Source organism: Phalangium opilio, unplaced genomic scaffold (assembly GCF_054372755.1).
Source record: "Phalangium opilio isolate 3A_F unplaced genomic scaffold, DU_Popi_V2 ptg000053l_1, whole genome shotgun sequence".
Taxonomy (NCBI): domain Eukaryota; kingdom Metazoa; phylum Arthropoda; class Arachnida; order Opiliones; family Phalangiidae; genus Phalangium; species Phalangium opilio.
In genome coordinates, this window is record NW_028324172.1 from 701,662 (window position 1) to 773,750 (window position 72,089).

A 72,089-nucleotide genomic window follows, 5' to 3' on the forward strand; every position below is an offset into this window, starting at 1 on the left:
CAATAACTTCTTCCCTTGGGGATTTATTCTTATTTATTATTTCTGTCCTCATTTTCTAATGATAATTTTATTTTTAGGGCTAACCAGAAAAACCCTTATACTGGGCCACAGAACCCCGAATAACAAGACAACAAACAGAAACCGTAGCGCCGGAAGAATTCCTGCTGGATCCTTTAGAGAGAGAATTCGAAATCGTCTCCCTCCTTGCGGCCACCTACTTTCATTCGGAAAATTCCACAACCCCGAGAATCGAGAATCCCACGCATCATATCAACGATGTCATAATTCTCCACCCGGATCCTGAGGATCAAGCCGATAATGTTAACGGAGCCGCCGCCCCGGAATCGCCGGAAGAAGAAATAGACGATGTTCTCGTAGATATTCGAATACAAAATACAATCGCAGCCGTTGCAGCGGGACATATCATCAGGGAACTTCCCGATGACCCAGATGTAGCCGAGGAAGAAATCCAAAGGGAACCTCCAGTCCTACCAGCCACAACCGAGGAAGAAATTCAGTTGGAGGTTGCTGCCGCCATAACCGTCGCTATGGAGGAAAACGTCCCACGGGAACTTCATGCAGCCATTGCCGTCCCAAATGACGAAAATCCCCGGGAGCTTCCTACTGACACAGCCGTCGCCAGGGAAGAAAATCCGGAAGAAATCCACGCCAACCAAGAAGCCGCCGCTATAATTCCCGTTCCCCCCATAATTCGACCGCGACCTACCGTTTCCCAACTGGAAATAAACTTCTTGGACTATGGACCCATTCCCATCCCTCAAGAAAACTTGTACGAATTAGACGACTACGCAAAACTCTTTTTACAAGACTAACCGTATCAACGCGCTCCACTACGGAATAGGGAATTATACCCAGTAACCTGGGAAAATATTTCCCAAGGCGATCTAGTGAGATTATACCCCGTCACTCCCCAGGGATTTCCCCTAATAACAAGACCCCCTCTTCACTACATATGCACAGCGTGTAATGCGGAAGGACTCCACCGATCGTCTCTATGCCCGAGAAAATGTATTCAAAAAGATAGGCAAAACGGTATTTTCACCACCCGAATCCAATTTTGATTAATGAAAAAAAACATATTTTGTTCGTTATAACGGGTTACGTAAACCCCTTTTCCTTATCTTCTCCCTTACATTTTTTATCCTATTTCTCTTTTTTTCGAGGGGGCGTTTGCAACGGTTTCGTCCAGAAATCGTTGCAGACGACAAAAGGGACAGACATATTCCTCGGAATATGTCCGCTCCTTTCGTCGTCTACGTCACCTTCTTCCTTCTCTCTACCCCCCTTATGATTTTATATATAAACGCGTGTAAGACCCACGGCTCTCTCTCTCTGACTCTCTCGCTCTCGTTCTTCAAGTCAAGTCGTCGGAAGCCATATCGCTCGTCCCGCGATAGTTTTGTTCTCACGCCGTCGTCCCTTGGGAAACTCTTCGCGAAGTATTTTTCTTTGTAAAATTAAATAAGTTTCATTAAATTCTTTTGTCGATTTCAATATGAGCCGAAGGTATGAATAATTTCTTTTATTAAATTCCAACGGGAGGAAGTATTTAATTAGGCCTATCTTAGAATCCCCGTTTTTAAGACTTAACGTTGTCACAAAGGTCCCCCTAAATTTAATCAGGGCTACCTAACGCAATATATAATCATCCGCTAATCCTAGGTTTCAAATAATTATTTACAAAGAATATATAAGTTTTATGTTAAATTTTATACTCTGATGCATACCACTAACCCGATAACGATTAGCCCTTTCACTGATCTAATTGCTACCATGATGCTTTCTTCTATTATAAAATCTAAATCTGATTATTTAAACGTGTATTTAACTTTCGGCTCACTCTGAACAGTAAATGTCCCTTCATTACAGACACGATAATCAAAACCCAAAGTTTACTCCACCTCAGGTCTCAATTATTTACTCTTTGGTTCACTAAGCCTATTGCGGATCAAACTTGATTTACCCGACAGAATCCAGGCCTTAGATTTCTTCTTGAAATAACTAAACCAAGGATCATTCTATATACAGATGTAGTATAGCTTAAGTAATATATAAACAGCCATTTCAAATAATAATATTAAAAAACATCCTTGGAATATCAAACTGAAACAGAGCTTTAAAGCTACAAAAGTACTAAATACATCGTAATTACGAAAAATACTTCCACGTATTCACTTTATATTATGGAAAAAGTGAATATTAAGGTTCTGTAGGATTTCTTAACACATCCAAATAAAGCGAACTGCTAACTCGGCGCACTAGTGTGACAACGGACAGACACACACAGACAAAAAATAGACTGCTTTTAAACTCTTTCCGTATTCTACAGGGCCGGTAGGCCCTTGTAGATATGACTTGATACTCTTTTGTAACGTTAAAGCAAAATTCACATGCTTTTACCAATTTTCCTATGGAGATTAACATGGGGTTTTTCGTGATATTTAACCACCTCTAACTGAAAAACTAGAGCGAAGTTACTTTTCGGAATACTCTTAATTTAACAATTAAGTATTCAGGGTGTGCGATCGGCTAGTCTAATCAGAAACAATTAAGTCTAAGTATGTTAATTTTAGTTAATTACACAAGTACTTGTTTCGACCATCGTGATTGGACATAATAATAATGCTAGAGCTCTTCGAAAACTTATGGTGTAGTGGTTATCACGTCCGCCTTACACTCGGAAGGTCCCAGGTTCGAGCCCTGGTAGATACATGACTTGACTATCGTTATTGGACACAATAATAAGCTAGATCTCTTCGAAAACTCAGAATAACCAAGTATTCATTGTGTAGTGGTTATCACGTCCGCTTTACATGCGGAAGGTCCCGGGTTCGAGCCCTGGTAGATACATGTTTTGACCATCGTGATTGGACATAATAATAAGCTAGATCTCTTAGGAATCTCAGTATTACCAGGTATGTGTAGTGTAGTGGTTATCTCGTCCGCCTAACACGCGGAAGGTGCAACGTTCGGGCCCTGCTAGATGCATGTTTTGACCATCGTAATTGGACATAATAATAAGCGGTAAAGAAAACATAATTACTCAAAATTTAATTACATTAAGACTGAAGCGACAGATATTATATAAAAACGTCTTGGTTTGGACCAAGGCCGAAAAAACAAACGATATGTGTGAGGTTTATCAATTGACTGAAGTATCAGATATTGAAATTTTTTCTAGTTATTTTTATACACTCAATCCTTAATCAATATTTAATTCAATCAACTGATTTTACTGTTAATCGATCTAGTCCCTCTAAATTAATTGAAAAAATTACATATCTACGCTTTTTCAAGAACAATTACATTTTCCGATAACATTTTATCTTGAAATTAATTATTTTGAAGGGATTTCGTGTCGATGCTCACTAACTTGTGAGCATCTTGACCGACATAGTTTTAATTGTTGCTGGCTTGACAAATTTTCAAGTTTGCACCAAAAGAAGTTTAAATCTGTTTTAAGTTGTTGATAAGACTGTCGTTTAGAGTGAATGTCGTCTACTTAAGACAAAGCAACAAAGTTTATCCTGTGTGGTAAAGGGTAAAGATCACATAAACAGAAATACTTCTCAGACTTGTTATATTCATTTCCCGCGGAAATAATATGGTTAAACACATCATTCATTACTAGTTATGCTTAGAAGGTCACATTTAACTCCGACACCCCCTCCCTTCCTCTATTTTCAAAATATGGCATTTTATAATCACCAGTGGTTTCAGTGTATGGGTCATCTGAGCCGTCGCAACACACTCAGCCAATATTACCATAGACTGAGTTATGACCAAGAAATTCTTAAGTACGGAAAAGGAAGTTCCAGTGCAACTTTACCATCAAAGAGGCGACAATAGAAATGTAGCATTTCGATATACGAAATTAAATGTATAAATTCGCGCAACACCCTTGTTTGGCATCCACGATCAAATATTTACATTTTCCATTCGAGTTATGCCAAAGTTCGCTTGCTTTTCTTAGACATCCAGTAGAACATTTCAAATATTCAATACTGTATCCTCAACATGATAAATTAATTTCACGATAAAATGTTTTCGGAAAATGTAATTGTTCTTGAAAAAGCGTAGATATGTAATTTTTTCAATTAATTTAGAGGGACTAGGTCGATTAACAGTAAAATCAGTTGATTGAATTAAATATTGATTAAGGATTGAGTGTATAAAAATAACTAGAAAAAATTTCAATATCTGATACTTCAGTCAATTGATAAACCTCACACATATCGTTTGTTTTTTCGGCCTTGGTCCAAACCAAGACGTTTTTATATAATTAATTTTGAATTGAGAAAAGAGATTATCTTAAATATTAAAATAAATATAATTAATATTTAATATTTTCTTCGTTAGTTGTTCGCCTTATTGAGCGTTACATCGTTTTAAAAAAGAATAATTAAACAACCTTGAGAGACTTGACTAATATTGACCTTTGAATTGAAGGATATTGTTGTTTCGCCTTACTCAAATAGGTAGTATATAAAGGATTCGAATCGCAGCTGTAGATAAGTACATCGCAATTGCGTGAACCTTGGAGGAAGACCCCTCCATTGGAAGACTAGACGTTTCTCGTAACCCTAGCCGATCGCCGCGTACGTCTTAACCTTAAGGATGATGGTGGTGTTAGAAGCCAGGTGTACAGACTGGTGTCCATGTGGGATGGACAAAAACAAAGACCAGAAAATGGTGGTGTTAGAAGCCAGATGTACAGACTGGTGTCCATATGGGATGGACAAAAACAAAGACAAGAAGATGGTGGTGTATAGAAGCCAGTAAGTACAGACTGGTGTCCATGTGGAATGGGCGAAAGACTAGAAGATGGTGGTGTTTAGAAGCCAGTAAGTAGACTGGTGTCCATGTGGAATGGGCGATAGACTAGAAGATGGTGGTGCTTAGGAGCCAGTAAGTTCAGACTGGTGTCCATGTGGGGTGGACAAATGAACAGAGTTGTTAGACAGGCAATGGAGTAATAGCCTGTAAGTGGAATACAATTTCCGGGATTGTAAATGCGGTCTGGAAATTGAATACACGTTTGCTCCGATTTGGAAACTGCGAACGCGGTCACGTGGGTGTAACAACGGTCAGACAGACACACAAACACGTCGAAATTAGAACCTCTCCGTGACATACGTCACTTGGAGAGGTAAAACTACATTTTTTGAGACGAGGAATATAACGAGCGAAGCTAAATGACGTAGTATCCATTTCATTGTTTCGCAAACTCTTAATTTTATACATCTTTTAATGGTAGCACATTATACAGTAATTACTTGTTTTTTTGTTGGTTATTTAGATGACTAAAGCATTCGCAACGAGTCATATTAAGGGACGACTTGAACAGTGTGCAAGGTCGTTTCCACAAATACATCGTTATACGCAGTTGCAAAAGCCTGCTATCTTTAATGAACTCTAAAACAATGTCGTTGTTGGTTGGCTTCAAATGCTCAATTCAACTGTCCAATTTCACCAACCCTTTTTTTATTTTGTTTGTTTTAACGGATAATGGTGGTGTAGTCACGCTCCTCCCACTTTTTACCTAGTGACGTCACAAGATGGTCAATTTATCATAAACGTCATATCATAGTTATATAAATAAGTGTTCAAGTTTTGAAATTAATTGTCACATTATATCTCTTAAACCAATTAGGTATTCCTCATTTCATATACAATAACATTTTTCGAACTGAACTGAATCGTACAGATCGATTATGCCAAATAAATTGCTTTCATAAATATTAGTTTTGGATCAAATTCCTAATGAACCGTTTTAATAGCAACGATATTTCGAGTGAGGAAGAAACTTTTTGAGCACTTGAAAAAAATCGTTACTAATGTAGGTCATAGATTCGAGGTAAAGCAAGGGAGGCCTGGTCAGGCGCTGTGGTCAAAGGGGGCTTAGTAATACAGATGGAAGTCCTGCAAAATTAGCCACCCCCGAGTGTAGACATTCAATTGACTCGCTTCCGTCGTTCTCTTTCTCGAAATAGTTATCTCGAGCTGCAAGTGTCTCAGTAGCATTACGAATTAACTTTAATAGGAAGTGGCATACTTTTGGAACATATCACTTATAAATTTATGGTATAGATTAAGAAAAGTACTATTAATTTATTATTTATTATTATTTTATTTATTTATTTATTTAAATGGTTTTCGCTAGTCCACCCGGCTAAGCTTAAGCTTGTGTTTGGGTGGACGTGTTGAAGTTTGAGAGGTAGAGAGTATTACATCAGAAAGGGTTACATCCGTGATTTACATGGAATAAACAAAATTTTTTTTTTCCAATCATCATAATCATTTAAAATATATATACTTAATCACAAGATTTCAGATAATAATTTACTTCCCGTGAGAATAACTTAAACGTCGATATTTGTTTGATGTGGTTACTAAGAGTGTTAAAGAATATATAGCCTTGTGTCTCTGCACTTCTTTCTTTTAGGCTGGTATAATATCTTGGTGCTAGTACATGAAAGTTTGCCTGAAAACGAGTATCATGGGGTGGCCGTTTTAATTGCGGATATTGATTTTCTTTTTCTGCTATATGACTTTTAAAAAAGTTTAACAATACATGTTTTTTAAACAGATTCGAAATAGAAAGTACCGAGAATTCTTGGTAGAGTGATTGTGTTGGATGATTCCATGGTCGTTTTAGAGACACCCGCAATATTTTGTTTTGTAGCTTCATTAAAATAAACAAGAATCGGGTTTTTATTCTGGCAAAATCTCAAAGAAATATTTGAAACTCACATCGTCTGAAGCTTCATGTCTCGATAAACAGTGTACTACTAATCGCCAGTACCTTTGAAAAATTCAGAATCGTCCAAATTTTTGTAAACAGGAAAATTGTCCATAAACATAAATAATTTTATGTTTAATAGCTTATAATATTTAAAATGAATTATTCTCACCTTTATCCAGTCTAGAGAGTGTAAAATCTATGATTTTCACGTCACAGCCGCTTGTCAAGACTTTCAATCTCTTTCCTTCCAAATGAAATTGGGCGTATTTTTTTCTTTAAGAGCTGACCTACACATTGCCTTCGTGCAAATCGCGATGCTCGAAGTTGCGAAATGCTTCCGCAACAGCTAGGCCAACAGATACATGCTTAATGATGCCGCAAATTTCCGACGCCTAGGAAAACTATAAAACAATTTATAGTATTTGTTTAAGGAATGAAATCAAATCTCGAGGAATAATTTACACAGTAAGTTCCAATAAGAAAGGCCGAGTGCGTGAGTATACTGGGGACTTACAGCTCGAGCTCGACGGAAGCGAGTCGGTTGATGTCGGTGGGTGTAATTTTGCAGCACTTCCATCTTCCTATTTTGTCCAAGTTCTAAGCCTTTGACCAGGCGTCGTTCGCTTTACCCTGAATCAATGACCTACCTGCGACTCACTTCGCGACAAGCTCTTACTAACCAGTAACAAACTTACGCGAGAACATATCTTACGAACTTATGTATGCGCGTACTTTAAAGTGGTCCAAATCCACGCCACCATAAGAGTACCGAAAAACGATATATCGTTGCGTGTCTTGAAAATTACCTTAATGACAAGTGGGAAATTACCTTGATTTAATTAAAAAAAATTGCGGGTAACGAAACATTATACCTTAAATGAACGACATTTTCCTAAATATAAAAGGAAATTAATATATTAAAAATTGAACTATCGAATTTAGCGTACTATATAGTACAGCGTCAAAATTATCGTACGCTTCGAAAAAACTCTTAAAATTAACGCATTGTATTATAATTATAGTACATCTGGCAACGCTGCTCCAGACCCGTTACTTCTCTTAGTGAGAATGACAAAATCTCTATAAAGACCTTTCTAGCAGTCTTTATTGCTGCCGACGGACATGAGGTGGATCCTGTGACCCGAAAGGAGATATTCAACGCACTGAGGGCTGATCCTCGATGGTCACCTATCGTTGCCCCACTACAAAGTGGAAATGGACATTCCCAATACCACTTGAAGGACGCCCTGGTCTATTGTAATGATACACCCCATAAACCTGCAAAAATTGTGATTCCAGAGTCCTTACACCCACGAATTTTTGATCTTTATCACAACCACCCAACCTCTGGACATCGCAGTTGCTTAGCCACAAAACGTCGAAATATGGCCCGATATTATTGTCCTAATTTTCGGTCTATCATCCACAGATATGTCGAGCATTGTTTAATATGTTAACAATACAAGGCCCGTAACACTAAGCCTACCGGCAAAATGATATCCAACACCACCAAGTATGGGCCAAACCAGCTAGTTGGAATTGATATGATGGCTTCTCTTCCTACAACTCAAAGGCAGAACCGGTTCCTTGTTGTTATAATGGACTATTTCACTAAATACGTACAATTAACAGCCATACGTAATAATACCGCCTATACTGTTGGAAATGTCTTCATGAAGTACATCTCTCGCCATGGCTCACCGGAAGCTGTCTGCTCCGATAATGAGGCCCAGTTTACCTCTGCCTTGTGGTTCTCCATGTGCAGCTTGATAAAAGTTAAACCCAAGTTCACCACACCGTATCACCCGCAAACGAACCTTTCTGAACGGGTCAACCGAGTGTTTGGTGAAATAATGAGCATGTACGTTGGGAATTGTCATAACCGTTGGGACCTGGGACTGGAACTGCATCAGCTGGCCATTAATTCAGTGGTTCACAGTACCACTGGGCATTCACCTTTTTCACTCCAGTATGGTCGAGAACCTCTCCTTCCGTGTGATCAGGACGACGACATGCGAGACTATTCAGGCCTGCAAAACCACAGGCTCGAAATCACGTCTTATGAACGAGGGCCGTTGCAGGAGCTCCAGCGGATTCGCCAGGAGACCGAAGATTTCCGCAGGCTTGCCCAAGCAAAGCAGAAATTTTATTATGACAAATACTATACCGGGTCTGAAATGGAATTAGGCCAGCTGGTGTGGAAGCGGACCCATAAGCTATCTCAAGCTGCAACCGGATTTACGGCAAAGTTAGCACCTTCCGTACCGCATAATTGGAAAACAGTCCATTTACCTATGTTTTACGACACGAATTATCTGGCGTTCCTGTCGGTACGTGGCATATAAATCAACTCAAGAATTTCGTTACCCAGGATGGAGATTCCACCGACCCTGTGGTCCTGGATGAAGGAAACACTCATTCTGTACCCTCCGACGCAGAAGATGATGCTGTGACTGCCCCTGAGCTTTAAACGATTTTAACTAATAAATTAAATCCTTGTAGCGACATTGAATCAGATATCCCATCTTCCGCTACGGAGCAGCCTGATACTAACCTCCGCGAGGACGACGCTTCCCTTCTTGGTGATCCCGGTGGCACGGATCATGGCAAGCCAGACGAGGAAATCAGTCCTCTTCTGGCTCCTCTCGAGTTGGGCTGGCAACAGGAGGTGGTCCGCCGAAAGGTGCCTTCTTCCTTGGGACAAACCCATGATGTTGTTTATTATACGTTGGGGCCGCGAAGGATAAAACTGATAGATTTTCATAGCCTTGTAGCTAACTTATACTAAAGAAATAATCCATAAGGAAGAGAGACCAAATAAACTTAACAAACTGTTTATTAAACAAGTGAGTGAGTGAAGTGAGACTGATAGAAATTAAAACATAACATTGCTATTTATAGCAGTTACTAAAAAACAGTATTAAGATATTAACCGGTTAAAAAACATATCGCCTTAATTAAATTACAGAGTTAATATGTTCCGAGTAGATAGGAGTCGCTTTCTCCAACACCCCTTCTCGACGAGTATCGGATAATCCGGCTTTGGACATCAAGTGCTTTAGTTTTTCTTTGGTTAAAGGCTTGGTTAACATGTCAGCGGTCATTTCCTCGGTTGGACAATAGGTGATATCGATGATGTGGTTTTCTCTCATATCCTTGAGGAAGTGGTATCGTACGTCAATGTGTTTCGTCCTAGCGCTGATCCGTTCGGAAAGACTCATCTTGATGCATCCTTGATTGTCCTCAAATAGGTAGGTTGGCGTGGTAACCGGAAATCCAACATCTTCGAGAAGCTGTCGTAGCCAAATGACTTCTTGGGCGGCATGAGCTGCTGCGACGTATTCGGCTTCTGTCGATGAGAGCGCGACAGTTGATTGTTTCCGACTTGACCATGCGATGGTTCCCTGTCCGAATTGGAATAGGTATCCGCTCGTTGATTTCCGGTCTTGATGATCACCGGCCCAATCTGCATCGACATAGCCGACAAGTTCTGGTGTTTCCTTCAAAGCTGGGAAATGAAGTCGGACATCTTTTGTTCCCTTGAGATAGCGCATTACTCGTCTGACGGCCGTCCAATCTCTTTCTCTCGGCTTTGAGACTCTTCGGCATAGGTAGCTGATGCTAACTGCAATGTCTGGTCGTGAAACGGTAGCGATGTGTAGAAGTATTCCAATTGCTTCTCGATATTGGTTGTTGTTAGGTAGAATATCTTCGTCTCCAGACAATTTTGGATAAGAGGGATCCATAGGTGTTTTGGATATCTTCGCATCTTGCATGCCGAAGTCTTCGAGCATGAACGCTATTTTAGTTCCTTGATGGATTGTAATGCTTCCGTCAATTCCTCGCTCAATCTGGATACCGAGGTAATACGAGGCGTTTCCTAGGTCCTTTAGCTCGAAGTGCTTATTTAGTTTCTCGTACAGATTGTTGATGGTGGCTTCATTCTTGTTCAACACCAACAGATCATCTACGTATAGTAGGATATACGTCCAGGTACCGTCTTGTTCCAATTTCGAGTAAAGTCCTGGATCGGCTTTGCTACGATTGAGTCCTTCATCAAGTAGAATTTGATTGGCTTTGAAGTTCCAGGCCCTTGCAGATTGCTTCAGTCCGTATAAGCTGCGCTTGAGTCTGCAGACCTTCTCTTCATTTCCAGGTTGGATGAAACCCGGAGGCTGTTCCATATACAGGTCCTGGACTATGTCTCCATGCAGGAATGCGGTTTTGACGTCATAGTGTTTGACCAATAAGTTCTTGGCTGCGGCGATACTGAGTAGAAGTCGTACGGTCTCGTACTTCACGACAGGTGCAAACGTCTCGTCAAAATCTTCGTCAAACTTCTGAGAATAGCCTTTGGCGACTAATCGGGCTTTATATTTGCTGAGTGATCCATTTTGATCATGTTTGGCTTTGAAAACCCAACGACAACCAATGGCCTTTCGATTTGGTGGTAGGTCTGTTAACTCCCAGGTGCCTTTTTCATGCAAAGATGATATTTCTTCTTTAGCAGCATCTGTCCAGTTCTTCCTTTCTCTCGGATTTAAGTCGGCGAGTTCCTCCCATGAGCTTGGTTCGCGAGGATATTGAACCGTTGCCTTGTACGTCAATCTCTTTGGTGGAATGCTCTTATTATCCCTTTCCGATCGTCTTGGAAGAATAGGAACTGATGGTATTTCTTCAGATTCTTGTTCTCCATCAGATGATGATTCTGATTGTTCCTTTTTCGGATGTGACGTGATCAAGGAGTCAGCTGAATTAGTCTCCTTTTCCCCTTCTGGCTCTGATATGATGCTTTCTTCAAAGGTGTTGTCTCCTGTTCCTTCGTCGAAAGTGACAGAACGGCTGAAGTGAACTTTGGCAGTCTCAGGATTGAGAATACGATAGCCTTTCGTTGCTAAGCCATATCCGACCAGGACTCCTTTAAAAGCTTTGTCTCCGAATTTTACTCGTTTCTCCTTGGGAATGTACGAATAGGCTTTACTTCCGAATACACGGATGTGTCCAATACGTGGCTTTGAACCACTCCAAAGCTCATAAGGTGTTACGTCAATGGCTCTTGTTGGCAGACGATTTTGAAGATAGGCGGCGGTCGTGACAGCTTCACCCCAGTAACGGTTCTCGAGCTGTGCGTCTAAAAGCATGCATTTGGCCATTTCCGTCAAAGATCGATTCTTGCGTTCCGCAACTCCGTTCTGTTGTGGATTATACGGTACGGTCAACTGGTGTTCGATGCCAAGTTCCTTGAGATAATCTTCAATTTCATGGCTGATATATTCTCCACCATTGTCTGATCGAAGAGCTTTCGGGTATCTTCCGAATTTGGTCCTTACGGATGCAATAAACTCCTTGAATGCAGTTAGAACGGAGTTCTTGGTCTTCATCAGATAGAGCTGTGTAAATCTTGAGTAGTCATCGATGAATGTTAGTATGTATCGATTACCGCCAGGTGTCACTGTCGGCATCGGCCCGCATACGTCCGTATGGATTAGTTCCATTGGCTCCTTGGTCTTCGATGTAGATGTTGGGAATGGTTTAGCTGTCATCTTTCCCTTTAGGCAACATTCGCAAATAAGCTTCCGTTGACATTCGGATAGCTTGATACCATCGGCAAGATTCTTCGATGAAAGAGACTTCACGGCATCTATGTCCCGATGCCCTAGCCGTCTATGCCAGAGGTGAATGCAATCGGCTGTATGCGAGTTGCTGGCAACTTTTGCTATTTGCTTGGTTTGAAGTCGATAAAGGAATCCATCCATCTTGGCGAAAGCTGCAACGTTTTGACCTTCCATGATTCTGCATTCGTCGCCTTCAAAAATGACAGTGTGTCCTGTCTGCGTCAAACGGTGTACAGAAAGTAAGCTGCCTCCTAGTTTTGGAACATAAAGGATGTTCTTCACAGCTATACTATGTACTTCTCCGTTTGGAGCGAGGCAGTCAATCATGCCATCGCCAATCCCTTCCGCCATTATGATTGAGTCGTCGGCGAGATGAATCTTCTCCGATTTCGGCGTTATGAATTTGAAATTCTTCCGATCGCTGGACATGTGACTGGTGGCCCCTGAATCCACATACCATGAGTTCGCTTGTGAACCATTCGAAGCCTTGAAGGCTGTATACTCCTCGCTCGATCTCTTTTCTACCGCTGCTTTACTTCGCTCACTTCGGGATGCAGCATGTTCTCGATCCAGCTTATCTTTGTAGCTTCGGCAGTCCTTCATATAGTGCCCTGGTTTGTTACAATGATAACAGACTCCTCTGCTTGGACGACGCCGTTGATTATTGAATCTTCGACCTTTGCTTTGACTCGAAGTCTGCAACGCTGTGTCATTCCTAGAGGAAGCTGCTCTAGTCTCTTGACGTCGATTGAATTCGTCCAGTAATTTCGCTTTCACTAAGTCTAGTGTCAGATCTGCTTCCGGTCTCACTTCGAGGGCTGTGACCAAGACATTGTAAGATTCCGGTAGACTGCAGAGTAGCATGGCAGCGACGTGTGTATCAGGCAAATTTTCTCCGATTCCCCGTATCTTCTCGACGATCTCCAACATGGACCCTATGTGGTCTTGCATACTTTGGTCATCGTCCTTGAAGCGCATTTGATGCATCTTCCGTAGCAGGAATAATTTGCTAGTGATGTTCGCTTGCTCATGTAACTTCTGAAGTGTTTTCCACATGGAACGGGCAGTCTTCTCGTGAACGATATGAATTAGTTGATCGTCTTCCACAGACAGTGCTATAGCAGCTTGGGCTTGCTTGTCTCTCTTATCCCAGTCAGCAGGAGGTTCCGACGTAGGCTTCGGTTTCTCTACGACTTCCCATAGATTGTCTCTGGTCAGTACCATCTTCATTTTGAATTTCCATAGTTGATAGTTAGTATTGTTCAACTTCGTGACAAGAGATTTAAAGTCGCTTGAAGCCATCTTGTACGTGTTGACCGAAGACTAAGTCTAGTTATACTACTATACTAACTGGTACCCGACTTTCCTTAACATAAGTATTTATCCGTGGCTGAGCCCATAACCTGATAGATTTTCATAGCCTTGTAGCTAACTTATACTAAAGAAATAATCCATAAGGAAGAGAGACCAAATAAACTTAACAAACTGTTTATTAAACAAGTGAGTGAGTGAAGTGAGACTGACAGAAATTAAAACATAACATTGCTATTTATAGCAGTTACTAAAAAACAGTATTAAGATATTAACCGGTTAAAAAACATATCGCCTTAATTAAATTACAGAGTTAATATGTTCCGAGTAGATAGGAGTCGCTTTCTCCAACAAAAACTTCGTTCCGGGCACGATTATCAAAGAATATCGCATTAGGGGTTCAGTCGGGAAAATTTTAGTTTCCGACCTGAACCAATACTGGGAGCATCTCCTACTCAGGAAATTTTTAGGGACGCTGTTTAGGAAGTCCCGTATTCATTACATTTTTTGACAGGATATGGACCCGGATAAACCTGATGACGTGCTCGTCACAATTACACAAAGTGGTTGCCGTTCAGTAGGCGTACGTACAAGCCCCCAGCGAGTGAGTTCTGTAAACCAGGCTCCCTCTCCAACGTCTCGACGCGTATGTCCCGGATCACGGTATTCACGCTTTAAGGCCGAGGCGAAAACTCTATTCTATCGACGATGCTGTCGCGAACTGACCACCCATAAATAGGGGGGAAAATGTAGCAGACAACCAAGCAGACGCCGTCAGTGACATCATCTGCTTGGTCATGGGTTCCCTCTCTGGCAATAAAAAGTGGGAGACGAGATTGAGCGTGGGCAGAACCGCTGGATATTTCGAGGAGGTCAGTTAGGACTTCGAGTCTTCTGATATATACTGTACAAAGTTTCTCCGATATTGAACGATAATTAAGGAAAGAATCACTGGAACAGTAAGGAGTTCCCAGCGTTTCCAACTGGACAAAAAAAACTGTGCGAATTATGTCGCGACGAATTTTGCAACGAGCCCAGCGTTTTCAACTGGTCAATGTTGGAAAACAAACTGTACGAATTATGATGCTTATGTAAATAGTTAACTTATAAACCGAAAACAATTTTATGTAAATCAGGAAAAAGGTCAGCCTTAAATAGATAAGAGCAGATAAATGCTAACTATATAAACAACGGCAACCTACACCGAATTGTAGCTTGATTAGATCATTAAACGATTTTAGCATTAAACGAGTAAGCCTCGCCGTTCTTGCCTAACATTTCAAAATTGAGCGACGAGGCGCCTGCCGTCCAAATAGCGATCTTTCAGCACATCCTTTGTCCCGCTGGACGACGCGTGTACAACACCCTCCATATACCAGATCCGTCGTCCGTAACCCTCGATCGGATCTATGCAGCATTCGATACACCTTTTTTACGACCAAGCAAAGTCATCACCAGACGCTGGGATCCTACATCACTGACATCAAAACCAAAGCCACTACATGCGAAATCGGTGACCTCACATCATCACTAATCTGTACCCAAATAGTCATCGGGATACGAAACGATGACCTACGGAAAGAAATCATAGCCAATAGACTCCTCACGCTCGACGAAGTCGTCTGTCAGGCCACCGAAGCAGCAGCACAGCACGCCACAGCCATAACGGTTTCACAGAACGGGGACCAGTCCGCAATTAATACGATCGACGCCATCTACAGCAGGAATCAACGTCAACAACGCCCACAACACCATGGAGCCAGCAGCTATCAACACCGCAGCACAGTATTCCAACGTCCTCCTTCGCATAAGCTCAACCAGGGCACTTACTACGCACGACGGGATGGTCCCACAGCACAAAATCAGAGACGTCACATACGCCAGCTCCCAGAAACACAGACCCAATAAACCCCACGCTGTAGAAATTGTGCCACGGCTTCACCATCACCGCTCCCGCTGTAAAGCCCAGGAAGCACGCTGCCACAAATGCTCACTCATAGGGAATTGGGCATCGTCCTGACGATCTAGAGGCCTCAACGAAGTCACGCTCTATTATTATTTGGTTTTTTCGGTCTTGGCCCAAACCAAGACCGAAAAAACCAAAGATACGAGTGAGGTTTATCAATTGACTGAAGTTCAGATATTGCAATTTTTCTTTAATTATTTTTATTATTAATTTAATCCTTAATCACAATTTAATTCAATTAACTGATTTTACTGTAAATCGATCCATTCCCTCTAAATTTATTTAAAAAATTGCATATCTCCGCTCTTTTAAGAACAATTCCATTTTCCGAAAACCTTTTATCATGAAATTAATTATTTTGAAGGGAGTACGTACGTTTAGAGGGATCAATATAGAATATTTGAAATACTCTACTGAATTTCTAAAAAGAGCAAACGATCTTTAACATAACTCTAAAGGAAAATGTAAAATTTTTAAATAGCGTATGGAAAATCGGGGTGATTCACGAATTTATGCATTTAACCTCGGATATCGAAATACTACATATCCTTTTTCGCCACTATCAAAGAATTTCCGCCTCCGTTTCTTAATCATAACTAATCCTACAATTGAAACGTCACCACCTCTTGCCACTTTGTAGGCGCTTCTTGTTCACCGGTTACGGATTACGCGAAATAATTTTAGCACCGTCAAGGGTATGGTTTTAAAGATAACTCGTAATCTCTTTCAAAAGCACCGCCGTGCGACCCCCAGGCACTAGCGGGTGTCAAGCCATAATCATCCTTCTTCATGTAAACGAAAATGTTTTATAGTGTTATGATATAAAGGTTGGTGGGCAGGTGCGGAGAGTCACGTACCGTTTACAACGTGGAATGATTTGGATCTGACTGCGTGTTTTACGACGGGTCTGATGACTTATACCCTGCAAGCACGGATCACTGCAAAATTTCATATCATGACATGTTTAGAATGAAGTGGTTTATGTATTAATTCCGCAGAAAAGATTGTGCCATTGTACAGTACTGAGAAGTTTTTCTTTTTAAGGAATCTTTACCCTAACCTTTGGTTTTGGTTATGCTTATATAATATTTTTTTAGTCCATGCAAGGAGAGCTACCTACTAAAAGAAAACCAAGTTGTTCGTTTTCCTTATTTAAACGACATTATTTTATAAGTCCGAGCAAAATATATTACTCTTAATCATATATTATCGAATATCACTCTTCTCAACAATTTTTAACCGTTGAAAAACCTTTTCTGGTGCAAACTTGAAAATTTCTCAAGCCACTAACATTTAGGTTAGGGCTCGGGCATCGGTGAACTATTATGCAAATAAATTAACATACCAAAATTTGTAAAACGAAGCTTAAATAAAAGTGTTTCGTCTCGATTTGTTTTGGAAAATGGTAGATTCGTGCATTTATTAATCGTAAGTATCTTTTCCGAAAAACTAAAATTTTCAACATGATCAAAAGAATTTTACTCCAAAAAGATTTTTTGCGATTCGTTTTATTAGATTTCGAATAAAAAACTTTGATCCATAGGTTTCTTGATACAAATGTGGTTATGGTTTCTTTAATCGATAAGTATTTGGAAGAGGAACCGCCAATATTATTTTCTACGATAAACTTTGATGTTTTTAGCCACATTAGTGTAGGATGAGGCTCTTAGTTTGACCCGAGCCGTAGTAGTAGTAGTAGTAGCGGCCGGGGTTGTTGCTTTCGTTATCGCTAGATTTCAGCAGTGGTGGCAGTCTTTAGAAGAATCTTCCTTAGGAGGTCGCCACCGCGCCTTCAATACCCTTCTTTTCTGTAGAAGAGAGGGTGATACTATAGAAGCAGTAGAGCGCCTTCTTTGGTAAGAAGCTTGGGTAGAAGAAGGTGCAACTCCCTTTCTACTACCCTACCTTCTTTCCCCAAACCGAAAATGCCTGGGAAGGAGCTTTAGCTATCGCAAACCCCCTTTTTAGATTTGGAAGGTACTCGCTCGAGAAGATAGGTGAGCCTTAATTTTTTGGAACCAAATATCTCTTCCGAATTAAAGAAGGCAACTAGCTCGAGAAGGATATATACCTACTTTTTTGGGAAGGGACAGTGCCAAAGAAGGGAAGTTTTTTGGGGGGGAGGGAATAGGCATTGCCCAAGAATGGAAGTTGTTTTTCTTCCGTGATGTAAACAGCCCGCAGAAGGTTTTAAGGCTTCTTTATATGGGAAAGAAATTCTGATAGGTAAGGTAGGACAGCTCTATTATGAAGTCAAATACGAGAAACTATCGGTAGATGGTGTTATTCCACTAAAGAAAAATGTTTTTTTTAGAGAGAGATCTGAATTTGATAGAATCTATTATGATTACCGAACATTCTCAATTTATTAAGCCAGTAGTATGTAGTAATTGCAATTATGCTTTTCTACTAAATGCACTTACTAACATTCTGCCGTTATGAAATATTAAACTTAGGCCTATATGTGAATTATATGTGAATTACACAATTTGTTTACAAAGGTGATAGCCTCAAGAAAATTTACCGAATTTTGTAAAATGATGAAACTGTATTACTAATAACCATTAATATCGTTATATAAGTGACATCATCGACATAAACTAATATCACAGCATTCGTCTCATAAAGATATATGCAATTACAGCCTTTTAGTTTTGTGAAGTTTGGTTCCTGGAGGACTTTGTCTTATTCTCTGTACCACTGCCTGCCACTCTGTTTCAATCCAGAGCCTTCTGTAATTGCCAGACATGATCTTCTTTGCCTAGTTCGAGAAACACTTTTGGTTGCTTGACAAAGATGGTTTCATCGAAATTACCGTATAGGTAAGCGTTCTTTACGTCCTATTGTTTATGCGCCCATCCAAGACATACGATGAAAAGTAAAACGCAAACTCTGACTAAGGAGAAATTTATCACGGGTGCATGTCTCCGAGTAATCGAGATCCTGTTCTTGAGTGAAGGCTTGAGCGACCAATCTGGTTTTGTGTCGTATTATTACGCCTTTCGCGTTACTCTTGATAGCGTATACCCATCTTGTTCCGATCACTTTCTGATTAGGCTGTTTATTGACTAAATCGTATACGTTCCGCTCTTGTATGGTCTTAAACTCAGTTTTCATGGCTTTGTCCCATTTCTCAGCATCCTGACTTTGCATCGCTTCTTCATATGACTTGGCTACCGTAAGGCAATGGTAAGCTATGTTACCTAGGTGTGACTTACAATCCTTTTGTTGGTCCAGGGGCTTGAAACTGAATTTGTTAATGTCATCTTTTATTTGTCGTTGCTTAAAGCCTGCGTCTACTTCGCAATTTGAACGAAGTCTTTTGGAATCATCAGTCGTGTAATAGACGTCGACTCTCCCTTTTGTTCTTCCTGACTTTCGAATGACTTCTGGTCTAGACCATCCCTTTAATAAATCTGGATCTTGTTCTTCGTGTCCTCCGCTCTGATTTGGCTGTACACCTTTAAGCGCTGGTCTTTGAACCGTGACGTATTCTTCATCTTCCTTCCAGTCTTCCTCGTCTCCTTCTTCATTCATATCTAGTTGTTTTGGTCCATGTTGTTCCGTTATATTTTCTTCGGCGTCTTCAAAAGGATCTTCTTCATCTTCTTGTTACTTTGTTCTTCTATCTTGTCCTTTGTTTCTTCGGCAAATGTTACATTCTTCTTAACTGGGTCTGGGTCTTTTCTGGTTATGACGTCGGGTTCCTCTGCTACATACGTATGGTTGCCAAGTTCACGATACATGTCCATACCTAATCTATCTTCATTGAAAGTGACATGCTTACTTTCAATAATAGTATCTTGTTGGGGAAACGAAATCCTATATCCCTTAGTCTTGACAGCGTAGCCGACCATTATACCTTGCTTCGCTCTGTTTTTAAGCTTATTCCTGTTTGGTTTCGGTACATGGGCATAAGCAATACAACCATATCGTCTCAAGTGACGTACGCTGGGTGTTTCCCTGACCAACGTGCCAAAGGTACTATGTTGGGTAATTTTGCATGTGGTAATCGAATTGATAAATATGTGAAGGCTAACGCCGCTTCCCTCCATAATTTCTGTTTTAAGTTAGAAGCCTCTAATAGTGTCCTGATGCCATCCAATAATGTGCGATTGTATCTTTCGCATTCGCCATTCATTTCCGGTGTGTATGGATTTAGTCTCTGTACATTAATGCCAAGTTGAGTACAATTCGTTTCAAGCAGTCGGGAGCAGTATTCCATTCCATTATCAGTTCTTAACGTCTTTATCTGATTTCCTGTCTGCCTCTCCACGAATGCCTTATGATCCTGAAATCTCTTATACGCCTCATCTTTGGTTTGCATCATATACACCGTAGCTCTCCTTGTATAATCATCTATAAAGGTAATAATGTACCTAGCGCCGCCTCGTGAAATAGTGGGTGCGGGTCCCCAAACGTCGCTATGTATAATTTCCAATACTTGTTTTGTTGCTATTGCAGTGATTGGTCTGGACGGGGCTTTTGTAGACTTGGATAATATACACGGTTGGCAAACGCCTGCTCCCCCCTTGAGCTTTGGTAGGCCAACGACCATTTCGTGGTCCATCAGTGCTTTTATTCTGTTCTCGCTTGGGTGTCCTAATCGTTGATGCCACCTCATAGCGTCGACCATGTTGCTGACATGTGATCTCTTTGTGGAATCCTGACATCTTATGTCTCGTTCTTCTCCGTGTATTTTGGCGTCGGTTATATATAGATTTTCATCCGTTAAACGAGCACTCAAAAAGAACTTATCATGGTTATCGTACATCTTCACTATCCCATTGTGTACAACAGTCTTATAGCCCTGATTATCGAATTTCCGTACTGAAATGAGGTTTCTGTTGTAGCCAGGTACATAAATGACATCTTTTAGTGTTATTATTTCATCTCCGTCCCGTATCGATAAGTCTACCGTTCCTATCCCCATTGCTTTCGTGCCTCCCTCTGCGATTTCTACTACCGATTTAATTTCTTTATATTCTTGAAACCAATCCCTGTTGTTGCAGAAGTGATGTGATGCTCCAGTATCTAATACCCAATCTTGGTTATTCTTTACAGCTACTAAGGCAGATGCGAAAAACGCTCTTCGACTATCCCTTGCATTGTCCGATTTCTTATTTCCCTTTGACCTCCAACAATCTCTAGCGTAGTGTCCCTCTTTATCGCAATTATAACATCTCTGGTTTTGTCTTCTCTGTCGCGAAGGGCTCCTGGTGCGGCTCTTACTTCTAGGTCTTTGTTGTCCTCTATGTCTCATGGTTGAAGAGTAACCGGAGTCTGCTGTTCCTCCTACTATATCCTCACTTTCTTCCCGCTTCTGTCTGTCATACTCGGCTATCAGTAACTCCTTAACGTTATCTGGGGTGAATTCTGAGTCTTTCCAATGGTATGCCAAAGATGAAACTTGTCTATATGTCGGTGGTAATTTATGTAGCAACTGGAATGCTATTTCTTTGTCCGACACCGCTAATCCCATATCTTTAAGGTGTCCTGCTATGCTCATAACATTGCCTACATAGGTCGCCTTAGATTCAGTAGGTTTATATCGACAGCTAATGAATTCTTCCCGCAAGTCTGCCATTCTTGCCTTTGATTTTGGTTCGTAAATCTTAGCTAATACATCCCAGGCTTCCTTGGCACTCTTCTATCGAGCTATTATCCTTTTATGAGTCTCATCCACCGCTAATGCTAACTTCGACATTGCTTTTTCTTCCCTTCTCTTATATGCCTTCCTTACAGCGTCTGTGGCGATTGTACCAGGGTTTACATCAGTGCCATCAATAATTCCCCACAAACCATAGTCTACTAAGGCCATTTTTATGTTGAACTTCCAAAGTTCATAATTACCATCTTGTAATTTGCGAAAAGAAAACGAGCTGCCCGAGGCACCAAAATCATCGTCCGACATAGTGAACTGCTATAGATTACTAACCTTATTTCTATGTATAACACGTTCTGGTATAAGCTTACTGCATCTAATGGTTTTGCACTATTATCTTAACTTGAATACCTCTTAGTCTAAATGTTACACAATAATATAATAATAATATTATAATAATAGTCCTTTGAATATAGTCTCTTCTTATTTCTTGCTTGTACTATTGTTATTTGGACTCACCACTCTTCTTAAGGTGCTTTCTTCTTATCATTACTGTGCCGTCTCGTATTCACGAATGTTCTTTTCACTTTATACTTGTTTGATCACGTAAATGTTCCTAGTCTATTGCATGTCGTTCGTTCTTGTTAAGCCTAACCACGTTGCTCGTCCTGTATGGCGTTATACCGTCTACCGCGCATGTCCGGAAATGTCGGTATGTCCAAGGACCGTATAGTTCCGTAACCGTTGTGTAATTTATAAATTTAATATTTACCGCATTTATCAGATACAGTTCTTACACCGGGTCACTGCTATATTTCAATATCACGGCGTCACGAAATTATTAGCATTATTGGCAACCACGCTCTGCTACCATATTCAAATTATTATTATCTGTTACCAATAATGCATGCACAAACGACAAACTGCTACTAAGTTAATTTATTAGAATAGATTAAAATATATTTAGGTTCATAATACAAGTTTGAAAGAACAAGTTATTAATAAATTATTAAGGATAAGACTTATTCCTTGAAGCATCTTTACACCACGAGATCACAATTGAGACTAACCACATTTATCAAAACTATTAGCAGACAACAACGCCTAGGGCGGGGCTTTCCTTGTCACGTGATACATATCAAGGTAAAAATAGATCTTCTTATCTTAGTCCTATTTCCTTATCTTATCTGATTTCCAACAGTATCAATCCTCCTTGTCACGGAGGCGTATTAATAATAATAATAATAATAATAATTGTTTATTCAGTTCTCCTATGTTATTGGTTACAAAATATTAGAGAGGCTAAGTCGCATGTCGACTTTTATGCCTCGTTAAAATACGTTATAAATAGAACTCTCTAAGTGGACAATAGCTAAGTACAATAATATTTTTGTTATACAAATTATCTTTTATTTATATACATCTTGGCCATTTTTTTAAATTGAGTTAAGCTTAGATTACACGCAGGGTTAATATCATTATATATTTTAACAGTTTTGTAGAAGATAGAATTGTATTTGATCTCTGTGCTTGCGTATGGTAATTCCAAAATATAGGGTTTGCGTGTGAAGTAGAAGGAAAATTTACTGATGTTAAAGGGGTTGTATGTTTTTGATTGTAATGTCTTGAAAACCAGGATTAAGCAAGTATAGTCATTTAACTTATAGATATTCAATATTTTAAGGGATTCGAAGATAGGTTCTGTATGGGCTAGGTAGGCTTGCTTGTCAACTATTCGCACGGCTCTTTTTTGCAGTAGCATTAGGCGGTTTAAGTTGTGTTTGGAAGTGTTTCCCCATATCGCGAGGCAGTACGTGAGATTGGCGTAGATAAACGAATAGTATAATTGAGTTCTGGATTTTTTGTTAAAGATATTTCTGTTCTGACTTAAAGTGTAGACACCATATGCTACTTTTTTCGCTATATGATCTACATGGTCGTTCCACTTCAAATGCGGGTCAAACAATAACCCCAAGTATTTGTACGTTTGTACCTCTTTCAATAATTTTTTTCCGATCATGACTTTGTTTTGATATAGTCGGGGTTTATTTAAGCTTGTAAAGATCATAAAGACTGTTTTTTCCAAGTTTAGTTCTAAAAAGTTGTCCGTTAACCAGCGATCGATATTATTTAGCACTGCGTTAGTTTTTTGTATAAGTTGATTAAGATTTGAATCACTGTTTAAGTGGAAAGTATCGTCCGCGAATAATGTTAAAGAGTCTGGTTCAGTCACCATTACGAGGTCATTTACGTAGAGGTTAAATAGTAGAGGGGAAAGCACTGACCCCTGTGGGACTCCTTTATATGTTATTCTTTCCGATGAGAGATTACCATTTAAACTAGTTTCATTTTTCCTCTCTGTAAGGTATGTCTGGAGCCAATCATAACTTGGTCCTCTAAATCCCATGCGGTATATTTTGGCTAGTAGTCGTTCATGATTAACCGAGTCGAACGCTTAAACGATCCCTCAACACGAAGTGTTATATTTCGCGAGATGCTTCAAAATGGTCGCTTACACCATTACTGTTAAATTTCCAAATCTGTCGGTAATTTTCTTCTTGGGCAAAATCAAATGTTAATTTGACGTGAGATATTTCTGCAGCCGCCAATAATTATTTATTATTTAAACCTATTTGTCTATTAACAATGTATGGCACAGTCGTCAGTTCAAATCGTATTTCGTGATCGTTGGCATTTCTAAAACCTTGGTGATATCGAGTTTTCTTCTCAAAGTTTTGTATGAAACCAGGGTTAATAACCCCCCCCCCTTGATGAAACACTTTAAAGGTAGTGTGAAAGGTAAAATAAAGTGTTTTTAAACTGATTCTTCTACTAATTATAAGACCAATCTGCTTAGGAAATATCTCCGAATGATTTTAAAATTCAAATTAGTCTGAGACTTCATTATAGATAATAGTAATAATAATAATAATCTAGGCTTTGTCTATGAAGGGATTTCTACACTAAGCCTGTGGCTTGTTTACAGGTGGGTCCCTTTACTTTGCATAGAGGGGTGGTGGCAAGCCCCTATGCCACAGATAAGCGACAGCGCTCTGTACTAACTATTACCGTTAACCTCTGCAAGTTTTGAAGGAAAGGAGAAACCGGGTTAGACCGCGGGGGAAAACTCCTTTTAACAAGCGGGGAGAGAACTTTCAAACTCTACGCGGAAGGATTTGTTCCCAGATTTTCACCCGTTGCAGGATCGAACCTGGGATCCTCTTGCTGCGAGGCGAAAGCGCTAATCGCTATGCCAGTGCACCCCATAATAAGTTAGCACCTTCGACCAATCGCGTAACGCCATTCCCTGCCTTCTTAATGCATACAAAATTTAACTAGCGCCATGATTATCACAACGCGCGCAAATATTAAAAATAACGCTTCAAATCTCATTCGACATGGAGAGTGCCATGTGAATTTTGTTAACGGGTAATCGGAGGTGCTAATTTCAAATAGGCATAGTCCATGAGTTTTGAAACTAATTTGAATTTTAAAATCATTCGGAGCTGGTACTTCCTCGACATTTCACTGCGCAGATTTACCTTATAATTAGTAGAAGAATCGATAAAAATCGATTCATTTTCCTTTTCGCCCTCCCTTTAAAACAGGATATAATTAAACCCAAAACTTCATTTTCCCCGAACTGTATTGCGAGAACAATTGCCTCGTGTTAAAAAGACCTCGTTAGGCAGAGTAATGGTATTTAAACGGTATGTAACGCGAGACTGTTTCCATTCTGGACTTTATATAAAAAATTGAAATTGTTTTATATAAATTTATTATTCAACATTCTCATTTCAGTTACCGTGGCAACTGAAACATTAGCAAACAAAATAAACCTAGCAGTTAAAATGATACTTCAGTTTCGTTACGCAAAGTCTGTCATTTACGAGACTAGGCATATCTTACAAGCCACATCGGTACTCAAAGGAGATTACTAAATTGTCTTAAAATTATATTAAATTGTTGGATTGTTGTACTTTGTGTCTTCGCCTTTCAGATTTTAAACGTTATGATTTAAGTGGACCCCAAAATGGCGCTGAAGGAAATGGAATTTCTAGGAAATAATCGATATTTCAAATACAGGTATAGAATTTGTATTTTCAAAATAGTAAATGTTATTTATCCTTGATAAATTGATCAATAGGTTCGCCAACGAGACTGAAATAACCTACGCGACAATTGATGTGAGTTTATAATCACTCGTTCGAGTTATTGAAGCGAGACTTGAAAAATCTCTCGGAATTAAGATTGATTTTCTTGATGACAATTTCACTTTTATTTCTTATCAGGAAAAATGGAACGTAAAAAGCAAAGCAACCGAGTTCGAAATGATAGCAGATTATTTAAAACAATCCCTGAACATGAAGTAAATTCCACACTTTGTACTTTATTAAACGTCTATTAATTGGGGGCGAGCGAGAAAGAATCGCCTTAAGGCGCTCGTTTGACTTTGACATAATGGTTCTGAGAAAACTGAAAAATTCGAAGGGTGAACCCGTTAAGTTCAGATTATAGACAAAAATATATGAAGAATTCTTTAATTATAATCTCAACTATCTCTCAGAAACGAATATAATTCAGTTTGCGAACAATCGTGAGGTTATGTTAAGGTTATTATATAATTCATTTTGCCGATTCAATTATACAGGGTCAAGTGGGAAAAAGTTGCCATTGCTGCAAATATGAGAGTAAGTAATTTTACGCCTAATATTAAAACGTTATGATTAAATATCGAATATTAAATCCTTATGATGGTTTTAGGAAAGTCATATCTTCACATTCGACATGGCACGCTCCTATTTCGATAAACGAATCAAATATTTCACTCCGTCTTCTCCCTATGGAATGAGCGAAACGATTATCCTTTCGGGTGCTCCGAAGAGAGTCTTGTCCACTTCCTGGTCCTTCTTAAACATGGACACTCCAGTCAATTTCCCACAATAAACATTCCATTCAGCACACAATTCATTAATTTCCATTCTGGGTTCAATTAGGTGGTGATACTAATTGTGTTCACTCTGGTCATTCTGTCACTTTTGCTCGTCCTTCATTCCGTCGTAACTAACAAATACAAATCGGTGCCCTCCAAGAAAGTTGTCAAGAAAATGGCCCGAGAAACCATGGAAAATGTCTGGGAGAACGCGTCGCTGTTATGCCTCGAACGTAAGCAATTAAGCGCACCCCTAACCGTTGATAACAATTCACCCTTGCTTGAGCCAGTTTCGTATGAAGGATTCAATTGCAAAAGATTTCTGGCGCTTTAATCAGACATAAAGACTGTATAATTTTGTTCCCCCACAGCGATTCCCTCCATTTTGCCCCACATTACTTGTCGTCTGCTGGCTTCGTCGTGGCTGATCGGGGTGACTTTCACTCTATTCTATTTGGGTTGCTTCTTGCGGACGGAGTTCACGACGGAAAGCTACAATTACATCGACACACTCTCGGATTTGATCAAATCGGGAATTCCAACAGGAATGATAAAGGAAACATACAAACGCCTCCAATTTTTGGTGAATATTCTTCTGTATGTTAAATTTCTCAATTCTTCTGACGTCATTGTTCCGTATCTACAGGCAGCCCAGGACCCCTCTGTTAAGGAATGGCTAGGCGAACTAGATCAGAATAAATGTTTGACCGATTTTCTAGATATCTCCGGGAAATTTTTCATTCCCATTGTTTCCGGGCAGAAAGCTGCAATCATGAAGGTCGAACATTTTAATTCTTTCTTCGAACTCATTATGAGATACAAAAAAGATATGATATACGCGATGAAAGAGGGACTTTATTTTTCGCAAGAAGACGTGGCGTTCGACTACCTGCACACCATGTTCAACACCTCTTGGGTGAGAAGCAGCCCCCAACTGCACGAATCCCTCCAACTGAGGTTGGTAACGAATTTTATCCTAAATTATGAAGGGGCTTTGACAAAAGTTCTATCGCAGCATGGCACCCATTTTCGAAACAAAAGTTTTCAAATATCTGGATTTTGAGTTCGATTACACGATTAAACAGCTCAAATGGGAGAAACCGCCGGAAAGCGTGACTGACTTGGACCTTAAGAGCGTCTGCGTTCCTTTCTACTTTCTCCTCATGTTGTTGTCGGGACCAGTAGCCGTCGTCATAACCGAAATTATCTTCTATTATTTAACATGAACTCTTAAAATTCAATACGTCACCACACCAAATCTAACACAAACTTCAAATTTACATGGAAAAATATATATAGTTCACCAACGAAATCACTGCGTGTTGCGATTTACTCTTGAACTTAGTGAGGGTAATTATGCACTTATGACACGAATACGATTAAATATTTTCTCACTCTCGTGTGAATTTAAATAAAATTAATTAAACTTTTAAAATATTTGGATCTATGGTTTTCGTTTCATCAAGAAATTAGCTAATAGGATAGTTTGTCGTAATTTTTTTGAACATTTTAACTATTTTTGAAAAAGTACAGTTGTGGTTTCCGTTTGAAAGTTGAAAAGAATTGCGAAAATTAAAATTTTATTTCTTGTGAATAAGCGATAAAATATATTTTTTTTTTAAATCTAAAATGCTATTAACGATTTAAAAAATATAAATAGATACTTAATTACGATTAAACACTTTCGCACGAGTAAAGTTAGTTAAAAATGTTGTATTTTCAAAGATTAAAATTGTAAGAAGGGCTTGAAAGCATTCGATAAAGACCTGATCTATAATAATTATTCAATCCACAATTCTAATCGTCATGGTTTGAATTCATGGGATTATCATGTTAATATTTCTGATATTAACTTAACCTGACCTTCAAAACAATTAACAACCAATTATTTTGATGCAGACCACAAATCCACTTTGATTTACATATAATAAACTGAATCGATATTGATATTTCATCGGGGGCTATAATTTGCTACCTGGCTTCAAAATTTTCGTTTACACCATTACTGTTAAATTTCAAATTCCGTCTGTAATCTTATTGTGGGTGAAATAAAAAGTTAATTTGACGCGAGATATTTTTGCAGTTGCCAATCATATTTTTATTTATTCAGTAACACTTTGAAAAGGTTTTCGGAGTATTATTTGTATGTTAAAATCAAATATGCTATAATTAAGTCAACCCATAAGTGCATCCACCACATCCACAAACACTTGTAAATGAGGGAACTACAAAGTGGTCAAGTCAAAATTTTACATTTCTGTTCTACAATATTTTTCGTCTGCTACATGTATTTAGAGAACGATTAATCGTTTCGGATTTCGAATAGGAGATCTGATAAAACCGAGGGAGTAGACACTTGAGAACTCAGGTGTAAAATATGTCTTGAACTCAATGCACTGTCAAAGCTGAACTCTTTTGACCTCAGGTGTACACAGAGATCCAAAGTGTCTACCCCCTCGGATAAAACGTTTAATACAAACACGCGTGCGACGATATTTTAGCTCCTTCAAGTCTCGAATTGAATAATAAAGCCAAAGGAAAATATTATATAGCTTCCTATAAGTATGAAACGTAGTACACTTTCATTCTACAGCATTTGTTCCCAGATTTGACGCGCTTACGCTTTTACGCCCCCTGCGGGACGTTTTCGAACTAAGAGTAAAAGGGAGGGGCGAAACCGCCACCAAACTCCTTACCTCCTACCAGTGTATTGGCTAGCCTTGGTCGTCCAAATAAAAAAATTCCAAGTTAGTTTTTCGCGTCATCTATTAATTTATTATGATAATATTGTCAAGCACTTAATCACTTACGTTGGGTATTCTCACTTTGATACATATTAATACTTTCATATTGTCACCCATCTTCCCCTAGAGGGAGCCTTAAGTTCCTACATTTTTTTATTTTGTTATCTTAATAAAAAGAGTACCAGCCTCAGAGTTTCACGGGCTACGATAACGGCTGGTATACATTTGTATGCATCCGAACAAATAACTTGTTGATTAATAAATATAGTGAAATTGAACTAGCTCCTCATTTATCCTCACAACACAACATTTGGCGACGGAGATGGGATGCAAGCAAAAGACCCAGTAATTATCCCCACTCTCAAAGTTACTTCTCATCTCCCATCAAACGGCTAAGCCTCGTCAGGGTTAACAAAGGTCCGGACTGCGCTGTAACAAAGACGGCCCCTCCCAAGAGTATAGAAAGCGAGGGCAACCCTCAAAACATTATGGCAGTAGCTTCCCACAATCTCTATGGTTTTTTCGGGCATTTCGACCCTAAAGTGGAGCAATGGCCCACTTATTCCGAACGTTTGGATCTCACCTTCACAGCCAAAGGTATCGTCGACGAACCGCAAAAGAAAGCGATTCTTCTTACCAGCATTGGAGCACCCATATACCAAAAGTTAAGAGACCTTTTATCCCTACGCTACCCAGCGCTAAAACTTATGCCGAATTGGACGCAATAATGAAACAGCATTACACGCCAACACCGAAAGAAATTACACAAAGGTACAAATTCTACAGCCGCTGTCGTAAACCTGGAGAATCAGTAGCGGCCGAATTAAGACAACTTTCGGAGCATTGCAATTCGAAACAAACAACTCTCGAGACTACATGATCAGAGATCGTCTCGTGATGGGCATAGAAAGCGTACAAATTAAAAATCGATTATTAGAAGAAATTAACTTAACCCTCGCGAAAGCAATTGAGTTAGCGTCGAATATAGAAACAGCCGAGCGGGATGTAAAAGAAATGCTCACTACTAAAGCGGAGCCTACATCTGACATACATTACACACAACAACACTCTCGACCTCGGATGAACAAAGGACACTTCAAATCCGGTGCACATTCAAGCACGCCAAAGGTTACAGTACCTGAGCTTCCGACGCGAGACAATGCAAAATGTTTTAGATGGGGAAGTTCCGATCATTTTACCAGAATGTGCGTCTACAAGGACGCCAAATGTAACAAATGCGGAAAGGTTGGACACCTAGCCAAGGTGTGCTTATATAACACTCGGAAACAAGCGAGATCAGCTAATTCTGCCAAATCTCATTACGTGGCAGACTCGACAGCCGAAGATCAGCTACACGACGGCCGAGAACGACAAGACTCAACCGCGGAATATCAGCTCTACAACGAGCAAGAATCACACCTTTATTACGTAGAAACAAATAGAGAAAACTTGATGGATGTCCCAGAACCATGCTACGCGCTTTGCAAAGTCAACCAAGAAGCACTTAGGTTTGAAGTAGATTTGGGGTCTGGCTGCGCTATCGTCTCAGAAGAAACATTTAAGAAAATTCCAAACACTTCTGAATTACAACCTTTCACGAAAAACCTCACGGTCTACACAAAACACAAAGTAGAAATGCTAGGTATCACATCAGTGGAGGTACAATACGAATAGAGGACGAACATCCTACCTTTGGCAGTAGCAAAGGGGCAAGGTCCGAGCCTCTGCGGCAGGAGATGGATTTTTTCCAAACTACGAATCCTAGAACACTTGGTGAATTACACTAAAGACGGCGAATCGTCGTTAGAGTCTGTATTAGAAAGAAACAAAGAAGTTTTCTCACCGGGCCTTGGACACCTAAAGGGGGTTAAAATCCACCTACACAAGAAACCTGACGCCAAACCACGGTTCTTCAAGGCTCGCACCCTACCTTACAGTATTAAAGACAAAGTTGAGAAGGAGCTGGACAGATTGGAACAGGCGGGTGTGATAGTTCCCGTACCTTTCTCCGAGTTTGCAGCCTCTATGGTTCCTGTTTTGAAATCGAAAGATGCTGTACGCTTATGTGGCGATGACAAACTCACGGCCAATTTAGCAATAGATGCCGAAAAATACCCATTACCTCGAGCAAGCGACATCTTCACCACCATGAACGGGTGTACCATTTTCTCAAGATTAGACCTCAAGGAGGCGTACAGTCAGTTAGAATTGGACGACTCATCCCAACACCTAGTTACAATCAACACGTCCAAGGGCCTGTACAAATACACGAGGTTGCCTTATGGAGTATCATCATTCTCAGCAGTGTTCCAACGCGCTATGGAAACTCTATTTCGAGGCCGCGCCCGTGTTTATCCCTTTCTGGACCACATATTAATAGGAAGCAAAACATTAGAGGAACATCTCCGACAGCTGAACGAAATCTTAACGATTCTCCGTAAAGCAGGGTTAAAACTCAATTTAAAGAAATGCGATTTCCTCCAGGCATCTATCAAATTTCTGGGCTACATCTTAGATGCCGAGGGTATTCATCCTCAAAAGGAGAAAATTCAAGCGATAACAGAAGCCACAGCACCGACTAACGTCGAACAGTTGAGAGCTTTCCTCGGTCTCATTAACTATTACGCTAAATTCGTTCCGCAAAACGCAACAGGCCTGGCGCCACTTTACCACCTCTTAACCAAGAAATTTCCTTGGACTTGGGCAGCCACTCAGCAACAAGCCTTTTCTGCGGCTAAAGCTATGCTAACTTCGAAGCAGCTATTGGTACATTATGAACCCGATCTACCACTATATAATAATAATAATAATCTAAGCTTGGTCTAGGAAGGGATGTCCACACTAAGTCAACTCGCGACTTATTTACAGGTGGGCCCCTTTACAATGCATAGAGGGGTGGTGGCTAGCCCCTATGCCACAGCTAACCTACAGCGCCCTATACTAACTATTACCGTTAACCTCTGCAAGTTTTGATGGAAAGGAGAAACCGGGTTAGACCGCGGAGGAAAACTCCTTTTAACAAGCGGGGAGAGAACTTGCAAACTCTACGCAGAAGGATTTGTTCCCAGGTTTTCACCCGGTGCCACAGTCCGGGATCGAACCCGGGATCCTCTTGCTGCGAGGCGAAAGCGCTAACCGCTACGCCACCCCACCTATATGTGGCATAAGACGCTTCCCCAGTTGGAATTGGGGCGGTCTTGTCGCATTCGATAGAAGGAACAGCCAATAGCGTACGCATAAAGAACGCTAACAGCGACTGAAGTCAAGTACCCACAGATAGAAAAGGAAGCGCTAGCTTTAATTTTCGGAATTACCAAGTTTAGGGATTATTTACTGGGTCGTCATTTCAACCTTCTGACGGATCACCAGCCCCTAGCCGCTATATTCTCCGAATCCCGTCCAGTACCTGCCACCGCAGCGTCCAGACTTCAGCGCTGGGCCCTTTTCCTCGCTTCGTATAACTACACAATCATATACAAGAAAGGTGCCCACAACAGCAATGCTGACGCTCTTAGCAGATTGCCCTTGCCGGTCAAGCACACAGAAACACGGTTACCGAACGAATACGTTTGTGTGATGGAACTCCTCGATCAAGGCCCCATCAAGATGGTCGAAATGGCCCAAGCGACTCGAGCAGACCCTACACTTTCACAGGTCTTACAATATTGCCCAGCTTCTTGGCCCCCACATGCAAAGATGCCAGACCCTTGCAAACCATTCTCTTTGCGGAAGGAGGACCTGTCGAGCACAAACGGAATCATCTTCGTCAGCAACAAAGTCGTGGTACCACAAGCTCTCCGTACACGCGTCCTGAACGATCTCCACAGTAGTCACCAAGGCATGAACCAAATGAAGCAATTGGCCAGGACCAAAGTATGGTGGCCAACCCTCAACTCTGACATAGAACGAACGGTCAGAGAATGCACCACATGCCAAACAAACGCACCTTCACCGAACAAGACTTTTAGTCCTTGACCGAAAGTAACAACACCATGTACACGTGGACTTCGCTGGCCCCTTAGAAGGAAGGTATCTACTAATCGTACTGGACTCCGCCTCCCATTGGATCGAAGTGGGAATAACAAACACCACATCCTCTCAGGCGGTCATCAAATTTCTCAGAGAACTGATGGCGCGCTACGGGATCATAAAAACACTAGTTGCGGACAACGCCACCTGTTTTTCGATAACGGAATTTAAAGAATTTCTCGAAGCGAATGGTACAGAACTACTACACTCTGCACCGAACCATCCACAGTCAAAGGGCAGGGCGGAACGAGCCGTAAGAACCACGAAGACCACTCTACGCAAATTGGATGGTTCGATTTCGGAAGGCACGGAAGAAGTCGATTCTGGACTCCAGCGTCACCCCAAAGGATCACTGGAAGCCAGGTTAGCCAAATTCTTATTCAACTATCGCAGAACGCCGTCAGTAAACGGATCATCACCCACAGAAATCATGCTTGGCAGAAAGCTCTACACATCGATTGATATCTTCCATCCGGGTAATCCCAAAAACAAACAGGAAACAACTACCACAGTCAAGACTACGTATAACATCAACGATTCAGTATACGTGAAAGCTTATGGACCTGGAAAGCGGGAGTGATAACGCTAAAAATTGGCACCACCATGTTCGAAATAAACACAGAAGACGGGCTAGTACTGAGACACTCCAACCAAATGAAAAGGAATTACGCTATAGCTCCAACCTCATTCTCGAATACATCAGAGGTCCCTGCAAACCGAAACAACCTAGAAGACACCATAGTTCCGCAGCCAGAAGCCGCGGTTCGCCAAGAACCAACAGCACCTCGCCCTCTCCCTTGGTTTCCTATCGCACCCACCATTACCGATGCGACCCGCCTCGCGCCAATCCAGACACCAGCAGAACAGACAGCAAGCTCCACAGCCGAAGGTTCTTCCACGGCCACTGTGCTTCCTAGGCGGTCAACTAGAGTAAGATGACCCCCCACCGCGATTCGCGGACAAAAATCACTAAACGAACAATTACGCAGTTAAAAGCTTAAAAATTTTAGGGGGGAGTATTGTTGGGTATTCTCACTTTGATACATATTAATACTTGCATATTGTCACCCATCTTCCCCTAGAGGGAGCCTTAAGTTCCTACATTTTTCTTATTATGTTATCTTAATAAAAAGAGTACCAGCCTCAGAGTTTCACGGGCTACGATAACGGCTGGTATACATTTGTATGCATCCGAACAAATGACTTGTTGATTAATAAATATAGTGAAATTGAACTAGCTCCCCATTTATCCTCAAGACACAACAACTTATAATTATCATAATAATAAGTTCAAGACCTTTAACGATTTAATTAAAATATGAATTTTGAAAAACAAATATTTAATTTTTTTAACGTCAAAAAATCTTAAAGTAACTAACCGTAGCTCAGGATCTAACTCCAGTTTGGGGTTGGGCCAACCTTTCAAAATGATGAGTCGCAGATTCATCAGTATTTCATCTTGGGCGGTCGTTTGCTGGATAAGTTCTCGAGTTGCGGAACTCACTGCTAGGTATCGTATCGGATTCACTGATGCTAATTCGTTGAATACAGCCTCTTCATTCTGATAAATGTCCAGATATGGTACTTGTGGCGGACCTGAGTATGATAGGAACGCTTTACTTAACATGTCTGCGATGTGCAGGGACGTTCCTGGGATATATTGAATTTCTAAGTTGTACTGGTGGAGTTTCAAGAGCATCCTTTGCAGGTGTCTAGGGATTACGCGTATTGGCTTGCTGAATATCGGAATTAAGGGCTTGTGATCGGTCTCAATCTTGATTTTCCTGGAAGGTCCAACGTATACATAGAAGCGAAGGCAGCCAAAGACAATTCCCAGGCTTTATTGAGGTCCTTCGGGCCAATACATATACGGATATTATTTACTAATTGACTAGGTGTTTGGCACCTTTTATGTGTGAAGAAGTTTGGAAAAACCTTTGTCTTCAACAATTGAATACGCTTGAAAATCCTTAGCAATCATTCGGCTGATAGCATTAGTTATTTCTATAGCCCTTGGGTGTGATTTTGAAAATATGGTGGCTCTTTTAAACGCCTCCTTTTACGTTGGTTGCTTGATTGCGGTCTTAAATTTCTACACATCCACTTGAAGTTGCTCATAAGAGTCTTCATGCTTTGCCCAAATATGATTCCTCATGCTAGACGTGTTTCCAGCCTTAATTTTAAGTTTCACATCGCAAATATTACAGATTCAATCGTCACCGGATTGATGAAAATATTCCAAAATTTTACTCTTATGTGATTTGGATTTTTAAACGCTACTTGAACTTTCACCATCACCTGCCACGAACTCTCTTCCAATTCAAAGTCTTCATAATCATCCTCAGAAAGTTCAAAGTATTCATCCATATTCCATTTACGTTTACTCATTGATTATTCTAACTTGCAATTCCAAAGCGTTGGGAATAAAATTTAACCCAAAAATTTCTTCCTTTAATTTCTGTCTGGCTATACTGTATCACTACGTTTTTCTCTAAACTCATGGCTTTGTTCACTTACTACTCGCCTACCGCTTTGCTTGAAATAACTAAATCCTATCATCCTTGATTTAAAGTGGAATTAAGCAACAACCCTAGCAGACGTTTTTCTATGCTTAACGGTGTTGCCCTATTGTAGCGTCATCTACGTACACTATTAATTTTGCAACATTTTCTGAGTAATAATTGTTCATTTTTAATTCTATATTAAATTTAATTACTCCATTGCAAATTTTATGTATTAGCAAAACTGTTTAAAATATCTTTGGCTTATGTATTAAACATTAGGCCGACATTATGGCGCTAAAAATTAAATTTTTTCGTCCCAACGGACCTAAGCCGCTTCACAGTTAGCGCGCAGCGTTACGCTATAGATTTTAGGGTAACAGAAAAAGTGACCCATCCCAGGACAATTTATATATTTCAAATTAATATTTTTTGAACTTCTTGCTCATGCGCTCTAGAGCAGTGAAAGCATCAGTGTGACACTTGTTGGTTGGCTGCACGCTCCTCTTCCCTTTTTTTCGCGTGCAGAACCGTATAGAAATTAATAAATAGTACTCAGAACCATACGTAGGTGTCTCTGCAACGTCAACGTATTTTATTTACTTTTGAAATTAGTTTCTTAAGAGTTGTGAAAAATAGTAAGGGATTATACTCTTATAAGTTAAAATAAGTAGTTAATTTAATTATAACTTTGGTTTATACGCAAATTTAAACTACAAACGATAATTTTGGTTTATCTACCTTAGAAACTTATTGGTAAAATTTATTATTTCAAAATATTTTGGTTATCAAATGGCAATAGAAATATTCTATTGCGAATACTAATTCTAAAAAAACGTTCGATAACATTCAAAACCAATTTAACATTTATTTTAAGGTCAAAATTATCAGTAATGTTTGTTATATTATCATGATTTCCTATAGCTTTAAAGCAAAGGGCGGCTCCGTTGGTACCTCTTAAAGATCACTTTCTACTACACAGTGGCTAGTGTTAAGCCAGAGACAGGTACCAATTAGACCTAATGTACTAAGTCTGATTGGTTCCGGCCTTAGGCAAGATAAAACTCGTAATCAGAAGGTTACTCAGAATGCTAAGAGTGATAATGGAGCCACCTGTTGCTTTAAAGAAGAGTGTGTTACAATTGAAAGAAGACACTTTCTTTTGAGCCAAGACTTACGATTTAACGAAAGAGATATTCTTTATTATAGACGCTATTTTGGTCTTTTTCAAATAGCTAAGCTACTCTTCAGTGTTTGAATGTCATGATTCACCCCAATATTAACAATGAAAATCGACCAAGAATTGCTCTTTTCTGCTCTAATTTTATAAATTTTCATTTGTCAGGTACTTTTAACCACTAATTTCTAATCCATAATGTGCAGTGCTATTAAGAATTAGTTGGTGAAAAATTTCCCAAGTTTATTTGCTATATTTTGTACGTAGATGTTTCCGTACTTGGTTTAATTCTAATCTAGTGATTATCAATTTAAAATGGATGGCAAATAAGTGGTCCTTAAGTTAGAGGGCGAGAATTATCACGGCTTCTAAATATTTAGGTTGTATAGAATATGGTTCCAATTTAAAAAAATTCGTCAATTTAAATACCCTCTCAGTGGCGGCGCCAGGACTTTTTTGCAGATAGGCTAAGGAAGATTTGGGGGCCCCTTATAAAATTTCAAGAGAAAAATTTAGTTCCACAGCGTCGATAATATTAAATTTACAACTATTTTTATCATATTATTCATATGGAGAAGTTTAATGTATTAAAGTTCAGTATTATCAGACAATAGACAAATTATATTATTATATCAGGTATAGATTTAATTTTAGAAGTAGGAATGGAGAACAGTGTAATCTGGGCGCGCGTCAAAGTCCCGGACCCCCTTCCCGGGAAGGAGGGGGTATGAAAGAAGAGGCGGGTCATAGCAAAAGAGGTAAAAAGGAATAACGGATTTTTCGCCGTACCAGTCAGCAATGTCATCGAAACGAAGTTTAAGTGAGCCAATAAGATCATTTAAATTTTCGTTACGTGTTGGAGGGAGGGGCTCTTTATTTTAGCTACCTCGTTCAGGATAAAACAATAAAGCGTTGCCGTACAACTACCTCTCAGTTGAATGCATCTGTAATCCACTAGACCCGTGCGATGCTGCCTTTTTTTACGATGCTCAATTGCCTCGGTAGTTAAATGGCATAAATACACAAGCTGTTTGAGCATACTTGTACATTTACCATGCTGATTCTTTCTTTTCCCGTATTATATAGCTGGTGAAGAGTTTGATCTCTTGGATTTCTGGAGGAAATCGACTCAGTTCCCAAAACTGCGAAGAGTAGCTTCGTGGGTACTGGCCATTCCGGTGTCATAGGCAACTGACGAAAGAACGTTTTCCAGCACTGGGGCAACGTCAAACATTAGACGTACTGAACTCAGTGGTTCAACCTTATCGGATCTAACATATGTACATAAAAACTACCTCAGTTATACTCAATAGTGACAATGAAACATGTGTTTTTCAGATCCAAACCACTCATTTATATTATATCTCAAAAATTGAGTGGGCATTCATGGGTATGCCGCTGGTGGGTATGGATTTAGGCGGGTTTTCCAGGGCGGGTTTGGGTTGAGTTCTAACTGTTACGGAGTGGGTGGGCATATCTGAACTGGGTTTTCATTTTGTGGGTGGGTAATGGTATTTTTCTGGTATTCGGGTTCCCACCTCTAATCCGGTTCACCGCATTTCAACTAATAAGATTGCAGAGAAAGACTTCCAAAGCGAGAACACTCCAGCCAAGCAAAGAGGGTAGCCTCTTTGTACCCTCTTTGCTGACATATGTCCATACTATCTCACTCCATTTTATCTCTATTTGCCATTGATCCAAATAAACATATTTGATTTAAAGTGGCCAGTAAGCGATTTGCAGTAGATCAGCTCCAGGTTTTTGCACAGGCTCGAATCCAGCCTGTGACAAAATTAGTTTTTTACTGTTTGGATTAGGTAGTTCTCCCAAGATAAAATAACAACACTATATTAAGCGTAACTAAGATATAAACAAAAATGTGTTTCCTATTAAATCTGCATAAGCCAAGAAACCCGGCGTTGCCCGGGATGTTTTAAGGATCTGAAGTCTATGTAGATGCCCACTCAAGTAAAACATCTCCTTGAAGGCATTTCTTTTTAACCAGTTATATTGCAACTATCAATTTTAATTAAACGATGCTCAATTAGAAGTTAATTATAAAGGTTACAGGTATACAATAAGAAGTTCTTAATAGGCTTAATGGCTAGGTGTTAGCACAAGTCCCAACCCTTGTGAAGAACTGAACCAAACTACTTCTAATGAACTTGATTTCCCTGGTGTTACTGATATCATAAGTTAATAAGATATGTTCCAAAAGTATGAGACTACCCATACTTCGTAGTGCTACAGACTTACAGCTCGAGCTAGTTCGAGAACGACGGAAGCGAGTATTGAAGTCCTACATTCGGTGGTTAATTTTGCAGGACTTCCATCTTCCTATTTAGTCTGAATTGCTAAGCCTTTGACAGCGCCTCATCAGGCGTATGTTGCTTTACCTCCAATCTATGACCTACTTCAATCACTTCATGTCAAACTCCAGTTTGTAACCAGGAGTTTGAAAACTTATTATGGAACATATCTTATGAACTTGGTTGTCCTTGATACAATTTGACCAATCATATTCTGTAACCAATTGCAACTGTGTAGGTCATGAAGGAAAAACAATCTGAAATAAGATAACAAGTTGATAAATCTGTGATTAAATGTGATGATGTAGCATGGCTACCAGATTCCTTGGAGTTTCTACTCCTTGGATCTGGCAGGGTATATATGCCTCCATGCTACATGCTCCTCCTCCTTATCAAATCGTTTGTGATTTTGATATAATTGCTAGGCAGTCACTAGTCAGCTTTCAGAGAGAGCAGTAGTTTTTGTTACATTAACTGTCAAGTGCACGGTTTAGTCGTGTTTATCCCTTTCTTTTCGATTAATAAAATAATAGAAGTTTTCTTCTATTTTTGGATTAAACTGTGAGTTGTCTTTATTCATTTTATGGCCCTCGGGAGTTTCTCCCTATTTAGTTAATTTCAATTGAGGGTTACATAAATGGCGCCCGAACAGGGACTCGACTCGACACGAAATGACTAAGTCTTAAGCCTTGGTCAGTCCCGTAACTGTTTATCATTGTCGGTATATCCGCCCCCCACGTGGCGTTAAGCCTTAGCTTCCACGATGGTAAATAAATAAGAGAATTAAATTAATTCTAGATTAATCATAATTAAAATAATAATAAATTAAAAATAAAAGTATCTTTGTAATTAATATACTCAATTAAGATAACTTACTTGTTTATATTGTATAAACTTAACTGGTTTAACTTAACCTACATAAATAATGGCCTATTCGGACAATAAACAACAATGGAGATCACCTCGAACATCTGAGGATGAGGAGGATGATTCTACACTAAATAAAGGAGAAGATAAGTCAAAGGAAGATCTGTTTGCCTCTGTGGGGGATGATGGCGACACGCTAGCACCGCCAGCAACAGATGATCCTTTGAAGAATTTTAACCGAATTCTTCGCTTTGAAGAAGAGAAGGATGAAGAGGATTCTGATACAAGAAAGAGGACGGCCGCCTCTTCAGTATTGGGATTTTCTCCCTATCAACTATTCCCTCATAAGAGCATTCCCGCTCCCCAGGGAAGTTCAACTCCCTCAAATTTCCCTCCTCAAACTGGAATTGATTCCCTTTTCCTCCCAAATCAACGTCTAAAAACGTTAGGCCTAAAGTTAGTTTTTCAACCACTTTACCTAGTCCCAGAGTTAGAACTATCGGAACCCAAATGTCTCCGTCTCGAAGAATCCCTCAATTAGGACCAGATACTACTGATGAGGAATTAAGATCCTTTATGTTACCCTTACTCCAAACCTTGGCTGATAATTCAACCACACAGGCTAACGCCGTAGCTCGGAATGTAGCTATAAATAAAGCTATAGCTACTAGTTTGGATAAATAAGTTAATGAATAAAAGAACAATTCCTCAGACGGTAAAAGTCCCTATTGAACCGCCTTATGGGATCTTCTAGCGATAATGCATCAGAGTTTTTAGCTGCTTTTGAGGAATATGCCAAATTTCACAAGCTATCAAATGAAGACAGGCTAGCGGCATTGCCTCTCCTTTTACGAGGGCATGCCTTATATTGGTACAGGGATTTAATCCGTCAGTATGACGATATTTGTAATGCAAACCCCGCCCATCCTCATTTAGCTTGGAAGACCTTTAAAAGGCACTTTAAAGCTCAGTTTAAAGACTCAGAAGCTGACTCTAAGCTTAAAATAGGGATTTCCCATAGGAGTCAGAAAGATAAGGAGTCGGTAGAGGATTTTTTCGGGGAAGTTATGAAGTCAAATTTAGGGATGACCCATCCTCTTTCCGAAAAGGAGTTAGTTCCTATAATTAAAAGTAATTTAAAGGATGAACTAAGAACTCCTCTCCTCTTTTTGCAATTCACTACAATTAAGGAATTCCTGTAAAACAATTGAAAAGGATATTGAAGTTAGGAAAAAGAATGCTGAAAAAAGGGAAAAGAGGAGATCACCCCCTAAACCTAAGGTTACAGCTGAGTCCTCTTGCCCAGCTCCGCCCATAGTCATTGTTCCCCCGGGCATTGTCATAGCCCATGCAATCCTCCTAATTCTCCTCAACGGGAATATCCCTTAAAACCTTTAGACTCTAGAGCCAAAGCTAAGGCTAACGACTCCAATAGAAGTCAAAGATCCTTTACTAGATATAATATCAGAGATCAAAATCTCCAGGTCGTCAATTGGCCTTGTCCTACCCCTCTACACGTACTATCACGTGTTTCAATTGTCAGAAACCAGATCATCTAGCACCCGACTGTCAAGAAAAAAAGATTAGCAAGTCGGGGGAAGCCCAGACGGGAGAGATCCCTCGTGGTCCCTCTCCCGGTGCCCAATAAATTCCCCTAACAAAAAGCGTGTCGCGTTCCCCCTGAGGATTGAATCCGTCAGGAAAGGTTCAGTTTATAAAAGGGTTACCATTCCCGTTACTTTTGAACACGCGACAGTTCAAGCTAAATTAGATAGTGGGGCCGATGCCTCTTTTGTCAGTTTAGATCAGTGGCAGAAGATTTGTAAATATAGAAACTCTTCAGAATTACCTGAAGATGAACAATTAGATTGTGTAGTTTGGGGCGATGACCGATATACATTTACAAAAGGTTCTCACGAACTAGAGTTTACCCTTAAGTCAAACGAAAGTGAGAAACAAGTTAAATTTAAATTCTACATAGTTCCTTCCCTCAATAGTGACTTTATATTGGGTCAAGATTTCCTTGAAGAAACCAGAGTCAAGTTAGATTTTGAATCGTCACTATGTCTAGTGGGTAACTTAATGATCCCTTTTTCTATTCCATCTGAAAAGGATCCTATAGATAAGGAGATTGTGAATAGTATTAGGGACGCGGTTTCCGCAGCCCCTATTTCTGATGAACAACGTCATCAATTAGAATCCCTTTTATTGAAATTTCCTGAGTTGTTTTCGGATAAAGTAGGAAGAACAGGACTAGTCTTCAATGAGATTCATACGGGAAATAGTCCGCCCATAAAATCTCAGCCTTATCGTGTTAATGACCAGAAAAGGAAAATAATAGAACAACATGTCAGGGAAATGCTAGATGACGGGATAATCAAACCCTCTGTTTCTCCTTGGGCTTCGCCCGTAGTTTTAGTTGATCAAACAAAACGGGGTAAACCCTATGGGTTTTGTATTGATTATAGAAAACTAAACGAGGTTACCATAAAGGACCCTTATCCCCTGCCTAATAAAGAAGATATGCTAGCAAGAGTAGGAAGGCCAAAATTCATTACAACCCTTGACCTTAAATCAGGGTATTGGCAAGTGGAAATGCACCCTAAGAGCAGACCTAAAACTGCTTTCGTGACTCAGATGGGAAAGTACGAGTTTAATGTACTCCCTTTTGGGCTTTATAACGCCCCTAGCTCCTTTCAGCGTTAAATTGAAGAAATTTTTAGAGATTCCGATTATTTCCAGCTAATTGACTATTTAGATTATTTAATCTCGCTTAGCGAAGATTGGGATCAACACTTAACGTGTTTAGAATACGTCCTTAATAGATTAAAGGAAGCGGGTCTCACCCTTCAGTTGAAGAAGTGTTGTTTCACTCAAAAAGAAGCTACTATATTTGGTCACATAGTAAACGAAACAGGAGTGCATATAGATCCTTCTAAGATATAAGCCATTCAGAAATGCCCTCCTCCTAAAAATGTTAAGGAAGTCCAGAGATTTTTAGGGATGGCAGGTTGGCACAATAGGTTCATTAATCACTACTCTCAAATAGTAGCCCCTATTAATAAACTTAAAAGAAAGGATCAAAAATTTATTTGGGGTATCGAACAGCAACAGGCTTTCGAAAAGATAAAGGAAGAAATCTGTAAGGCTCATCCCTTAGCTTCCTTTAGAAGGGATTCCCCGTGCATTCTCACTACAGATGCTAGTGATGCAGGGTTAGGTGCCCTTCTTTCCCAAATACAATATAACATAAAACTTTGGACCCCGCACGTTTAACCATGAAAATGGGTTTCGGTTAATTTTTTCCAAACTTCGGTACCAGATAGAATGCGTTATGCTGATCAATGTTTCAATGAGACAAAACGTTCTCTGACGTACGGTTCGCTCTGCACGTGTCGTCAAAGTTCATATTTTCTATGAGACATAATAGCTTAAAATTAACTATTTAATTAAATAAAACGCTTGTTTATGAGGGTTTTAAAGCTAGAGGACACAAATAATGCACTTAGGAAGCTTAGAAGAAAGTCACCGGTTATTTGTGGTACTTAAAAGCGACGATTTCTTGCGTTAAAGCAGTTTTCCCATATTTTCATAATTATACTATATCGAAGCTTTCTAATTAGCATTAAGGCAATCGGAAGAAGCATCCCTGCAGGGGCCATAGAGATTTAGAGAGGAGTTCTAGGTTTCTTCGTTTCACTTGAAAACTGTAAATGCCGGTTGAAGATGACACAAAAGGGAGCTGTGTTTAGTAAGCTAACGAAATGGTTATCGATAGGTTCGCCACAAAAAGATAGAAATCCATATCTGCAATAATATGCAGAAGAGGCGACTGGCAAATCAGAGATCTTTAAAGCGTTTGAGACGAATAGCCAAACATTGATGTAATTAAGATGTAGGTCTTGCTATGAGAAAGCTATTATACGTACTTAACCTCGCGTCTTGCAATGTCGGGGTGCTTGTTTATAGCGAGTCCCATCACCTCTCGCTTTTCGGGGTGCTTGATTTTAGCGAGTCCGCTCGCCTCTCGCTTTACGGGGTGCTTGATTATAGCGAGTCCCCTGGCCTCTCGCTTTACGGGGTGCTTGATTATAGCGAGTCCCCTGGCCTCTCGCTTTACGGGGTGCTTGATTATAGCGAGTCCCCTGGCCTCTCGCTTTACGGGGTGCTTGATTATAGCGAGTCCGCTCGCCTCTCGCTTTTCGGGGTGCTTGATTATAGCGAGTCCCCTGGCCTCTCGCTTTACGGGGTGCTTGATTATAGCGAGTCCCCTGGCCTCTCGCTTTACGGGGTGCTTGATTATAGCGAGTCCCCTGGCCTCTTGCTTTACGGGGTGCTTGATTATAGCGAGTCCGCTCGCCTCTCGCTTTTCGGGGTGCTTGATTATAGCGAGTCCCCTGGCCTCTCGCTTTACGGGGTGCTTGATTATAGCGAGTCCCCTGGCCTCTCGCTTTACGGGGTGCTTGATTATAGCGAGTCCCCTGGCCTCTCGCTTTACGGGGTGCTTGATTATAGCGAGTCCCCTGGCCTCTCGCTTTACGGGGTTTTTGTTTAAAGCGGTTTCCATAAAAAGTGGCTTTGGATTTTGATGTTAAACGTCAACAACGTCGATGTCATCATTGACGTTTTGAGGCAATGGTCTATTTGCCGCATCCATGACAGTCTGTAACAGACAACAGTCTGTCCATGGATATTTAACCCTGTTTTCCTGTCTTGCAAACCCCAAATACCAAAGAACACTCGCTACGTGCGCGCATGTACCTAGCGTTCGAGCACCCGATTTACACGTGCAATAGTATCCTATTATTGGTTGTCTGTTTACGATATCTTCAGCCTCGTTATCGTCATCATCTAGAACGTTAAAGGCTATCCAGAGCTGATACTTAGTAGCGTTTCTAAATCGAGAATAATCCCTCACTCGCAGAAAACCAGGCTCGTCTACAAGTTCGTCATACTCAAAGACGTCATTTGCATCCCTTTGCATTTTGTCTTGAATATAGGATGGTGCTAGGTGTATTTGAGATACTCCTACGGTCAGATCTCTCAAATATTCCAATGTGAGGTGCGGGAAATGAGGATCAATATTTGCTTGTAAACGACCCCACCTTCTGTTTCTTCTATGTAGATTTTCAGCTTCTACTCGAGCTTGAACAATATTTGCCTCCCGTGACTTCAAAAGAATTTCTTGAGCCTTTTCGACCGTTGCATCTTGCATATGGACCGGGTCATGGTACTTGTTAATGAGAGCACCGGCAATTCGGTAAAAATCTCCAAGATGAAGGGCGTGCATGAAATTAATTGTATCGTCAAAGAACTTGAAGATTTGTTTTATATGCCCATTTCTTGCTTCTACTATCCAACGTGTTTTCGTCACCAAGCGCGCTTCATTAGCTTCTTCCGTCGAAAATTGTCTTTGATTCGGTCGTAAAAATGGTGGCATTTTGCTCGCAATTCCTAATCTCTCGAGGAATGGTAAAACATCCCTGTAGCCTCTGTCAACTATGAAGATGTCTCCTTCATCAAACCATTCTCGGATTTGTGAAGCGTCTCTTTGATATTCGTTTCGCAGGAGGTTCGCATCGTTGTTACGTGAGTCATAAAAATAGGGCCCTTTAATATCTAAAATATAGCCATCTGGAGCCACTATTAATACTGGCTTGAGCACATGACGACCCTTATGCGTACTATACGATTGCCTTAGAACTCTAAAGTCGGAACTCTTATTTATGTAGCTGTACGTTCCATCTATATATGCAATGGCCCTGGGTGTTTCAGGGTCTGGATTATACAACTCATTAGCGAATGCTGATACATGCCGTTCAATGTATTGGTCCCTCGTTATAGCGTTAAAACCGATATATCGAGGAACAAAGGTTTGCATTAAGGATTTTCGAACCTTCGCGATAGTCAAATTGGTATTTTGCCGAGAAGAGTAATTGAATATGACGGTTAAAACGCCGTCAGACAAGCCTTGACGTAATTTGCACAAACACACTAGAAGGTCTTTTTTGCTTATATGACGTTGAAACGCACCTTCATCCAATGGATGACATAAAGCATATAAATCCCGGAACTGTTCTCTTGTGAGAGCTGACAAAGATTTAAATTCCTCATCGGAAAAACTATTTTCGTCGTGGAATTTAAAATCAGCTCGGTTGTTGGCTGTTTTCCTCAGACCTTCAAGAAATACGTGCAGTTGCTCCCCGCGGAATACAAATGGTCGGTTTATGAATCTTAAACCTTGAATCAAATATGGGAACAGGTACCCCCTTTGTACCCTACCAAACTTGGCGCCTCAACCTTTCTTCACTTAAAAAAGCTAGTTTTTTAAACAGCTAGTCAAGGGCAATGAAGCAAAACTGGTAGGGTACAAAGGTCTTAATATACTTTTCAATCAAGCTTGGTTCTCGAGCCCGAAAACGGATGATTCATTTTAATGCTGTTTGTGAATGAATCAGTAAAATTGCCGTTTCTCTTCCCTTTATATATTATATTATATTGTATTTCATATAATTATTTCACCTAATAATCACAATTCATAATTGGTTTATTATTTATATCACAATCACGCTAGACGTTTCTCGTATTATTGATTATGGCTAATAGAAACAAGGGCCGGTGCTATATTTGCAATGGGGTTTTTAACTTGAGGCAAATGGTGCGCATATTTGGAGACGATAATAATGTGAAACGCCTTATTAGTATTGCAAGGCGAGAAAATCTTGAACGATCTGCGCTAGAGGTAACAGATGCAACACGCATATGTTTTAATTGCAACAGATCAATTAATCAAGAAATCCGAGACATTGAAACCAATCCTTCGTCTGTGAGACTAAATGTCTTGACAAAAACAGCCAATAATACGTGTTTAATTTGTAACGCCGACCAAAATATTCAACGCCTCTCTATGGATAGTAGAATTGATTTATATTTATCTAGGAATGTATATATATCAGAAAACACGAGGTGTTGCGCAATACATTTGGATGAAAGGGGGTACCTGTTCCCATATTTGATTCAAGGTTTAAGATTCATAAACCGACCATTTGTATTCCGCGGGGAGCAACTGCACGTATTTCTTGAAGGTCTGAGGAAAACAGCCAACAACCGAGCTGATTTTAAATTCCACGACGAAAATAGTTTTTCCGATGAGGAATTTAAATCTTTGTCAGCTCTCACAAGAGAACAGTTCCGGGATTTATATGCTTTATGTCATCCATTGGATGAAGGTGCGTTTCAACGTCATATAAGCAAAAAAGACCTTCTAGTGTTTTTGTGCAAATTACGTCAAGGCTTGTCTGACGACGTTTTAACCGTCATATTCAATTACTCTTCTCGGCAAAATACCAGTTTGACTATCGCGAAGGTTCGAAAATCCTTAATGCAAACCTTTGTTCCTCGATATATCGGTTTTAACGCTATAACGAGGGACCAATACATTGAACGGCATGTATCAGCATTGGCTAATGAGTTGTATAATCCAGACCCTGAAACACCCACGGCCATTGCATATATAGATGGAACGTACAGCTACATAAATAAGAGTTCCAACTTTAGAGTTCTAAGGCAATCGTATAGTACGCATAAGGGTCGTCATGTGCTCAAGCCAGTATTAATAGTGGCTCCAGATGGCTATATTTTAGATATTCAAGGGCCCTATTTTTCTGACTCACGTAACAACGATGCGAACCTCCTGCGAAACGAATATCAAAGAGACGCTTCACAAATCCGAGAATGGTTTGATGAAGGAGACATCTTCATAGTTGACAGAGGCTACAGGGATGTTTTACCATTCCTCGAGAGATTAGGAATTGCGAGCAAAATGCCACCATTTTTACGACCGAATCAAAGACAATTTTCGACGGAAGAAGCTAATGAAGCGCGCTTGGTGACGAAAACACGTTGGATAGTAGAAGCAAGAAATGGGCATATAAAACAAATCTTCAAGTTCTTTGACGATACAATTAATTTCATGCACGCCCTTCATCTTGGAGATTTTTACCGAATTGCCGGTGCTCTCATTAACAAGTACCATGACCCTGTCCATATGCAAGATGCAACGGTCGAAAAGGCTCAAGAAATTCTTTTGAAGTCACGGGAGGCAAATATTGTTCAAGCTCGAGTAGAAGCTGAAAATCTACATAGAAGAAACAGAAGGTGGGGTCGTTTACAAGCAAATATTGATCCTCATTTCCCGCACCTCACATTGGAATATTTGAGAGATCTGACCGTAGGAGTATATCAAATACACCTAGCACCATCCTATATTCAAGACAAAATGCAAAGGGATGCAAATGACGTCTTTGAGTATGACGAACTTGTAGACGAGCCTGGTTTTCTGCGAGTGAGGGATTATTCTCGATTTAGAAACGCTACTAAGTATCAGCTCTGGATAGCCTTTAACGTTCTAGATGATGACGATAACGAGGCTGAAGATATCGTAAACAGACAACCAATAATAGGATACTATTGCACGTGTAAATCGGGTGCTCGAACGCTAGGTACATGCGCGCACGTAGCGAGTGTTCTTTGGTATTTGGGGTTTGCAAGACAGGAAAACAGGGTTAAATATCCATGGACAGACTGTTGTCTGTTACAGACTGTCATGGATGCGGCAAATAGACCATTGCCTCAAAACGTCAATGATGACATCGACGTTGTTGACGTTTAACATCAAAATCCAAAGCCACTTTTTATGGAAACCGCTTTAAACAAAAACCCCGTAAAGCGAGAGGCCAGGGGACTCGCTATAATCAAGCACCCCGTAAAGCGAGAGGCCAGGGGACTCGCTATAATCAAGCACCCCGTAAAGCGAGAGGCCAGGGGACTCGCTATAATCAAGCACCCCGTAAAGCGAGAGGCCAGGGGACTCGCTATAATCAAGCACCCCGAAAAGCGAGAGGCGAGCGGACTCGCTATAATCAAGCACCCCGTAAAGCAAGAGGCCAGGGGACTCGCTATAATCAAGCACCCCGTAAAGCGAGAGGCCAGGGGACTCGCTATAATCAAGCACCCCGTAAAGCGAGAGGCCAGGGGACTCGCTATAATCAAGCACCCCGTAAAGCGAGAGGCCAGGGGACTCGCTATAATCAAGCACCCCGAAAAGCGAGAGGCGAGCGGACTCGCTATAATCAAGCACCCCGTAAAGCGAGAGGCCAGGGGACTCGCTATAATCAAGCACCCCGTAAAGCGAGAGGCCAGGGGACTCGCTATAATCAAGCACCCCGAAAAGCGAGAGGCGAGCGGACTCGCTATAATCAAGCACCCCGAAAAGCGAGAGGTGATGGGACTCGCTATAAACAAGCACCCCGACATTGCAAGACGCGAGGTTAAGTACGTATAATAGCTTTCTCATAGCAAGACCTACATCTTAATTACATCAATGTTTGGCTATTCGTCTCAAACGCTTTAAAGATCTCTGATTTGCCAGTCGCCTCTTCTGCATATTATTGCAGATATGGATTTCTATCTTTTTGTGGCGAACCTATCGATAACCATTTCGTTAGCTTACTAAACACAGCTCCCTTTTGTGTCATCTTCAACCGGCATTTACAGTTTTCAAGTGAAACGAAGAAACCTAGAACTCCTTCTCTCTAAATCTCTATGGCCCCTGCAGGGATGCTTCTTCCGATTGCCTTAATGCTAATTAGAAAGCTTCGATATAGTATAATTATGAAAATATGGGAAAACTGCTTTAACGCAAGAAATCGTCGCTTTTAAGTACCACAAATAACCGGTGACTTTCTTCTAAGCTTCCTAAGTGCATTATTTGTGTCCTCTAGCTTTAAAACCCTCATAAACAAGCGTTTTATTTAATTAAATAGTTAATTTTAAGCTATTATGTCTCATAGAAAATATGAACTTTGACGACACGTGCAGAGCGAACCGTACGTCAGAGAACGTTTTGTCTCATTGAAACATTGATCAGCATAACGCATTCTATCTGGTACCGAAGTTTGGAAAAAATTAACCGAAACCCATTTTCATGGTTAAACGTGCGGGGTCGTTTAATAAGTTACCATTTATATTTTAAGCATATTTAAAGCAGTTTTATATTAATATTGTCGTTGCGGATTTCATCCTCAAAAATAGGCTTATACATCTCCGCTCGAATACCTCTGTTTAACTCTGCATAAATTGAGTCAAATCAAATTATTTATTGATGCAAAACAAAAATGTAGGTAAATAGTATAAAAACTCATTTCCATAAGTAAACATATAATCAGAAGTATATAATACTTCTATTATCCCCTTCTGATATCATTAGGTACTAAATTATTATTGAACTCATAATTAACGAGTTTTAAATTAATATCTTTTTAATTTTAAGCATGTAATTTCGGAGAATAAAGTTTTTATCAACGGTTGTTTTGATAAGAACGGAATTTCAATTTATCTAAATGCGTAAACAATAACAATATTGGGTGCCATTACGTGATAAAATTGCAAGAAACGAACAAGTGATTTTCCAAAAATATGTTATTTATTCATTGAAGAAAAACAGAAAAAGGTTGTAGAATATGAAACAAGGCATATGAAACAAAGTGTAGTTGTAAAAGATAAAAATAGGCTTATAAAATAAGGTGTATTTCCATTTGTGGGATGATAATAACTATTGCTTCCGCGTCAACCCTGGAGGTGCAATATAATTAAATATTTCACTCTCAAGAGGATATTTAAATCACCAGCTCAAGAGCAAGACATTCAATGTATGACGCGTTTTTTTTATAGAGATTTCGCCAATAGCCATAATTCTCTGTTAATCGTTCCATTCTTTGCTGAAAATTAATCTAAAAAACATTAGTTCAAACAAGATCAAAGAGAAAAGAACGTACTCTTTGCATTAAATCCTCCCAAAAATAACTTTGGTTCCATACAATACCTTCCCCGGAAACCTCAATGGAAGGTCTACCTTACCTTTAAATCTTAGCTCCGCTCAAACTGTTTTTCAGTGGCGAAAAGGTTTCTGGGATCCCACCTTCGCTCGAGCCACAAAAGAGCGAGAAGCTTTCTAACTTGTATCCTCTCTCCCATTACTGCACTCTTTTAAAATTACTCCACAGTATTAAACTCTGACAGAGTGAGCAGTTTACTAACCATGTTAGCTGAATGTTTTCCTCGTAGAGTTTGGTATCTCTCAGCAGTTAAACACGCCTCCTTGGTCTTCACACTAACTGGCAGGGCATAGTACTTCTTCGCCGCAATTGCTAATCTCGGAAAGGAATCTTTCCGGATTCTCCAGTAATCCAATGGATTTTCTAAACTTTGTTCGACAATATGTTCCTCTAAGTAGCTCTGTAGTTCTTTTTCTAAACTTTTAGGCTTTATCACCTTTTTGGCTACTCTCAGATCCAAAAAAGGGTTCGGATTAAAATCAGTATTAGTACAAACTTCGTCATCAGGCTGGTCATGCTGCAACAGCTGTACAAGTTCTTTGAAAACCAAATCGCGCTTTGGAAGTTCAAATTCATACCCACTAAATAGCTCGTCATAGTAACCTGCATATACACTCATTTTAACTCTCGGGTTTAAAACTGTGGTGACCATGAGCTCTGGCTTCAAAAGCCAACTTGAAAATTCCCGATTCATCTCGGATAGGATTGATTTTTTCAAGCTTCCCATATGATGTACTGTTTCCACAATCTTATAGAAGACCCGCGTGATATGAGCAACAACGTAGTGGCAGATAGGTCCTTCCTGTTGCAAATTGGCTATTGCAAGCTCGAAATGTTCTAAGAGTGCAGCTATTTCAGCTACTTTCTTGATATTCTCGTCGTCAAGACCTGCAGTTGTTATATCACCGACAGACAAGTCGTCTGCCTGTGCCTGCAAGATGATCCTTTTGAGCATTGTAGTGAATGCAGGCTATAACGAATAAAGGTACCATATTAACCTTGATAATTATTTATATATTGAAATTAAGTAATAATTACCTCTTTTAAGCATTTTACTATCCAGAAAATTGAATCCAAACGAAACCGCTGTTCCGGCAAACACGAACCGTTTGGCAATTTCAAATCCTTTGTTATTTCCGGGTTCATGTGTATAAAAACGGCCCAGGAATTTAATTTTCCAATTAAGCTTGCAGTGTCTTCATCAGAATTTGCCAGAGCACGGTCTAAAACGGTCGCAAAAGTAGAAGTCGCGCAATTTGTGACCACTTTTCCAACCCCATCTAGACCATCCGAAAGACGGATTCCTGCATGATAAATTATAAAAGAAACTTTAAAAATCCAGTACTTAAATTTTACCCATCAAATTGTTAGAGATAGGGGGTCTCCAGTTTCCTCACTTTTATTTTTCAACCTTAAAAAACTATAGCCCCTTTCCGCACAATTTAAAATAACAGTTGAACTAAAATTTAAATGTAAAAACCGTGGGCAAATGGACTTTGAAGTGAGTACGGAATTTGGCTATGATTATCGAAAACTGTGCGGAAAAGGGCATCCTCGAGATATAGCTGAGAGTGACCATCTATTAACGTTAATAAAAATCATATAAACTTACCGAGTAAAGGCTTATCAATCGTGATGAACCATGGACTTTTGGAAAAGTGGCTGTCCAGGTTCAGTCCTCTTATGACTTTTGGAATGTCTCCAACCATGACGCATGAAACCTCATCAATTCCAGCATCCTTGAGCATCTTCTTTAGATCCAACTCATTTAGAACATGGAATCCAAGACCAAAAGTATTCAATTTAAAATCACTGTCTATGGTCCAGCAAATAATTTTGGTTACGTCGTCGCCCCATGTTTCCAAAATCAAGTGGGCAAAGTCCACTTGCGTTCTGTTCACTAACGCCTGTAAAAAAAATAACGTCGTTAATTAATAGGGGTGTGCGGGTATAGGTTCGTGTACCGAAAACGATTTTTACAACTACTCGTGTAGTTAAAAATATTTAACGACCCTTCCCCCAAATTGTCATAGTCAAGATGAAACAAGTTCGAAAAATACGAATCAGAGATGATAAGGAAATTATTTTCCGGTTTAGAATGAATCACAATTTTAAGAATGACGAAATTCCTTGAAACACTATTTCATGGTGAAGCAAAAGGTAAACATTCTGAGACAGACTGGTATTTGGCCTCCCACGAAATCATCCCAATCCCTATCCCATTGCCAGTATTCTGTGTTGAAATAAGACTAGGAGTTAAGTAGGAGAATTTCGGAACCAAAAGTTAGAAAAGGCATGGGCCGGTGGGTAAAAATTATTTCCCACAATACGTCAAAGGCACGTCACGGAGGAGAGGCGTGGTTCAAAAACGCTTATTTCGTTTGATTTCGAAAACTACCACTTCATGGAATTGGCGCTGTCCAGTTCTACTCCATGGGGAGTCTTTGTACCTTTGCATCACGTGATGTCTGTGACATATATTTCAAAAAAATTTTATCCCCCGCAAGGGTCCAGAATTGAAAGAAAATGTTTTATAAATAGTGAGTTTTTGAAAAAATGGCATTATTCAAAAAGTTCTCAAAATTTTAAGCTAAAAACTTGGAAACCTAAGTTTCTTATATATAATGGTGTACAAAATTTGAAAAAAATCGATTGACCCATGGTGACATCACTGGTCGAAATCGCATGGAATGCAACTAACATGAAGAAGGTGGGGGAATTTAGACTATATAAAATGATGTTTGTTAAGGGCAATTCTCTAGCTTTTTAAGCGTGTTATCGCAAGTGATAACTATCGTCTAAAGGGTTGGTGTCAACTCGTGCGTTCTATGAGTGCGCGATATCTGATTAGGTGATTAGTCTTAGATGCCATCAAACCTTGAACGAAAACTGACGGATGTCTCCCGAATTTACCTCGTGCCAATGAAAAACAAGTTGGTAAATTAAAATTTTATCGTTTTCAGTTTTAAAGCAAGCGATAACTTATCGACCAGCTTAACCCTTTTGCTAAGTAATCACTCTCGTGATTATTTAAAACGGTAAAATTTTAATTTGACCACCTTGTTTTTTATTTGCACGAGGTGAATTTGCAAGACATCCGCTGCTTTTCGTTCAAGGTATGATGACACTTAAGACTAATCACATATTTAGATATCGCGAACTCATAGAACGCACGAGTTGACACCAACCCTTTAGACGATAGTTATCAAAACTTTGAGATATTTAAATTTTCGAAATTGAAGGCCGGGCCATAATACATTGAATGATAGACTAAGTTTTAAGGCCGCATGTTACCCATCCCTGCTCAAAACGTTTTTTTGACGCTTGACGTAACCAATTTCTCTTTACCGTTCGTAGGGTAAATACTGGATGATCACATACTAGATTAAGAAACATAAGTGATAAGCTTCGCCAAAACTAAAAATGGGGTTTAAAAAGAAAACCGCGGAGGATATCGAAAATTTGATAAACATTCTTGTTACTTTTAAAGACCAAATTTTTAAAAATGGTATAATAACAGGGAAAAAAGCGCTAGTTTGGTCGGACATTTCACTTAGGATGGCTCAAGAAAATCAAAGTATATCCGCAAACGGCCTTTACACAATCGTGCGAAAGAATTACTATTCGGTTTGGAGTCGTTTAAATATAAATTTGACTCAAAAGAACGAAAATGAGGATTTACTTAATGGGTCACGTGAAAGTGAGACTGCTGACTCAAGCATTAGTAGTAATTCGAAAAGAGAACTTAGTCCGAGTATGGAAAAGGGTACGAGTGATTCTGATATCGAAACTTTTGACTTTACCATAACACTTACACCAGAGGAGTTTGCCAAAATGTCCCCAATGGAAAAGAACTATCGGCGAGATGAACCAAAGATCAGTGTGAAGAATTATAGATCGTATTACATATTTAAACCTGGTTGCTGGACACACGTCATAAACAGGCATTTCTTAGAACATACAAAGTTGCCCTGCGTTTTAGCTTTTAAGCGAGCCAAATTGAGCAAAACTGACGAATATTATGGGAAAATATTTGGCAAATGTTCCACTTGCAATTCTAATTTTAAAGGAATAATAGAAAGCCAGCCCAATGAGCTTACAAGAGTACATATAAAATGTGTTTACCAGGGAAATTACAATATAGATCACGACACGTCTATGAAAAGAAAATTATCAGGATCGGCAAGAGAAGAAGCATTGAAGGAAATAATTGACAAAAACGTTGCACCCAGTGCTTTTAGACGAAAAAAAGCTAACGAGCTTATGTCATTTGGAGATCGAGAACCTAATGACCTCCCTATAACCAACGTTTTGAGAGTCGCAAAACACAAAGCCTTAAAAAAGAAACAGCTAGATGCAAATCCGGTAGTGGCGTTAAGTATTATGATGGATCAAAGGCAGTTTAAAGGAGTAATTAGAGAACTAGGCTTTCGACCATTCAAGGTTTTGTACTGGTTACCTTCTCAGATTCACGTCTTCAAAAATATTTGTCGCAATGGCGCTCCAAATATCATTTTAGCAATTGACGCAACAGGAAAGGTGGTAAAAAGAATCATTTGGAGTTTAGGTGAAAAAAGCTCGCACATTTTTTTATATCAAGCTGTAACACGTGATATTAATTCCGGAAAATCATATCCTGTCTTGCAAATGCTTTCTGAATCTCACAATACCGAAGTTATATCTTATTGGCTAAACACTTGGGTTGGCCAAGGTGGCGTTGTTCCAAATACTGTCGTAACAGACATGTCTGTCGCACTGCTTTCGGCAGTATGCAAATCATTCACCGGAACTACATCACTTTCTAGCTACTTGTCTCTGTGCTTCGATATTGCTATATTGGAAAAAGTAGAACCATTGCCTTCTTGTTTTGTTCGCTGTGATGTTGCCCACACGATGAAACTGATATCAAAGTGGCCTTCATTGATTAAAAATAAAAAAAGAACCAAAGAATTTTATCTCCGTGCAATGGGGCAGGTGATACAGAGTTCTACCGTGAAAGACATGAAATATTTAATCCAAGCAATAGTTACCGTTGCTTTAGCCGAAACCGAGGGCCAACGTCCAAATTCCACCGAAGAAACTCTTTGTGAGAGTCGAAAAAAATGGTTGATTCGAAGAATATCAAGTGGCGTGAAGGAAGATCTTGAAACAGAAATTTCTAAACACTTGAATTTTAAAGCGGATTCAGTTCCTATTTGGGAGAGCGGTGCTGGTTTTTTGTCAACACGAAACCGACTGAAAAATCTCGTGTTGAAATTTTGTTGATTTGGTTATTATTTTTAAAGTTTTAAGTTTAAGGATTTTCAGCTAATTCTGAGGTTACGTTTTAGTTTTAATGTCCTAAGCTAGTTCTTAGGTTACGATTTAAATTTTTCTAAGTTTTTTTTTTATAATTAAGACCAAATTCTTCTAAGTTTTAAGGTTTTAATTTTTATTTTTTACGACCAGTTTTGGGTATAACTTCTCTCCTGAGAAATCCAAAAGCAAGTGCCTTATCGAAGGCAAATTTATTTTCATGAACTCTTGTGAGGTCTATTTTTTTAAAAAGGGGTTTTTTTGTATATAATGCCCATCGTCACTATTTTCGTTACAATTTTACTGAACGGGCTTTTGGGTGACGCATGGGATTTTTTCTTTAGTGACCAATGTTTATTTTAGGGATTATTTTGGGTAGGGTCGGGCGAGGCGAATCTTTTCAAAGGAAGAGGTATGCTTAACTGATTCTCCTCGCTCGACCTTTGACCTGTGTTAATCTCTCTTTTTTCCCTTTTCAATGTAATTCTTATTTTAAGGGTTAGACAAGTTGAGCAAGCCCAACTTGCTTATTTTAAATTTATCTTTTTTGATATAATTTTTCTACACTCCCCGACAAAGACGTTGTCTTTTAAATTATAAATTTACATCAATTTTTACACAATTCAAATTTTTTTTCTTAATGGTTCATGCAATTACTAAAGTTTACAATGAATTTAACTTATTCTTAAAATAGAAAAATTATATTTGATTACATGCTTATTAAATACACTAAATTTTATACAATACTAATTAAATACACTAAATTTTATGAACAATTTTTTCCTGGCAATAATAGGTTACGAAACAATTAAATTTTAATTAGGTTTATTTTTCTAAACAACAATTTTTAGGTTTTTAATGCAATTTTTAACTTAATTTTTAATCATTTACCTCTAATGAGTAAAATAGTTGTACTGGTCTTCTTATATCATGATCTTTATCGTTTCTAACCACACACGATCGCATTTTACCATCTCTACTAATTATTACTTTTTTGATTTCCACTTTTTTCTTTTTCTTTTTAACATTGTCCTCGTGAGTTAAAACCTGGTTTCCTAATTTAATTGTCTTTTGATTTTCGTTTACCTTGCTAGGTTGTTCTGATTTTAATTCTAAATTTAATGTTTCTGTTAAAGATCTTTTGTTTTTTGGTTTTCGTTTAAATTGTTTTCGCGGAGATGGTAATGTTTTCGTGGATTCAAATTTTAGCGGGGGAAGACACGTGGCTCTTTTTATTACGTTTACTAAACCAATTCTCACAACACTGTTGTTTAAATTGACCGATGGGGAACTGCTAGGTCCTTGGATGACCCAACCAAAGTGAGTTTCCAAACAGACCAAATTTTTTGTAAACCTTTCTACTTTTCCGGTAACTATTTCCCAATAATAATCCCCACCAATTAAAATTTCAACATTTGTATCCCCCATTTTAGATTGACTTGGGGGGTCGCATAATTTCAATCCCTTTTGTTCCATTAATCTTTCCACCTGATCAAATTCCTTTGTGGAAGTAGCTTTGCACAAGTAAGGAAGGACCACTGCTTGAATTTCTATTGTTTTATTAGGGTCTACCTGACTTTGAAGGTTTAATTTTACTACTTTTCTAATTTCTGAATTTGGCGATTTGTTGGCGAAATTGTATAGCGTAACTGTTTGTTTTCCCACTTCTGGTAATTCTAACTTTTCGGCTACTTCTTCTCTGATAAAACTGGCCTGAGCTCCTCCGTCTAATAGTATTCTGACACCCAATTTCTTATCAAGGTTTTGTGGGTTTTGAGCATTGATTTTTGCTGTTTGTAACAAAACTGAGCCTAATTCTTTTTGGGACGAATTTACTGTTGTAGAGTTAACTTCTGAATTTTGTTGGGTTTCTTTGTTTCCTTGTTGTAGATTAGCCTTATTCTTAGCGCAAACTACAGCGTTATGAGGACCATTACATATTTTACATGTTTTAAAATTTGAGAGACAATTTTCAGCCATGTGTCCCCTTTTTATGCAAATGTAGCACCTATCCTGTTCCGTAATCATTCTCTTTTTGGCTTCTATGCCATATTTTTGGCAGTTAGTGGATGCGTGGGTTTGGTTATCGCAAAATATACAGAAGTAAGTACCCCTGCTTTGGTTTGAATTGAAACTAAAATTTTGATTTGGATAAGCACTAAAATTTTGATTTTGGTAATTTCCCCGATTTCTATAATTATTTCCTTGATTTTGGAAATTTCCATGATTTTGAAAACTTCCGTTATTTCTAAAATTTTCCTGCCTTTGGAAGTTTTCATTTCTAAATTTTGGTTGGCTTTGTTGTTTGCCCACGCCCGCCTGTAATACTGAAGCTGACGCAATTTTTTGTCTGTCTTCCGACGTTTTGAACTCCTTTGACTTATTTTTCTCTTTAATTTTATTTCCTAATCTTTCTGAGGTCTCTCTAGCGTCTAATTGTTTCGCTAAAAAGTCCATTAATTTTTCTATATTGAACTCGGCGTCGTATGACCCGGCTAAACTATATTGTACTCTTATTTCCTGCGGGATGCTCTCTAAAATAGCGGGGCAAAGTGAATACCCGCTGAGCGACGTGTCAACCCCTAACGATGCCAAACTTCTTAAACTAATTTCGCACGTATTATAAAGAAGGCGTAATCCCTTAACATTATTAATATCATGCACAGTTTCTAAATGTAAAATATTTTGCATGTGGGCATGTTTTACAGCCCCTGGCTTATAATAACGGTTTTTTAAAATCCTGATCGCTTCGTCGTAACTAGCGTCAGATGCGTGTAAGCCTTTTAAAGTGTCTTTGGCCTCTCCGGCTAAATGCGACTCTAACTGAGATAACTTCTCCATAGGAGATAAATTAGCACGGCTTACCGCTAGTTCAAATCTACTAAAGAATCCATCCCATTGCATAAAGTCTCCGGTGAACTTGGATATTTCCAGCGACGGTAGTTGTGACTGGGCTCTGAAGACGAATCCTTGTGGGATGGTTCCCATATTTGATGCCTGGCTGAAGGCGTTGGGTCCACCGGTGGCTCCGGCGACCATGGGTGGCACAGTGTTGTTTACCGTCGGTGGTCCAGCGACCATGGGTGGCACAGTGTTGTTTACCGTCGGTGGTCCAGCGACCGTGGTTCCGCTGATGGAACTTGCTCTTGATGATTTTAATTCACTTATTTTTTTTCTGTTTGGCTAATTAATATTGTTATCCCGTCTTGAATTTTATCCGATTTTTCCGCGTCCGCGTCTATCGCTAAGGTATTTGATAAGGGCATTAAATCCCACACGTCTTGATCTAATTTTTGAAGTACGATTTCTTTTTGTTTAAGTATTTTTAAATTGTCTTCTAAATCCTCCGATTTTACCGACGGATCAGCTAAAAGGGTTTTAATCACATTTTCGCTTCTAGTTACCGCGGCTCTAGTTCTTGAACGAGTTCCTTTTAGTCTTAATAAGTCCGGTGGATCTCCGGTTGTTTGGTTAGTGTTACCCGTAGTTGTTTGGTTAGTATTACCCGTACTTCCGGTAGCTTCTTTATCTGCCATTTTTTTTTTCTAATTTATTTTAACGTTATAAAAGTTTTTCCGATTTTTAAAAATTAAAGTTTTTACGCGAATAGCGATTCCTAGTTTTTCCCGGTTTTCTCGCACCATAAAGCGGATTCAGTTCCTATTTGGGAGAGCGGTGCTGGTTTTTTGTCAACACGAAACCGACTGAAAAATCTCGTGTTGAAATTTTGTTGATTTGGTTATTATTTTTAAAGTTTTAAGTTTAAGGATTTTCAGCTAATTCTGAGGTTACGTTTTAGTTTTAATGTCCTAAGCTAGTTCTTAGGTTACGATTTAAATTTTTCTAAGTTTTTTTTTTTATAATTAAGACCAAATTCTTCTAAGTTTTAAGGTTTTAATTTTTATTTTTTACGACCAGTTTTGGGTATAACTTCTCTCCTGAGAAATCCAAAAGCAAGTGCCTTATCGAAGGCAAATTTATTTTCATGAACTCTTGTGAGGTCTATTTTTTAAAAAAGGGTTTTTTTTGTATATAATGCCCATCGTCACTATTTTCGTTACAATTTTACTGAACGGGCTTTTGGGTGACGCATGGGATTTTTTCTTTAGTGACCAATGTTTATTTTAGGGATTATTTTGGGTAGGGTCGGGCGAGGCGAATCTTTTCAAAGGAAGAGGTATGCTTAACTGATTCTCCTCGCTCGACCTTTGACCTGTGTTAATCTCTCTTTTTTTCCCTTTTCAATGTAATTCTTATTTTAAGGGTTAGACAAGTTGAGCAAGCCCAACTTGCTTATTTTAAATTTATCTTTTTTGATATAATTTTTCTACAAATTTAACGAAAGACCAAGATGATGCCGAAAGTGCACCTATGTCATTTAGTACCTCTTCAAAATTTGAGAAATGGGTTAAAAAAATTGTGAATGAATGTCGGTTAGAGCTTGCTGATCCAAAGGAAAATGGTGACAGAGGGAACCAACAGTACGAAGAAGGTTTAGTTGGTGACTTGATAGGTTTTTCGAAATTTCTTCCTCTTTGGACAGCCTTAATGGTACCATTTTTCAAGTACGACCGGAATCTTTGCGCCAGTAGCGCTATCGTTGAGAGCAGCTTTAAAGACTTAAAACATAGTGTATTTGGACACAAGCAGCTACCACTTAGAGCAGATGAGTTTCTTGCGGAACATATTCTTTCTTTGCAAGGATGTATGAAGTTAATTGCATCTGGTCCGACTGATTCAGGTAACTGTTATTACCGCAGTTATGTTCTGAGAGAACAGACAATCCATTTTGAATATTTTAGAACGGTTCCAAAAGGAAACAGATATTAAACAATTTGACCCAATTACAAGTGAAAGTACTTGCAAATATTGCGATAAGACGGTAAGTTTCCTTACGCTTTCCGGTTTTAGATAACTAATAAGCTTTTTTCTATAATTCTATGATAAAATTGTAACATGTTTATAAAAGTAACACCACCGCATATGCGGCTGCCGTTTCTCTGAGATAATACAGTTTGAAAATTAGAAATGCACACTGTAGTTTAGTAACGTTTGTGAGAAAGATATGAAATCACGGGGACATTTAGCAAGTTTTGATAAACCACAGATTTCAAAAACCAATTGTTCTCTTGTTTACTATCCTTTTCTGTAATGCGCTGCTTTGATGATTACTTTCAACGAAGACACCGCAGCTTTGCTGAAAAGAAAATATTCGAGTAAAAAAACCGATAGGCCTATTTGGTCGCTTGAACGGTCCTCTAATTAGTAGGGTTGTGCTTGACCATAGTGTGGAACTCAATGGGGTATTTAAGTTATACTAAAATTGTTAAAAATTTTACTGAAGAAGTTACCCCAATAATCAAAGGCAAATTTTACAAAACTTTGACCACTATGGAGAATAATATAAAATAACTATCTCAAACAGCTATTAACACAGAAAGACGTCTGCAATTTGTGTTTGAAAACATTGCTACGTGTTAAAAGTAAAGAAACAGGTAAAAAACATTTCCAATATATTCGATTTGTCTCTCTGTCATTGCATACAAAAAATAAGTATTCCAGAAAATAAAAGCTCAACCAAAAATGATGAAAAACTAACAACCATCGCCGAAGATAAGGATGCATCGAATACAAACTATACTAGTATAACAGTTCATAGTTTTTCGTAATTGGCATAACAAGAATTGGTTCTGTTATTAATGTTTCCTATTTCTAAAGGCGATAACTTGGTAGAAGCTGAAATTATTTCTGAAGAAGACAGTTTACAAACGCCTGCTTTGATGAGAGGTTGGTACATAAATACAGTGCTATTATTTACTAGGCCTTTACACTTTATCGTTAACTTCTAAATAAATTATGCTTTAGAAAAAGATAATGCTCCAAACTCGAATATCTCCATGAGTTCTGATGCAGTCGAAATTAAATCAAAGCTATGCGATAATTCATACCAGCTGAAGAAACATTTTTGTGATTCGAGTTCTGACAAAACTACATGTCCTTTGGCAAATTTGCCTACGTCTGGAGACTATGGCGAACTAGTAATTTCTGGCCAAAAGACAATGTCTAACGAAGGTGATGAATCAATAGGCATTTTTCCACAAGAAAGTGCGTCTGAGAAATTTCATCAACCAGAAAATAATTTGGAAAATGTGACGAAGAGGAAACCAATGGTTCCATTTGATAATAGTATATCCAATGAAGGTATGGTTCCGGATAAATTCTGTGTACAACTTTATCTGAAATGAACAGAGAAGCTTTTACAAGATAATGGCGTCATTGCCAAGTACCTCTTTCTCCCTACTACTTGAGGCTCGAAATATGTATTAAGAAATATATAAACTTCTTCGCCAATATAGAGGTTTACCTTCTTAAAAGACCAGTTCCATCTAAAATCGAGTTTTCATTAAAATAAATCGTTTTCGTTAAAATCGGTTCAAAACTCGCAAAGATATTAATTTTTAAACTAAGTAAAATTGTGAATTAATCTCTGAATCCACTTAGATTTGTTAACTCGTGACCAATATAAGTATATACGTCATAGTTTGGTTCTAGTTTCGTTTCGACAGGCTCAAGCAAATTTTTCGATATAAGAGTAAATTCATCGCGCAGGGAAAATTAAAGGTAACTATCGCGGCGTTGAGGAAACAAAGCTTGCGTCAAACAGTAACGTATATGCAACAAGTATAATAATTCATGCAAGTTAAGAAATTGAAACCGATTCAGAGATTAACTACTGTTTTAATTAGTTAAAAAATTAATATCTTTGCGAGTTTTGAACTGATTTAAAAAAGGTTTTATTTTAAAAAGCAAAACTAAATCAACCACTCTTAGTCGTCATTGAAAACTTGACCAAGTTAAATACGGTCTTGAAAGGACAACCTTTCAAGACCGTTTTTCACTTGGAATAAAATAAAATTGGCTTTACTTGTGATAGTACAAATCAAGAGTTAGAAACGTCTATTAATTTAGTCCAATTTAAATTTCTCCGCTATCTTAATTTGTATAGATATAGGCTACCATAAATCATCTTCATGCGTTTTATGCCAATCCGGAAGCTTCCCAAGTGACGACTATAAATGTGTCTTGTGCAAGGTAGTAGTATTTCAGGAACCCAAATAAGATCTGACAACGTTCTTAGACAGAATTGGGCTATAATATCGTGAGCACAGGTTTCAATCCCCCCGGCAATATAGCCCTGTTTTCGTTTATACCATCCTATTTGACGAATGACCTCATAGAAACCTAAAATGTCTATTCATACTTTCTCAGGTCTTACTGTTCTTGATGGAAATAATAACTCTTCATAACACGAAATTACTCTTTCAGACAACTGTTCATAATCTAGATGGCTGCTCCTTTGTAGCAGTTTTGGAAGAAGGCTATGATGAAAACCGATACTGTAGTAAATGCTATTTTCTTAGCACCGATGAAAGAGACAAGTTCAGGGAATTCAAAGCTAAAGAAAATTGGATGGGACTGGGTGCTTCACCTCCAGCAAATAGAAGACGGGGGTCATATCTAAATCCATTGCGTGAAATGTCTAATGCTGATTTTGCTTCTGGGAAACAAATAATTCCAATAAAAATACTGAAAAATAGCAACCGATCACAGCTTCAAGCTGTGAAAGTTCGAAACGAAGTTTACAGTTTCTCTAATACATGCGCCTTCGATGCGGTGATACAGTTATTATGCTCTTCCTACTGTGATAGTGACAATTTTAAGGAGAAATTAGACGATATGGACATTTCAAATCCAATATGTGTTTTGGCGAGATCAATTGTCGTCTCGGGAATTAGTGCCAAAACATACCGCGATAGAGGACTTATTCTTAAAAATCACTTCGAGCCAATTGAATTTCCAGAGAATGTTTATTCATATAATTGTAATACATCCGCTGCGGTTCTGGTCAAAAAACATTTTACTCAAATTCCTTCGTTATCCGAGACAAGTTTATGTCACAATGAAAATTGTTCAAGCGCTATAAAAATTTGCAAAAGAGAAATAATTGCTATAGAATGCCCACCTAACGAGATAAGCAGCCTCTTTGAACTGCTCCCAGAAATGTTTTCAACGCAGAAAGAAACTTGCCAAGTTTGTAAAAAGGAGAGAACGATTTCCAAGACCTTTTCAAGCATAGGCCTAATATTTGTAGAGCCAACTAACTTCACCGAAAGACTTGATTATGAAGGTTCCTATATAGTCAAACTTCATGATATACCTATATGTGTTAACATCCAGGATGTCAATTTCAAACTACGCGGTGTTATCGGGTACAAGGGTTCAAATAACCCAACTTCAGTTGGCCATTACGTTTCATACGCAAGAAGGGATGATATAAAAAGGGGAAAATGGGAAATTTATGATGACTTAAAGAACAAAATCGCTGATTGCACGGAAAAAGAAAGTGTATGCACACATATCATTTGTTATTCATTTTAATTATAAAATTGTAATCAATTAAAGTACATTGAGTTAAGTAAATTAAATAATTTCGATTTAAGTATTTAATAATGAATTAACAGCGAGAGAAAAGAAATGGAGGCGCATATTGGTGCAAATACTATATGTCGCCTTTTTTACGTTTCGGATACGTGTTTAGCTTTCATTTCGTCGACCCCCAAAAACATTAATGAACTAGAGGCGATCCGTAGTGGTGCAAGCTAAGTTAGGGGTGGTGCATGATGGTGCATGCTTGGTGCAATTGATCCATGTATGTTTGGTGACGATTGCAGTATTTAGTAGTAAACTAACATTGAGAAAAATAAAAATGGCTGTTCATGTTGGAGCAAGGATGGTGCACATAGAATATGACATTAATTTTCCATTTCGGATACCTGGGGGGCTTTCATTTCGTCAGCCCCCCAAAATCTTTAATTAATTAGAGGCGAACCGTAGTGGTGCAAGCTAATTTTAGGGTGGTGCATGATGGTGCATGCTTGGTGCAATTGATTCATGTATGTTTGGTGGCGGTTGCAGTATTTAGTAGTAAACTAACATTGAGAAAAATAAAAATGGCTGTTCATGTTGGTGCAAGGATGGTGCACATAGAATATGACATTAATTTTCCATTTCGGATACCTGGGGGGCTTTCATTTCGTCAGCCCCCCAAAATCTTTAATTAATTAGAGGCGAACCGTAGTGGTGCAAGCTAAGTTTAGGGTGGTGCATGATGGTGCATGCTTGGTGCAATTGATTCTTGTATGTTTGGTGGCGGTTGCAGTATTTAGTAATAAATTAACAGTGAGAAAAATAAAAATGGCTGTGCATATTGGTGCAAGGATGGTGCACATAGAATATGACATTAATTTTCCATTTCGGATACCTGGGGGGCTTTCATTTCGTCAGCCACCAAAAATATTAATGAACTAGAGGCGAACCGTGGTGGTGCAAGCTAAGTTTAAGGTGTTGCATGATGGTACATGCTTGGTGCAATTGATCCATGTATGTTTGGTGGCGGTTGCAGTATTTAGTAATAAATTAACAGTGAGAAAAATAAAAATGGCTGTGCATATTGGTGCAAGGATGGTGCACATAGAATATGACATTAATTTTCCATTTCGGATACCTGGGGGGCTTTCATTTCGTCAGCCCCCCAAAATCTTTAATTAATTAGAGGCGAACCGTAGTGGTGCAAGCTAATTTTAGGGTGGTGCATGATGGTGCATGCTTGGTGCAATTGATTCATGTATGTTTGGTGGCGATTTGAGCACCTGGGGGGCCAAGTTAATGGACGTAGCTAAAAGTACTCAATGTTAGCGATCCAAACTATAACATCGTCCACTTTATTATGACACTTGCTACGGTTGCAAGGGAAACAAAAACACACGGTTTTGTAAGCGTTATGGCGGTTTTCTCATATTACACGATGCTAACTCAATTCAGGGAATGATACTTTTTGTTTTCTATGAACTTTTGATATTATACAGGTCAACTGCTTTCTTGAGTTCCAACTTATAATACAATCCTATGGTTTTTAGGTAGCATCATCATTAAACGTCAAAAATCTATTAACCACTCATCATTATTCATTAAAATATATAAACCATTAATCATCCAAACATCTTTTAACATAATTATTTCTCTAACATTACTTGATTTTACATGATTTTACTAATTAAAAATTATTTTAAATTTACAAAATACAAATTATTAACAATTATTCAAATTTATTAATAATTATTTAATTAAAAAAAACTGTATTAGTTTTTATGTTTTAAATTCCACAAATAAAAATACTTCCAAAATAAAACGTGTTTTTAATAATTTTCAAAGCTGTAGAGCCAAACAATCCTGATGTTATAATTATTTTTTTTAACACAGTAAATCATATCAGTACTTTTTCAAAACAGTAGACATAGGACAAAGGTTATATTGTATTATAAATAGCCAGTGGGATTGATTTTAGCTATATCGCATTTAGAGCTCGACATTTTCTATCCATTATCCACAAATCAGTGGATAACCAATTATTTATAAATAAAGTTGTGGATATAATACGATTTAACACGCAAGATCTGTGGATAATTTTCCAGTATGGATTAAGATAAAGTGACGTTGACAATGGCGAGATAAAGTCGAGCTCTAATCGCTGTTTTATGCCTATTCAATTTTAATTCCTTAGCTCTGGCTTCATCAATTTTTATAATTATTCCACTAAATCACATGTTGTATATTAACACAAATCATTTATACTAACATAAATGGGTGATTAATGTAATTACTGTTATGAAAAATATCTATTAAATAATAATTAATTTCTTCATCAACTTGCGTTAATCATTTCGTTCCTAACATAATTAATTTTTCTTAGAGTGATATAAGAAAATATCTGGGGGCAGCACAACTAGATGCTCCCATAGTCGAGGGCCTAAGTTGAAAGTTAGGGAAATAAACTGTATTTATCGTAAAGAGATAATTATTTTACAAAATTAGAAATTATAATTTTTAAAACGGAGTTATGGACAGCAAAAAATTTTCAAATTTAACTGTTACCTAATAATTGTCACTAAATAATAACTAAACCATCCCATGAAGCAAAGTTTAAAAACTATTGTTTACACTAACGCAGAGCTTTCTCCATCAGAGACCAGATTAAGGTAGTCCAAACCTCTTTAACAACCATCAATAATTAAACCAAAAAAATTTATTTATTTTTAATTTCATAAACACCTAATGATACTGTTGGAAAAGGCTGACAATTATACATTCTTTTCGTGGGAAGCGTTAGTACTGTAATTAAAAATCTAAAATGTGCATTATGCAAATGATTTATTTTAAATTTAATTTTTAGTCAAATTTAGATATTCGGTAACCGAGTTGATATGAATAAAGCCCTTTTTGCTCATGTCTATTTTAAACTTTAATCGAAGATCTCGCTTACCATTTCACAAGCATAATAAACACTACTGAAGGACGCAAATCTATTTGTGATCGGTAACGGTGACCAATATAGCAATTTTCCCAATTAATCGGTTTGAACTTCATTTGCACATTTCTATTCGTTAATTTGAAATGTTGCGAGAAATTTGAATGGAATATAAGTAGTTATCTCTTTCAGTAGATAATTGTTGATGTTGATATTAAAGATTCATTGAGTTAAAAAAATTGGTATCGGTATTTCAATTAAGCTTTAATATCAACATCGGTTAATTTACGATATGGGCTCATGATGTTAGTCTGTTTATAAGATTAAATCGTTACTTCAAGTGTCACAAGACAGTATCTACCTCCAAAATCGAGTGTTAGTAACTTTAAAACCATCTCCTCGTCACAGGATATCCGAGGGTGAATTTATTATATGTGATAATCTGACAAGGTGCACTAGCTCAGTCAAGTTTTGGCAAGGCCTAATACCGTTTTGCTTGGCTGCATGTCGCCGTCAAATTCCTTTTAAAGCATAGATCATATAGTATCCACCCTTGATTTTCATTACGCAACACACGTTGGATTCGTAAACCTCGACGTGCACCACGATTAGAAGCATTAAAATGCAAACACAACAACACACTGAGCGTATACATTTTAGTAAATAACAATTCTCACTACAGCTGTTTTTGGGGCTGAAGGAGCGACCGCTGCGATAAAGAAAAAGCCTCCAGCGGAGTCCGGCCAGTAACTTAAAGGGGGTAGTTTCGAGGGAACGAAATTCAAATGCAAGGCGCGTTCCATCAACAAAAAACATTGAATTCGTTTTACGCAATTATGGTATACAATTAAGTAATATCATAAGTGAATAATTAATTAGCTCCCTTAATTATTCACTTATGGTAATATTTAAGAAAACTAAGCACTACTTTCAAAGTCTAAACTTTAAAAATTCGACGATACGAGAAGGCGAAGTAACGGGCAACGAGAGGTAAACATTTTTTTAAATGGCAAAATTAACGGTAAGCCAAGGCTTAGCGCAATTTCATGGGTTTCACCGCCTTAAAAAAAGTGCCAAGTTTAGAAATAGATTGTGGGACAATAAAAAGGTGGAAAATTATGAAATTGGGCTTATATTAAAGCTTGAAACCTACTTTATATTATATTTAAAATCCATCCTTGAGCAAATCCTCAAAATATATGAAAATGACAACGAAAAAGGACCCACTCTCAAATTTTTTCACCTTAAAAAAATGGCGGCCACAAACGGGGTGAAAAAGGGGAAAAGAGCTATTAAAGCAGTCTTATCTCACTATCGATAGGCCATTTCAACCAAAAGGCATTAAGAATAAACAATCGGATTATTATGAGGCAACTATACGTAAAAAAGGCCAATATTGGTTGCGCTGATATTTGCTAATAAAACAGTGTATCCATGCCAAAATATCGCAGATTGGGGTAGTTTTTGAAATTTAAAATTAAACATACTTAAAATTAATTTTTCTCAAAAACCTTAAAAATAGTCCTAGAAAAAGGTTTAAAGTTTAATTTAAGACCGTTCCCAAAACTAACCAACGTATAGTTTTCCTAAATCACGAATAACCAATTTGTTTTTTTCGAAAAATTTCCCATGTTATTTCTATGGGAAAAATTCCTGTTTTTCATCAAAAGGTGTGATTAATTTTATGGAAATGAAAACCACCCTTAGCAACTTTATTTTTCATAAAATAAACTAATTTATGGATCTCTTTAAAATTTTAACCACATATTAAGGGCCCGAATTGTAGTTCTGTGGAATTTTTTCGAATGAATTAATACAATACAAAAAAAACTACATCCAAACAAAAAACCCTCCTTATACATTAAAAGCAGTATGAAATCTTATCTAAGAGAGCTACCGCTCTCTCAGAATAATTTATAAAATAAATTAGGTTTTGAAAACAAAATACCATCCTCGTTTCTAGACACGTCCTCTTGCAGTTGCTCCCTTTCCATCCTAAGATGCCACTTTTCCCGCCAATTTTTAAAAGCTCCTCCCCTTCAACAAACGGCGTCCACATATGTATGCAAACGTCATACCCTTCTATCTCTTAGCTCAGTGTCATCCCCCCCATACCCGTCGCGTACAGTATCCTCTCTTACAAAAGCGCGCCTTGAGGGAGGGAGGAATACACAGTCTTCTCTGATCTCTACCGACACGAGTCTATACCGGCTCGTCGTACGATCACCCTTCCCTTAGTAACCAAGCGCGAATGTGCGATTGGCCGATTTCATCCGTCTCCCATCTCTCGTCTGAGCGGCGTCGCTAGATAACATCTGATGTTGCTAGAGCCGTCTCGTCCCTGCTTTCCCTCAATCCCTTCCCCTCAACGTTGAAAAAAATGCTCCCATCTCCTACTACCAAGGAAGATGGTAGTAGTTTCCCGCCAAAATTTCGATAGGGCTTTTCACCTTCCTGCCTTTCGCTCCACTAATTCCCTTCTCCTCGACTTAGAAAAATTTGGCGCGCATCTCCAACTATATAGCCGCAATTTTCCTGCCAACTATAAGCAGCCCTAACTAAAATGCCAAAAACTACCTTTTCACTAAAATTAGCTTAAACCATTCTAATGCAACTGAAAACTAATTAAGCTAAATAAATACAATAAAATATTATTACCAAAATGATGCGACGTTTGAATTTTTATCCAGATTCCTGGTTTTCCCGAAATTGGGGTCTTAACGAAACCCGCGAAAATTTATTTCTAACCAATTTTGTTAAAAACACACACTCGCGTAATACATTTTCGCAAAAATAACTTCTAACAGATGAAACGGAGTATTCCAAATTAGGATAAATATCATTATCATTTCCATTTCTAGAGCTTGTACAATACATCCTTTAATTTTTAATTTATATTTCAAAACCTAAGACCATTAAACACAGATGGACTGGAGTGGAGATAGGGAGCAAGGCTCTTTAAGGTCAGCCCCTCTCCAGCGCCATGCCGCGACCAATATGGAAATTATTTCCAATCAAACAAACAGGCCCGTGATATTGCAGACGACATTAGGCGTAAGCACGAAAGTCGATGTATCGGTTAGAACTAGGATAGATCGAAGAAAAGCATTTAGTTAAAAGTAAGTTACTTTCAATTATATTTCTTATTTAAATTGGTATCAAAATTACTAATAATAATATAAAGTTTATAGGTTTAATCATGGAAGAAGAAGTAGAAGGAATAGAAATGAGGTGTGCGATTCACACCCCATGCGAGAAGTCGGCCATACCCAGGTGGGGGTGAAAAAAAGGGGTACCGTGGTAAAATATTTGTGACGCAGCATGGCAAAAGAACTGTATGGCGCCCTCTTTCCTTAGGAAAAGAAATCCATTTTCATAATTACGTCATGAACAGCTGATTGCGTGATAATTGTCCAAATCTTCGAAAGTTTTACTTTAAGTTATCAACTTACGTTATGGATTTAATTTCAAATGATCATAATTATTATAAAAACAAAAATAAAACAAAAATTTCAAAGGCAAAGCGGCGTGCTATTGAAACAGGTAAAATCTATTCTTAAGCCTTGCCTTATTTTTCTTAATATATTGATTTACTTTTTAGGTATTGGTTTTAATAAACAATTTTTAAAAGCAAATTTACGAGAAATACTTGCTAATGCATCTAACTTGCATTAGGTAACATACATCGGAAGACCGAAATTGGTTATTGTAAGTATATAGTTGAAGGAACATATCTGTGGACATCAACAAGTTATGGTCTGGTTGTTCTAAGTTTTAGGCATGTTGATTATGTTTTGTCTAACATAATTAAATTATAACAGTGTTTGGGCGTTAATTTTGTTACTTTTCAAAATTACAGGATACTTTGGAAGAAATAAAGAAATTTAAAATTACTGATATATCAGAAGATGCAATTGACCAATTATCAGTTTTTTCTGATGAAATTGGACTTTTAGATAAGAAAGATTTTAATAAAAATAGACACGAACTCTTACTTAACAAAGAGTTTAAACAAGAAATAAGCAAATCATTCACACCCTTAGCAACGTTTAAGGAACTCAATCAAAATGACCAAAACGTTGTTACAACAGTGTTCTGTCAGCGCCTCTTCAATGAAATTCAATCGAACTACTTGGAAGCAGAAACAAAAAAACCTAGTATTGGTTCACAAAAGGCAAGCAAGTTTAGTCCAGAAGAGGATCCGAAGAAACGGTTGATATCCATCCATCAAATAGCTGGCTACGCTTTAAACAAATTATTTGGATTTTATGAGTGCCCAACTTTCTCGGCAAACTGCCTTGTAAATAAAAGCCAAGCCAAGGAAGAGTTTCACAAATGGACAATGAAACAAGACAGGGGTGTATCCCTTTTCCTGACAAATGAAGCATTTTCCTTTTTTTAGAAAGCATGTGATATTATTATGCCATTTGCAAATCCTGACATCAATTTAAAAACAAATGAACTAAGGAAATCTTTGATTATCGGGGATCTTCAAAAAAATAATTCTTTAAATGAAATTTGGGACAATTTATGGGGAACCGAAGATGAAAATTCTCAAAGTGCCAAACTGAAGTGTTTTAACATAATAATTAATTGTCATTTAAAGGGGCTAACCAGACAGATTAAAAATGAATTCCAAATTGCCAAGAAAAACGGCTTAATTAGTAGTGGAATTAGAAAAGAACTAAAAGTTCTAACTCAAAATAAACCA

General features: G+C 38.7%; 3 protein-coding genes across 3 annotated transcripts; 2 read left to right on the forward strand and 1 right to left on the reverse strand.

The window, feature by feature from the left end:
- Positions 1–29,816: 29,816 nt before the first annotated feature.
- LOC149672239 (uncharacterized) lies at positions 29,817–34,534 on the forward strand. Its single transcript, XM_089840139.1, has 6 exons — positions 29,817–30,582; positions 30,640–31,706; positions 32,259–32,852; positions 33,043–33,372; positions 33,524–33,858; positions 34,354–34,534. Exons 1-6 carry the CDS (start codon positions 29,817–29,819, stop codon positions 34,532–34,534), a joined length of 3,273 nt encoding a protein of 1,090 aa, XP_089696265.1.
- An 11,884-nt stretch (positions 34,535–46,418) lies between these two features.
- Positions 46,419–48,494, forward strand: LOC149672240 (uncharacterized). The gene has a single exon (XM_089840140.1). The coding sequence runs from the start codon at positions 46,419–46,421 to the stop codon at positions 48,492–48,494; it is 2,076 nt and encodes a 691-aa protein (XP_089696266.1).
- A 2,381-nt stretch (positions 48,495–50,875) lies between these two features.
- On the reverse strand, positions 50,876–54,114 carry LOC149672241 (zinc finger BED domain-containing protein 4-like). The gene is made up of 4 exons (XM_089840141.1): positions 54,067–54,114; positions 52,331–52,625; positions 51,757–52,022; positions 50,876–51,688 (listed from the first exon to the last, which is right to left on the reverse strand). The coding sequence occupies exons 1-4, from the start codon at positions 54,112–54,114 to the stop codon at positions 50,876–50,878; spliced, it is 1,422 nt and encodes a 473-aa protein (XP_089696267.1).
- Between the last annotated feature and the right edge of the window lie 17,975 nt (positions 54,115–72,089).

Excerpts from the sequence above, each read along its gene's own strand:
- LOC149672239 (XM_089840139.1), top strand. The coding sequence starts at position 29,817 with ATGATCAGAGATCGTCTCGTGATGGGCATAGAAAGCGTACAAATTAAA. Across the intron at positions 31,707-32,258 it reads TAACTTCGAAGCAGCTATTG|TTTAGGGATTATTTACTGGG; the intron begins GTACATTATGAA and ends GGAATTACCAAG. Across the intron at positions 32,853-33,042 it reads ACTCTGACATAGAACGAACG|GCGGTCATCAAATTTCTCAG; the intron begins GTCAGAGAATGC and ends ACATCCTCTCAG.
- LOC149672240 (XM_089840140.1), top strand. The coding sequence starts at position 46,419 with ATGGCTAATAGAAACAAGGGCCGGTGCTATATTTGCAATGGGGTTTTT.
- LOC149672241 (XM_089840141.1), bottom strand. The coding sequence starts at position 54,114 with ATGTTTCTTAATCTAGTATGTGATCATCCAGTATTTACCCTACGAACG. Across the intron at positions 52,626-54,066 it reads CAGTATTTACCCTACGAACG|GCGTTAGTGAACAGAACGCA; the intron begins GTAAAGAGAAAT and ends TTTTTTTTACAG. Across the intron at positions 51,689-51,756 it reads TAGTAAAATGCTTAAAAGAG|CCTGCATTCACTACAATGCT; the intron begins GTAATTATTACT and ends TATTCGTTATAG.